This window comes from Aedes albopictus, chromosome 2 (genome assembly GCF_035046485.1).
Source record: "Aedes albopictus strain Foshan chromosome 2, AalbF5, whole genome shotgun sequence".
Taxonomy (NCBI): domain Eukaryota; kingdom Metazoa; phylum Arthropoda; class Insecta; order Diptera; family Culicidae; genus Aedes; species Aedes albopictus.
In genome coordinates this window covers 159,635,865-159,707,953 of record NC_085137.1, presented here as the reverse complement: position 1 = coordinate 159,707,953, position 72,089 = coordinate 159,635,865, and the positions used below count along the sequence as shown (strand labels likewise).

At 38.0% G+C, this 72,089-nt stretch overlaps 2 protein-coding genes across 3 annotated transcripts; one reads left to right on the top strand and one right to left on the bottom strand.

The window, feature by feature from the left end:
* The first annotated feature begins 17,974 nt into the window (after nucleotides 1-17,974).
* Nucleotides 17,975-52,716, top strand: LOC109407247 (ovarian-specific serine/threonine-protein kinase Lok). Of its 2 annotated transcripts, none has more exons than XM_062850638.1 (5): nucleotides 17,975-18,633; nucleotides 27,239-27,396; nucleotides 27,467-27,832; nucleotides 27,909-28,089; nucleotides 51,034-52,716. In XM_062850638.1, exons 1-5 carry the CDS (start codon nucleotides 18,489-18,491, stop codon nucleotides 51,606-51,608), a joined length of 1,425 nt encoding a protein of 474 aa, XP_062706622.1. In that variant the 5' UTR covers nucleotides 17,975-18,488; the 3' UTR covers nucleotides 51,609-52,716. The 2 variants fall into 2 exon arrangements, with proteins under 2 accessions (XP_062706622.1, XP_029714758.2); XM_029858898.2 differs by having other exon boundaries at nucleotides 17,975-18,684.
* A 6,320-nt stretch (nucleotides 52,717-59,036) lies between these two features.
* Nucleotides 59,037-61,075, bottom strand: LOC109407248 (short/branched chain specific acyl-CoA dehydrogenase, mitochondrial). The gene has a single exon (XM_019680255.3). It carries the CDS (start codon nucleotides 60,823-60,825, stop codon nucleotides 59,557-59,559), a length of 1,269 nt encoding a protein of 422 aa, XP_019535800.2. The 5' UTR covers nucleotides 60,826-61,075; the 3' UTR covers nucleotides 59,037-59,556.
* Between the last annotated feature and the right edge of the window lie 11,014 nt (nucleotides 61,076-72,089).

Sequence of the window (72,089 nt, the reverse complement as noted above, 5' to 3'; positions counted from 1 at the left end):
GAAAAACAAGACAGCAAGCTGTGAAATTAGACAGAGAAGTTGCAGGTGTCACATCCTATCCTAGGTTGCTACTAAGATGGTAATCTCAGATTCTACTTCATATTTTGCAACAAAAACCTATCACTGTGTATGCTCACTTGCAGTGCATATGCTGATTGTTTTTCAGCATCTTCAGTGCGATAGAACTCGAGATTACCATCTTCAAAATCGCGAGGCAAATTGTTAGAAAGAGAGGCAAGATAGGAAAAATAACACGGCGTCCCGTTTCACCTTAAAATTACTATTCTGAGGGTCAATTTAAATACACAACGCCACTAAATTTGTGCAGACTGAGTTTCGTTTCAATTTAACAGAATTATGTTTTCAATTTTACCATGGACTCAATTTTCAATTAAAAAAAGTTTCTGTTGGCAGCCGGATTCGAACCAAGAACCTTGACATCACCAGGCTCGCACGCTACTACTCAGCTATCGAACCGGTTGATGTGAGAAGAAACAACACGCACATCAGAAAGCGTTGGTGGGTCGATGATCATGTTTTGCCATGATAAATTTAAAAACATTTTTATGCTTGTCATTACTACAAGACGCCTTTCAGTGTAGCTTTGAAACAACATAAATTATTATTTATTGTTACCCATTATGGGTAGTATATAAGTTACGAGCAACCCGTTTCCACTGACCACAATTAAACCGTTACCACCGATCATGCCGATATTCGTCAATAAGCCACTTTCGCTATCCAAGCCTGAGACGCAATCATCATGAGTCAACATAAACATTCATTCGCCGGAGCACCATTGCAGCCGAATCGCACCAAACATAAACATCCACCCGCGCATCATACGACGTAGAATCATCGTCATAGCTGTGGCGCAACATATTTTTCAAGTTCAAGTTCAGTTAGGTTAGATCAGGAATAATCATGATCGATCGGGAAGTGTTAGTTTATAAAAACTGATTCGCACAATACATTATACAGAAGAGAGAGTCTTCAGCTGAAACTGAAGTGGCGCAGTCGTAGTTTTTTTAAAAACGCCGAAACCCCCTCGGGTATCATAATTGTCGCAGTGTCGGTAGGATACCGCTTGCAGTGATCAGTGATTAGTGAGTTTTTTCGGGACAATTCCCATCAGCGAGTGCATATCGTCGATTAGAAGAAAACTTCATTTCACCTGGACACGGCGGGAACCGAAGACCACGGCAAACACCGGACACACAACGGGCGCATACCGAAGTGCAACGGGAACCCACAGCCAGGACGGAAACGCGACGGACGAACACCGAAGTGAGGACCGAAAAGGATTGTGGTAAGTTAAGTGTAATTTTAAGAGAAAAAGAAAAATATGATTGAAGAATTTATCAAAAATTATTATTGAAGAAAAATTATCAGAGAATTATTATCAAAGATTTTTTTTAAAGTGAAACAATTAAGAAAAGTGAAACCAAATAAAAAGTGAATCAAAATTTTTAAAAGTGAAAAAGTTAATAACCAAAATTAATCTTTTAACCCATAAGTGTATTTTTAAGTGTGTTTAGATATTTTTACCCCCGATTTCTTCACCCTGGCTTAAGTCTAGTACGCACCTGGTAAGAAAAGCACTCCAGAAAAATCCCTCTAATTACCAAAGGAATTTTGACATCTGATTAGTATGGGAAGAAATGTCACTTTTCCTTGAGGAATAATTGAACGGAATATTTTTCCGCAAGGAAAAGTGACAGCTCCGTTTGATTTGCCCGGCAGGCGTTACGAGCGTTACACAATTTTCATTCCTTTCCAGCTGCGGACCACTCAAGAAATTTTAACAGCGAAATCATTTCTTGACCATTCCTTGGCCTATCTTTTTCCACAGTACTTATCAGGTGCGTACTACCCTTTAAGCGTTAAACCAGGTTTAACTATATGGGTAAGCCTGGCTCACCGGTTAAGCCGAGGTGAAGAAATCGACCCTTAGTGAGTAACAACGATGGCCAGGTACGATGGAAACCGTGATTTATTGGCCGCAGAAAATGAAGTGCTACAAGCACAACTGGAACAAGCCGCTGCAGACATGGTTGAACAAAATCGTCAGGTAATTGAACTACAACATCAATTAGCCGCTGGACAAGATGTGCAAAATCAACTTGATAATGCTTTATTGCAAATTAATCAAAAAGACCAACAAATTGCAAATTTGAGAGCTGCTACTATGAATAATTTCAGTGATGTGGAATCTATTTTGAAAAGCTTGCAGACTCCACAAATTTTGAGGGATTTTCCATGCTTCACTGGGGATCCTGTTAAATTGCATTCATTTATTAAATCCATTGACAAGTTATTTAATGCCAACATTGGAGCGTGCTAAAGGAACACCTGCATTTGATGTTTGGATGCATGCTATTCGATCAAAAATTACGCATGATGCGGATGCCGCGCTTGAATTATATGGTACTGAAACTAACTGGGATGATATTAAAAACACCCTGATTACTCATTTCAGTGATAAAAGGGATGAAATTTCTCTTACTAGAGACTTGTTTAAACTGAAGCAAGGGGATTCAGTTCAAGATTTTTATAGAGACGTATCACATTCAATTTCATTACTAATCAATTTGTTACAGGTAAACGAAAAGGTAAGTGTTATCATAACTGCGAAGAAACAGTTTTACCAAGATCTAGGTTTAAAAGTTTTCTTGTCGGGACTTAAAGAGCCTCTTGGACCAATTATTAGAGCTCAGGCACCCAAAACACTTAAGGAAGCACTCAGACTTTGTCTTGAAGAGGATAATTACAATTATGTGAAAAATCCATTCCAATCAATATCAAAAACTTCGAATCCAATTTCGTTACCACCAAAACAGATGCAAAAATCTTTCCAATTTCCACCACCAAGACCATTCAATTTTCAGAAACCTCCACAATATCAAAGACCTTTCCAATTTCAATCAACACCTAGACCTCAATTTAATAACGGACCACGTCCATTCCAATTTAATACGCCTCAAAGACCTTTTCAATTTAGACCATTCCAACAAAATCAATTCCAAAAACCATTCCAATACCAAAGAAATCCGTTTATGCCAAACACATTCCAAAGAAATTTCCCAAAACCACAACCAAAGCCGACACCAATGGAAGTAGACCCTTCTCTCAGCAAACAGGTAAATTACATGAATCGACCACATTATCAGGTAGAAGAGTTTGATGAATGTTTTGATTATCCCGATTACAATGAACCGTATTATTATCCTGAATACTCAGAATATTCACCATATCCACAATACTCGGAATATCCAGAATACTTAGATTATTCTGAATATTTTGATGAAGACCCAAATCAATCTCAGGTTCAAAACAATATAAATTTACCAAAAGTTACTCTACCAGCAATCAAAGAATGTGAACAAAATAATGTTCAAGTTGATGACATAAATTTTCGCGAGCGAACGGAAGACGGGCACCCAACATGAATAATTTTATTCCCTATGTTGAAGTTGACACTACTAAAGGTCCACTCAAATTTTTAATAGATACTGGAGCCAATAAAAATTACATTAGCCCCAAACATGTTAATCAAGCTAAATTTACAGATCCATTAACAGTTCATAATATTAATGGAGTTCACACAATTAATCAGTCTGTACATTTCAATCCATTTTACAAAATTCCAAATACCCAAAAGTTGCAATTTTATGTTTTTGATTTTCATCCATTTTTTGACGGACTAATCGGTTATGAAGCTTTGCAAAACTTGAAAGCAAATATCATAACAAGCACAAATGAACTACAGCTTCCCTCTGGAAATATTAAAATGCTACGTAAATACCCATGTTCTACACAGGTACAACTTAACGCGAATGAAACAAAATTTATCCATTTCCCTGTTAATTTTGAAAAAGGTGATTTCTTTGTTTCCCATGATACTCAAATTCATGATTCAATTTTTGTACACGCAGGTTTATACAAAGCAGAAAACAATCATGCTTTCCTTGCAATAACCAATCATCGGAATAACCCAATTCAAATTGAAATTTTTAAACCATTTATCTCTGAGTTGAATAATTTTGAATCACAATCTTACCCACATCCAGTTAGACCAATCAATCGACAGTTATTTAATCAATTGCGATTGGATCACCTAAACTCCGAAGAGAAGCCAAAACTTTTAAAATTAATTGCAGACAACCAAGATGTATTTTACTTACCCGGAGAAAGTTTAACATTTACAAACGCTATCAAACACAGCATTAAAACAAAGGATGAAATGCCAATTTATTGTAAATCGTATCGGTACCCCTTCTGCCATAAAGATGAGGTACAGAAGCAAATTAATGAAATGTTAGAACAAGGAATTATTAGACATTCTATAAGTCCTTGGACATCACCAGTTTGGATCGTTGCTAAGAAAATGGACGCATCTGGACTGAAGAAATGGAGACTAGTAATTGACTATCGTAAATTGAACGATAAAACTATTGTCGATAGATATCCTATCCCAAATATTACCGATATTTTGGATAAGCTTGGAAGATGTAATTATTTTACCACATTAGACTTGGCGTCTGGATTCCATCAAATTGAAGTTGAAGAATCAGACATACCTAAAACAGCATTTAACGTTGAAAATGGACACTATGAATTTTTGAGAATGCCTTTTGGACTCAAAAATGCACCGTCTACATTTCAAAGAGTAATGGATAATATTTTACGTGAACATATTGGCGTAAGATGTTTTATTTATATGGATGACATTATTGTGTTTTCCACAAGCCTACAAGAACACCTTGATAACTTACGAAAAATATTTAATACATTGTCTAAATACAACATGAAGGTACAATTAGACAAATGTGAGTTTTTACGTAAAGAAGTTGCTTTATTAGGACACATTGTATCTACAGATGGTGTAAAACCTAACCCTGAAAAGATTTCAATTATTAAGAATTGGCCTTTACCTAAAAATGAACGGGAACTTAGAGGTTTCCTAGGAATTTTAGGATACTATAGAAAATTTATAAAAGATTTTGCAAAAATTGCAAAACCTTTGACAAATTCACTTCGAAAAGGTGAAACTATAATTCATTCAGAAGATTTCGTGAAAGCATTTCAAAAGTGTAAATCAATTTTGACAAGCAGTGATATTTTGCAATATCCAGATTTTGATAAATCATTCATTCTCACTACTGATGCATCAAATTTTGCCATAGGCGCAGTACTCTCACAAGGACCATTGGAAAAAGATAAGCCAATAGCCTTTGCGTCACGTACTTTAAATAAAACCGAAGAAAACTATTCTACAATAGAAAAGGAACTCTTAGCTATTGTATGGGCTTGCAAACATTTTCGTCCATATTTGTACGGAAGAAAATTCATTTTATACACAGATCACAAACCTTTAACATACAGTTTAAATTTGAAAGAACCAAACCAAAGATTAATTCACTGGCGCTTAACTTTGTCAGAATTTGACTATGAAATTCGATATAAACCAGGCAAACAAAATGTTGTAGCCGACAGTTTATCAAGAATATTCCAAGAAGTGAACATTAATGAAGATGAAACATCGTCTAGTAATGACACTATGCATTCAGCAGACACAGATGATTCAGAACTTATACCATGCACTGAAATTCCGATTAATTATTTCAGTAATCAAATTATTTTGAAAATTGGAAATGAAGAAAGCAATATTTATGAAGAAGTTTTTCCACGAGTTTATAGACGAACTATCACCAAATTTATTTTCGGAGTACCTTTCATAATTAAAATATTCAAGGAATACATGGATACAAGGCGTACTAACTGTATTCTTTGTCCTGAAAATGTTATCAATATCATTCAATTTGTTTACAAAAACTATTTCAGCAGATGTCGCACTTTCAAAGTAAAGATATCTCAAACGATGCGTATCGACGTTCGAACCGAAGTTGAACAAGATACTCTTATTGAAAACACTCACGAGACTTCACATCGTGGTATTTTAGAAAATCTCTGTGAAATACGGAATAGATTTTTCTTTCCCAAAATGAAAAATAAAATACGAAAATACATTATCCTTTGTGAAATTTGCAATAAGATGAAATACGAACGAAAACCATATAAAATCAAACTAGGAGAAACCCCAATACCAAAACAGCCTCTTGACATTATTCACATAGATGTTTTCATATCACAACCAAACTTATTTCTCTCAATTGTAGACAAATTGTCACGATTCGGATTTTTAATTCCTATCAAATCAAGAACTACAATAGACATTCGAAAAGGTTTGATAAAATTCATTTCTCAATTCGGATCACCAAAGTTAATTGTTTCAGATAATGAACCAGCGTTCAAATCAATTGAAATTCGAGATTTGTTAAACAATCTCAACATACAACAATATTTTACACCAACTAATTACAGTGAAGTGAACGGAATTGTTGAGCGGTTCCATTCTACCTTAAGTGAAATTTACCGATGCAACAAACATAAATACGAAAACCTCTCCAGTAAAGAAATGTTTCTAATCGCATGTAGTTTATACAATAACGCAATTCACACCTCAACAAAATTAAAACCACGTGAAGTATTTTACGGAATAAAAGATGGTGAAGAAAGACCACTCGATCGTGCACAACTCATAGAATACCGTGATAAAATTTATGATGAAACAATTACTAAAATAACTTCCACTCAACAGGAACAGCATAAATACCGGAACGCTTCTAGAGAAGATCCACCAGCTTTAGAACCAGATCAACAAGCATTTAATAGACGACAAGGAATTAAAGCTAAAACCAAAGAATGGTTTGAAAAAGTCAAAGTAACCTCGGATAGAAATCAAACTTACAAGGACGATAAAAACAGAAAACTCCATAAAACTAAAATGCGTCGTATCAGAAAATAAATTTCATATTACTTTTTCTTTCTCGTTTTAGATTTCATCATGGAAACAACAACACTTCTCTTGTTTTCAATATCTATTAATTGTATGTTACAACCCATTCATTGTGCTATTCAAATCATGGACCTTAATCAAAACCCTGGATTATTGGCATTGACAGCAGGAGAAAGCTTTATGAAAGTCGGTGAACATAGAATTTACCATACTATTGATTTTGATTTATACGAACCCACTTTCACAAAGTTGAAATTAATAACCAAGGAATTAAGAAATTATGGAAATTTTACAGAATTGAACGATGTTTTATCTACAAAGCTCTTCAATCTCAAAAACCTCTATTTTGGACTACAAATGAAAACTAGACAAAAACGAGGATTGATGGATTTTGTAGGTACAGGAATCAAATTTTTAACTGGAAATATGGACCATCAGGACTATATCGATATTTCACGAGATTTAGATGATCTTACAACAAAAAGTAATCAATTAATCAGAGAAAATAATGAGCAAAGAAAAATAAATTATGATATGCAAGATAGAATCAATAGATTGATTAAACAGATAAATAATCAGCAATCACTCATAATGAACGCTATAAATAATAATCAATCAGGAAGCCTACAGAAGCAAATTACAATATTGGAAAGCATTATTAATGTTAACATTCAATTGGATCATCTTATCTCTCATTTTAAAGATATCTCTGAATCTATTCATTTAGCAAAGGTAAACATTATTTCGAAACATATCTTGCATCCCGATGAATTGTCATTCTCGATCGATAGATTAGAAGAAAAAGGAATTGTAATTCATAATTTTGAACAGGTATATGATTTCTTAGAAATATCAGCTTTTTACAATATGACAAAGCTTGTTTTTGTAGTTAAAATTCCATCTTTGAAGAATCATACTTACAGTCGTTTGATTTTAGAAGCTTTGCCAATCGAAAATAAGATTTTAAATTTACCCGCCAGAACAGCTATGATCAGCAACAACGAGACATATTTTATTACGAAGGAATGCCGAAACATAGAAGAATATCGCATATGCAATCAGAAGGATTTATTGGATTTAAGCAATGACACTTGTTTTACACAGTTACTTCGAGGTATGACCGGTAAATGCACTTTTAAAATGTACAATCAACAAAAAGAATTTAAGCAAATAGCTAATAATCATATTATTGTCAAATCGAAATCTCCCGTAAATATTAAGTCAAATTGCGAAATAACAAACAGAAACCTAACTGGCTCGTATTTAATAGAATTTCGCAATTGCAGTATAATTTTAGACAGTACAAAATTTGAAAATACCGAAATATTCAAAACAGAGATGCCGTTGATAGTACCATTAGATGGTTTACATATCGAAAAGCAGATTATAGAAAGTTCGATTGAAGATCTGCAAATACAAAACCGAAACCATTTGGAAACCCTATCGACAAGTCATCAAATTCACCATTATTCCTCAATAAGTTTGTCGGTATTCAGCATTCTGGGAATTATAACCCTTATCATTTTGTACAAGGTCAAAACCAAAAACGTCAACATCAATTTCCGCAGAAAACCATTTTTAGAAGAAGTATCAAACAACCAAGCTAAAGATGAGTCATTAGAATTGCGAGAGATTTCATCATCCCCAAGAATACAATCAACACTTTTGTCGACCCGGGACGTCTCGACTTCACGGAGGGGAGTAGTTACGAGCAACCCGTTTCCACTGACCACAATTAAACCGTTACCACCGATCATGCCGATATTCGTCAATAAGCCACTTTCGCTATCCAAGCCTGAGACGCAATCATCATGAGTCAACATAAACATTCATTCGCCGGAGCACCATTGCAGCCGAATCGCACCAAACATAAACATCCACCCGCGCATCATACGACGTAGAATCATCGTCATAGCTGTGGCGCAACATATTTTTCAAGTTCAAGTTCAGTTAGGTTAGATCAGGAATAATCATGATCGATCGGGAAGTGTTAGTTTATAAAAACTGATTCGCACAATACAGAAGAGAGAGTCTTCAGCTGAAACTGAAGTGGCGCAGTCGTAGTTTTTTAAAAACGCCGAAACCCCCTCGGGTATCATAATTTATATATTGACGATTTTCCCCCTTATCGAACGCGACGATTTGAATCCGTCGCGAGTGAAACCGTCGCCAGAGTCGTCGCAGCCAATCAGCAGGCGGGAGTCTGACATTTCTCCGATCTCACTAACACAAACAGCAGCAGAGGTAGTGCTTGATTCGTTGTGATGATTCAGAAATGCCGACTGGAAGTTGGCAGCGCGTTTTATTATGAAAGCAACTTACAATAAATACGCAGATCGTAAGAAATTTCCGAGGGGTTGGAAACTCTGACACCCTTGATTGTGTTGCAGTGTGCTGATCGGGTGTTTTTAGGCGTTTTTCGGTGCTTTGACATTTTTGACATATAATGTGAAAGCAAGTGAATTGCCCAGTCCATCAAGATGCTTCGCCAGAACTCAAAATTAAACGGAACACCCAAAGAAACCACGCCACAAAAGCAATCGAGCGAAGAAGGGGACAAAACAGGACAAAACCATCGATGCTGCTCTAGCCAGCGTTGTCGAGCATGCCGTGCTGGATGACATTCCTGTAGAAGATCCGAAGGTAGGCGATGAATTGGTAATCAGCATACCGTGTACCCCCGTTGGTTTGACCTCATCTAATCTGAACAATTTTTAATTTGACCCCCTCTAATCTGCACATCGTTCAAACTAAAAATGGATCAGACGTCATTCTGCTCATGGAACGGAGTGAAACGGAACGCATAATCAAAACAAAACAGCAAAAAGAGTTACCATCAGTGTGTTTTTCGATGCCTACAGGGTTACTAGAAGTTCAAACAAGGGGTTGGAAACTCTGACACCTTGAATTGTGTCGAACGGTGTTCCTCGGGTGTTTTTGGGTGTTTCTGTGTGTTTGACAGCGTCTTTGACATATCTACGCAAGACGTCAAATTTGTTCATCTTTTCCAATATTTCTGGCAACACCGCATGATTGTTTTGTTTATCCTTGCGAAAAATAAGAATCCATCAGTGAAATTACCACAAAAATCAAGGGGTTGGAAACTCTGACACCTTGTGTGAAACACCCATTTCACACACCTAAAACACCTTTTGACACCTTTTCGACACCTTCCAATTGTAACACCATAATGATTTTTTATTTTACTGCGTCACTGGTTTGCCGATGTTTATGTTTACACTTTCAGTTTTTATGGTCGCTGTGCGGAACGAAACAGGCAGCAAGTAAATACCGGATACGAGCAACAGCGCAGAATCAAGTATGTACATTTTCTCCGGACCGGAGCTTGATGGACGAAATCCTGTCCAACACCTGGCCCAACATTACCATCGACCAGATAGCTAAAAAGGAAAAGTTGTAGGTGAATAAGCGGATACAACGACCAGGCGGCAAACAAGACTGCAGAAGGAGCGAACGCTGAAATCCTCCGCATTGAAACCCTCATTGGGCGACTCCGGTTCCTACAAACCGTCATTATCATTCACAGCACGGTGCTGCTCTATCGCTACCATTGCAACCCAAAGCCGGAATGAGGGAGGTCGATTGCCAGATCCTCAGCTCCGGCAACATAGTTTTCAGAAAGATCATCTTTAACGAAGAGCAGCATATGGAAACAAAAACACCCTGACCAGTCGCGACGACCAGCGCGGAATGGAGATTCCGAAAAAAAGGGATCGAGTGAAATCCTGAAAGGGGCAACCATGTGGAACCGGTATGGAATTTTTCTTGGAATTTTTGGTACATAGAAGGGGTGCTTAAACGAAGGACTACCGGAAGCAACAGCGAAGTGAACGATGTCAAACTGGGCGTGAAAGTCGGGTAAGTTTCGGGATTTTGATTAAGAAAGGGAAAGTCAAAAAACGTAGTTATTTATATTTTTAGAAGCGGATTGCTTCAGTTGCCCAGTGGTAATCTAAACGACACTTAAACTGGTTCAAATCGGATTCGACAATTGTTGCCCAGGCCATCGCCAAAAAATCTCTTAAGCACAAGGAACAACTCCACCAACAACCCCAGTGTTCATGGATTTTTTTTCCATTGGCCATGGTAAAAAAAAAACCTTTGGAACAATCGACCATCTCGCTGATGTCATCCCACCGTCATATTATTCAACGTACAACACTTCCTCGTCCTGAATCGTCTGAATCACTTCTGAAGGTATTCGTCACTATCAGCCATCTCTGGACCAAGCTCGTCTGCCTCCAACCAATGCTTATTCGTTCGAGAATCGATCGAAATCTCGAACACCTCCGAAGAGAACCAGGAAAAAACAACAATCCTTCACCGGAAAGAACACCACATCATGAAAATAAGAATTAAAAGTGTTCAAGAAATAAACTGATCAAAAGTTTTATTTTTTTTAGAACAGCTAAGACATGTCGCTATTTTATCTCGGACAAAAAATAAATTTAAAACAACAAGTTCCTAAGCGTTTAAACAAAAACTTCTCTTCTTCCTCCCATAAACAGTGGGCTAAGCAGTGCGCATCAGCAGCGGCAACTATAGTTAAGCAGCTCTCCTCGCCTCTTCTCTACTTGGCGGCGTGTTGCACAGATTGGCCTGCATCTTCCGGTAAAAATCACGGTTGTTTGAAATGAAGTCTTTGCAATCCTTTATGTTGTCTCCTCTTCCTCCTCCTCCTCTGGCTTGATTATCAGGGTATTGTGTTCAGGCGGTTCAAATTCCTCGGCTTCTACGAGTATTTTGCTGTGGACGTGGACAGTGGATGGATATTTGGTGGATGGTCTTCAGCCTTGGCCCAGAATTTCCACTCATAAGCCTTGAAAAGCCCACTTCCAAGTCAACTGTGTCTAATGAAATAGACCCGGAAATAGACGGCGGAGCAATTCGCTTGGAAAGAGGAGAACTCGGAGGAGAAGAAATGGCTCTTCGTCTCGCCACTTGTTTATAACCCGCGATAATTTTCATTTTCAGTAGCTCTGTGTCGTAACGAAAGATGGTAGCATAAATTCTACATCTGATCGATACCACAATAGAAACCAGACTGCGACAAAAATATATTTTTGTGGTAATTTCACTGATGGATTCTTATTTTTCGCAAGGATAAACAAAACAATCATGCGGTGTTGCCAGAAATATTGGAAAAGATGAACAAATTTGACGTCTTGCGTAGATATTGTCTATCCGGTTGGAATGAAGACAGACATTCAATCAAAAATTGTTATTTTCTTGGTCCACAAGTGTCGCAACTGTTTCGCATCTAGTGCGCTGTGTTGCTAACAACAACGGGAAGGATGCGCACTACTTTTGACATGATTAAAAAACGTCGCGAGTCGGGTCGCGTCGCGACTTGATTGTGCGAAGTCCGGTTTGGTGGCGGCCCGACAATATGTCAAAGACGCTGTCAAACACACAGAAACACCCAAAAACACCCGAGGAACACCGTTCGACACAATTCAAGGTGTCAGAGTTTCCAACCCCTTGGTGCTGCTAGATGTATTATTACACGTGAGTAGATGCGATATGGCATACACGCTAACCCTCAGTTACCCAGATTGGTGTCAAAGCGACCCAGATTGAGCAAAACTGCAGTTACTCTAATCTGAGTAAACCCGAATAAAAAATACAGTAGAAAAACCGAACGATATATTGTAACAGTACTATTTAGAACCATATTTTTACAATAGACACCACTGTAAAAATAAAAATACAAAAACAATAAGATGTAATGTAGGATACCATACCATTCATTGTAAATAAGATTTTTACAATATATTATACAGGTTGTTAAGTATCGTAACAATATAAAAAAATATTTTTCTCCATATATATTTTTTTGCAAAACCATACATTTTATTGTTAATGAATTGTTCAAAATACTGATACGTGGGTTTAAATATACCGTACATTGTATGGTACATGAATGGTTTCAAACAATAAAATGTACCGTAAATAAATTGTTTTTAATTGTAATTTCACTACTGGTTATACATTTAATCAAATGGTTTTGGAATGGTTCTCTTTTGTTATGTTGAATTGTTTTACATTTCTTACATTTCTTTACATCTTAGGCTTATTAGATTTATTAGAATGCGCTTTGGGAATTCCCAGAGCGTTTTGGATAACCCTTCATATATAGGATCGCCCACGTCTAAGTCTGAGTAGTCTCTGAATGCATTAACAGTTGAAGCTTAGGCTCCCATTCCCCACCAGCCAGATAACCGGGTTTCGCAAACTAAGCATTATTTGTGGCAACACTTTGAGCGGCATGATGGAACTATGCCGAGCGCGCTAAGTGTTATTAGACCACTAATGTAGTTGCATGAAGTGGGTGACGAGGTACATAAGTATCATTACAGCGTGCTTAACCGTTATTGCAATATTGAGGCACCAGTTTGACTAAAGTTTGAAATACATAACAACTCATGAGATAACTGTCAAGTTCGATTCAAATATAAGTTAGGTTAAAAAACGAACCCGCAGACGAACCTATATTAAAAGTCATTTCAGTGTTCAGTCCAGTCCATATGTTAAAGATGGCTCTACGTCAAAGATAAAGTTTGTCAACCGCATTTGATTCGATTGTGGTCGAAGGCAAGTTCACATGAGAGAAGAGGAGAAAACTCCCCTAAATGCAAATACAGAAAGAATAGTGTTGAAGTGTTGAACTCATCTACTGATTTACGGTAATCTGACCTGCATCTTTCCGGGTTGGCCTACATTGCATTCGTATTTCTCTCATCGCACTCTACACACCTAGCCCGCCCTCGAGCCCGCCATATCTCTTGGACCCCTGCTTGGACCTGCAGTTTACCACTGATTTAAACATGTTATTGGCATTAACCCTTTGGAGCCGGCGGGGTCATATATGACCCCGGCGATGAAACCGAGCATAACAAATGTGTTCGACACCAGCGACGTTGCCTCAACAGCGGCGAAAAAAATCGATTCCAAAAGGTTAAATTGATGTTTCAACTTATTCACTTTTTTTCTTTCCTTTCCTTTGCATCAAAAAAGTCACAAACATCAACAAAACAAAGCACGGATAAAATCTTAAACTGAATAAATCTGGTGTTCGATTTGAATAGGTCGAATCTGCATAGGAATCACAGCAAACATACGATCTATTCAAATCGAACACCAGAAATAATTAAAAATTCACGGAAAAATAATGTTTCGGAAAAGTGAATGGTTCAAATGTAAGAAAAACAGTATAATATATTGTTACATAAAAATCCAATGTAAATGTATAGTATAACGAACCATTTCATTACAATACACTTTATTGTAGCTGGTACACTGTATGGTGCAGGAATGGTTTTCACCATACACCCTATGGTTAGTTTTTATCCGGGAAGGCACCTTTACTCTAATCTGGGTTACCGATGTTGGTGGCAAAATCTGGGTAACCGGTACCCAGCTCCTCCTGGACCTTGATTTTGTTAATTTTATTCCAATTTGCTGTTCACTTACCTGATGCAGGAAAACAGTTCCCTGGAAGAATTTAACTGTTTTCCCGTCATTTATCCTCATATTTTTCGAGGAAATATCCATAATTGCCAGCGTTTGCCTGACCGCTGCCATATTCTCAAGCCGGAAAGTGACAAAGTGCCGATTACCCAGATCTTTACCCAGATTCAACCAATCTGGGTTTTCGGGTAACCCGGATTTTGACAACTGCTAACAACATAAAAATCCGGGTAGAATCGACCCAGGCGATGGGTAGTTTCAGGTTAGCGTGTAGAATTTGTGTAATTTTGTCAACCCAATTCGTAACCATTTGGTTGCAGCTGTTTCTGTGTAATATTGGCGTTGTAAGGATGGGAATATTACACAGATTCGGTGCAATGGTAAATTGTTATTCTGTATCGGTGTAATTTCATGGAAGATGTAATATAGCATCAAAAAGGCGTGATTTTGCATCTGAAAATCATTGTTACATAGATTTTTTCGTACATCGGCTTAAATACATCGATGCGGATTACATTATTTTTTGCTGTGTAGGACCTAATCAAATCAAACTCCAGAACTTTTTTTTATTATTGAGGTGTTTTCCGTGCACTTGTGCCGCTGGAAAAAAGAAACTTGGTAATTGTTAGAAATCCTCTACATAATGTAGGATTACTGTAGGATTACTAGTAATTGTGTAATAATTTTTGAACGTGTATCGAAACCGCCAAAACCAAGTTTGGCGCTAAATCTTTGAAAACGCCATCAGACATCTTTCGCACACTAAAAATATTCACACAAAAACTTTAAATTAAATTTCAAAAGTTTAAAATAAAATTTTAAAAATTGAAACAACTTCGAGATCTCACGTCTTTCTTCGACATTTTGTTTAATCTATTCTTTATTTCTTTCAAGATTTAAAGACAAAAGAAAACAGAAAACAAAAACTTCAGGATCTTATTAATTTGTTTAAAGATTATTTTTAACAATAGTTCGCTGCGTGTGTAAACTAATCGCATCCTCAAAAAAAAAAAAAATAAGTGTGTACCCGTGGAGATGCGTGCGAACGAAGCGAACGGTGACCCGATCCGTTGATCGTTTAGTTTTCGTTGATCCTTGATCCAGAGATCCAGAGCAAGCCAGTGTGCGCGGTGGGTTCCCAGCACGGAGGAAGTTAGGCGTTCGACACTGTTAGGCATTTGTTAGATATGTTGCTCATCGAAAATTTCTGGAGAGCATAAATCATAACCCCGAAATTATGCTCAGTGTTCGATTTTTTCGCGCATTGTTGACAGTTGCCTGAACGGCAGTTAAAAAAATAACTTTGTTGATTGCGGCAGCGTTCGTCGGTCGGGAAAATGTTAAAAATTGCGCGTTTCAATTAGTTAAAACCGTAACAACCTGGTAAGAACCATTTTAGCCGTTCCGTCGTCCGACCCGTCAGCTCCTCGCCGCTGCTACTGGCCAATAAGTCCGGTTCGTTCTCGTCGTACCGTTGCCGGAACCAGTCATCTGCAAAACAGTGTCCGATTCCGTTAAGTTTGGCCTCATCGTGTCGGTGAGTCATTTTAATTTTAATTTGATTTATTTTTCATTTAATTTTTATTTAATTATTATTTAATTTTAAATAAATTTTAATCAAATTTTAATAAAATTTTAATTAAATTTTCATTAAATTTTATTGAAATTTTAACAAAATTTTAATAAAATTTTAATAAAACTTTAATAAAATTTAAAGAAAATTTTATTAAAATTTTAATTAAATTTCAATTAAATTTTAATAAAATTTTAAAAAAACTTTAATAAAATTCTAATAAAATTGTTATAAAATTTAAATAAAATTAAAAAAAAAATTAATAAAATTTGGATAAAAAAAATTGAATTCAATTTAATCTAATTTTAATTAAATTTTAATTAAATTTTTATTATATTTTAATTAAATTTTAATTGAATGTTAATTAAATTTTAATTGAATGTTAATTAAATTTTAATTGAATGTTTATTAAATTTTAATTAAATTTCAATTAAATTAAAATTTAATTAAAATTAAATAAAAATCAAAACAAAATTGAATTAAAATTAAATGAATGAATTAATTAATTTAATTTTAATTTAATTTTAATTTAATTTTAATTTAATTTTAATTTAATTTTAATTTAATTTTAATTTAATTTTAATTTAATTTTAATTTAATTTTAATTTAATTTTAATTTAATTTTAATTTAATTTTAATTCAATTTTAATTTAATTTTAATTTAATTTTAATTTAATTTTAATTTAATTTTAATTTAATTTTAATTTAATTTTAATTTAATTTTAATTTAATTTTAATTTAATTTTAATTTAATTTTAATTTAATTTTAATTTAATTTTAATTTAATTTTAATTTAATTTTAATTTAATTTTAATTTAATTTTAATTTAATTTTAATTTAATTTTAATTTAATTTTAATTTAATTTTAATTTAATTTTAATTTAATTTTAATTTAATTTTAATTTAATTTTAATTTAATTTTAATTTAATTTTAATTTAATTTTAATTTAATTTTAATTTAATTTTAATTTAATTTTAATTTAATTTTAATTTAATTTTAATTTAATTTTAATTTAATTTTAATTTAATTTTAATTTAATTTTAATTTAATTTTAATTTAATTTTAATTTAATTTTAATTTAATTTTAATTTAATTTTAATTTAATTTTAATTTAATTTTAATTTAATTTTAATTTAATTTTAATTTAATTTTAATTTAATTTTAATTTAATTTTAATTTAATTTTAATTTAATTTTAATTTAATTTTAATTTAATTTTAATTTAATTTTAATTTAATTTTAATTTAATTTTAATTTAATTTTAATTTAATTTTAATTTAATTTTAATTTAATTTTAATTTAATTTTAATTTAATTTTAATTTAATTTTAATTTAATTTTAATTTAATTTTAATTTAATTTTAATTTAATTTTAATTTAATTTTAATTTAATTTTAATTTAATTTTAATTTAATTTTAATTTAATTTTAATTTAATTTTAATTTAATTTTAATTTAATTTTAATTTAATTTTAATTTAATTTTAATTTAATTTTAATTTAATTTTAATTTAATTTTAATTTAATTTTAATTTAATTTTAATTTAATTTTAATTTAATTTTAATTTAATTTTAATTTAATTTTAATTTAATTTTAATTTAATTTTAATTTAATTTTAATTTAATTTTAATTTAATTTTAAATTAAATTAAATTTAATTAAAATTGAAATTGAACAGGCTCCGAGTTTTTTTTATTGAATTTGTTTCGTCCAGCTTTCATTCGAGGCAAGAGTACGGTTGTAGTAGTGAACGTCGACAAAAGTTCACTACTACAATCATACTTTTTGCTCGGATGACAGCTGGAATGAAAACAAGCAGCATAAAATTTATGCCTAACATTTGTCTAACAGCCCATAGTAAAACATGTCTAACGTTAGTCTAATGTTAGACTAACAAACATGTTTCGAATTTGCAACATGTCTAACAAAAGTGTGTCATATCTGTCTAATTTTAGACTAACATTAGCCAAAAGTGAGACAAAAAGTTAGCCTAACATGCTGACCAGTTAGTCTCACATTAGGCTAATGTTAGGCTAACCCTCCGTACTGGGTTATCGTCGTTTTTGTCCTCGCGAAGCGAACTTCTGCTGATACAGCAGCAAAACAAGCGATAAACAAAAAACGCGTGTGCTTTGTGTGGTGCGGTTCGTTCTCTTGCTGTGAAATTGGAGATCCTTTTCTCCTGTGTAATCTTACGATTTCGTTTCTTTCGTATTCCTGCTTTTCTTCAGCGTGTGGAAGAAAAAAACTGGTTTTGTTTAAATCGCCTACCTACGTATATGTTGTGTGAAGGAAAAGTCTGCTCTGGATTGTGATCGTTTATTTACGTCGGATTTCCATTCAGTTTGGGGTCGCCTGGGAAACGTAATGGCGCTCCCTTGATGTGATCGAAGTAAAACCCGAACGAAGTTTGACGCGACGGATTTCGAAGAAAAGTGTTGAGAGTGACAGTCTGTAGTGATCGTTTCGTGAATAGTAAATTTTTGATGAGTTGACGGAAGAATCTGTAAAGCAGCACAAGGCTGATGTCCTCCTGATTGTTGAAGAAGACAAGAATAAAACAGCACGATGGCCAACAACAACAAGGATAGCACACAACCGAACACCCAAACGGGCACCCAGACCGGCCTGTGGAGCCAGATCGAGAGCCAACCGGTGGAGAACATAGTCTGGGGCCGGCTTTACGCGAAGAACCTGAAAATCAAAAGCCTCGGTACTAAAAAAGCACTTCCAATAATACCCCGAATTGCGTCCAGCAGCTATGGTACATGCCGCTAGAATGAGAGTTTTAGAATAGATTTTTGAATAAGCAATTGATCTTTTAAATATGCACATTGCATCATTTATGTATCATGGTTTGAAGGAGGACCTATCGAATTTTGCAAGTCGATAGTTATTTTTCCTAATGTTCCGTTTTAGTTAAACCATCCACCATTTTCAGTGGACAAAAACAGACTATTTTTTCTTGGCAAAATAGTTTGCAGCATTTCGAAAGCATCGTTTATATGTTTTACTAGAAAATACATTCCCTAACTACCTACTATTATGTAGTTTACCGTCAAAATTTTGCTGACATCTTGGAACACATCCTTGTTTTACATTTTACAGTCTTCTAATTATCATCTACTTTGGGATACATTATATAGCTGTCTTTTTTGGTGAATGCAAGAGTGACGTAATGTTAAAATTGCATTGCACGGAACAACTCTTTGCAGAATGATGCACGTCCCGGGGTGATCGATTTCCCGGGATGCCATTGCGATATCATAACAAAGAAGGATATGTTTCCCTTTCTCCCGGAAGATTTCCGTCAGGAAATCTAATTTTCTTATTCAATCTCTTGGAACTCCTCAAGAACTACTTTTAGATTCCCTAAAAATATTTCTATGATTCCTCTAGGGCAGAAATCCTCATACCATATACCATACCATATAGTAAATGGAAACAATCACTTTCAAAGAGTCGGCTTCTCGGGCCGAATGAAGTTACTTTTTTTCTGTTCTGGTGAGCCACTGCGACCAGTAGGGTGTGGGACCATTTGAGCAGGAGCACCTATTTTGGAAACTTGCTTCTATAACTCGAATCAATTTTGAACCGATTGACTTGATTTTTGAGACACGATCACATAGGTACAGTTGCTAGCCATGTTCAAAAATTCGAGTCAATCGGTTTGAAATTGACTGAGTTATAGCAGCAAGTGCCCAAAATAGGTGTTCCTGACCAAATGGTCCCAGATCCTATTTAGATCTTTTGTGGATTACCCGTATCCTTAGTATTTAGTGCATGTCGTACTATTCCATTGCCATTAAGAGGCAATGAAGTATCGATTTCTGTACAGTTCTTGTTTTGTTACCTCAGAGGTTCAAGATATCGAATGCGATGATGGTCCCGTTTTCATTGAGACTTTAATTGATATTTGTCTCATTCTATTCACTTCGTGATTTTCTCATTATTTTACAACTGAAACTCGACTCTGAGGATGGCAAGAGTCTTACGGCGATGACATAGTGCCGCTTCAAAGTGAGAGTGAAAGTGCGCGTCCATAGGATTTTCGTGAATTTGCTATTGTTGACATTCTTCTTTGCAGCTTCGCACACGCGCACTCCCACTCTCACGCGTAACTATAACGGCACCCTTTATTCGTCCAAATGCTCATGAATTCGATGATGTGGGTCGAAAATTTCAGCAGAAATGCCGAAATATCGGCACACGCACGGCAAGCGATATTTGTTTTATTGCTCTCATCGCTTGACATGCGTTTGTTGCGAAGCGTCTTTGTTACCGACATGCACCGCTTAGGACAAAGCGTTTGTTTTTCGGCGTGATCCGTTTTTCGTACCCTGAATGCAATCAATATGATTTCTGAGAATAACAAAACGGTGGCACTGATATTAGGCGACAAACATATCTAAAGGTCCAATCTGCAAAAGAAAGGCTCTCTTTGTTCCGATTCTCTTTAAATTACTTATTATGATGTTACAGTGGACATTTTGACAATTTATTATGTGTAGATCGGAAAAGGATTGTGTAATCTACCTTCCGACGCAAGAAGTAAATCAAAATGTATAAATACAAGCACGTTATAATCGAAAAATAGGAGACTTGTGCCGCTTTTATTTTAACCTGGGTTGGAACTGGATTGGCGGAAAATGTGTAAACAAACAACGTCAAACAAACTTTAGTACAAGCGAAACCGAAGTCGGGTTGGGGTTGAAACTGTGATCTCATCCAGTTCCAACCCAGGTTGGAACTGGATCAAAAAGAAAAACGGCATTAAAGAGAGACTCATCTGCACTTAGGACAGTAGAATAACTAGCCTATACAAATGTTTGGCCTGATTTATCCATGCATCGGAAATCTTTTTTTTTATTTTTTTTATTCCGTGTTGGGTATTAGCATCACTGCGACCATTGTTTTGATCTATTGTGACATATTCCCCATTTTTGTTTAGCTTTGTCTGGATAACGTACCACTATTGGGAGTGGTCGTCATCACTTGACATAAAGCATTTCCCCAGCACGGTACTACACATCGGATGAAGTGCAATACCGTACTAGGATTTGTTCTCCAGATTTCACAGGGTTCAAGTAGCCCCTTATCGAAGAACCTCATTCTTTGATTAAAAATTGCCGGACAATGGCATAACAAATGTTCTGAGTCTTCCTTTTCTGTGTTACAAAAACGACACAGATCATTTTGAAGTTTTCCGATCAGCTTCAAATGATATTGACTCGGACAATGACCTGTCATAAGACCAGTATACATACTAATATCTTTCTTGGAGAGTTCCAATATTTTGCAAGTCATTTTTACATTCGGATCAATGAAACGTTTCGCCTGCCTCGCTATTGAAGTGTTTTTCCAATTGGCATCCACTTTTGATAATTCCCATACCTTCAGCTCCATTTTAAGAGATGCAGTAGAAAGCCCGCAAAAAGGTTCTGGTCCTATAAATTGGTGTGACGATCCGAGCCTAGCTTCTTTCGTTACCTTCAATTCCGCAGTGACCAGGAACCCAGTATAGATTGACTTGATTACGACAAGACAATTTTTGAAGTGATTGGACACATTCCCAAACATGTTTAGATGTACATGTCGCCGAATTTAGAGCATTCAGGGCTGCTTGACTGTCCGACATAATACAAATATTTGAATGCCTGTAATTTCTGCGCAAGCAAATAACAACACATTCCAGAATTGCTTGAATTTCCGCTTGGAAAACAGTTGGCCACTTGCCCATCGGAATCGATAAATCTACACCCGGGCCAGTCACTCCTGCTCCAACTTGATCGTTCAATCTTGAACCATCTGTATAGAAAACTATTGATCCGGATCGAAGGTTCGGACCACCCGATCCCCATAGTTCACGTTCAACGTTAATCACTTGATATGAACGATTGAAGTTGTATTTTTTCGCCATCCAATCTTCATTATTCAATATCAAAGGATTAACATTAAATGTTTTTAAGATGCTGAGATGACCTACAAGATCACCTGCAAAGAGGTTCACAGATCTTTCAATCCTTAGAGCACTCTTTTCAGCTTCTAATTGCACGAATTGATGTAATAGAAGCAAGTGAAGCAAAGCATCGAGTGCTTTCGACGGCGTACTCCTCATTGCACCAAAGCCAAGGGCTGAAAGTCTCTCAAATAAAGATAAATCAATCAATCAATCATTGCACCAGTAATTGAAAAAGTTGCTAATCTCTGTAGCTTTTCTAGCTTTTTTTTGCACCTTTTTCCCTAGTCTTAGGCCACCATACCAATGAAGCGTAGGTAATCCTGGGTCTTACAATTGCCAAATAAATCCATCGGAACATTTTTGGCTTTAGTCCCCATTGCCTACTAAAAGTTCTTTTACTTATCCATAGAGCATTAGTCGCTTTTTTAATTGCATACTCCAAATGATTATTCCAGTTGAGTTTGCTGTCAAGTAATACACCTAGGTATTTGACCGTATCTGAAAGTTCCAAAATTGTTCCTTTCAATCTTAAAGTTCCAATCGAGTAGTTTCTCTTTCGTGTAAATGGCACAATAGTAGTTTTAGAAGGGTTTATATTTAGCCCTTCCCTATTACACCACAAAGAGACTAAATTTGAAGCACTTTGCATTCTGCAGGTGATGATAGAATCATATTTACCACGAACTAGTATGACTATATCATCAGCGAAGCCAATTACCTCGAATCCTTGAGATTCCAAATTTTTGAGAAGATCATCAACTATTAATGACCATAATAGAGGTGATAGCACGCCTCCCTGTGGACACCCTTTTACTGCTCTGACACTAATGGAAGAGCTTCCAAGGTTTGCCGATATTTCTCTGTTTGATAACATCTCGCTAATCCAATCAATAATGCAATTGTCGAAGTTACGTTTCCTCATTGCAGATATCATCAGAACTGTAGTCCCATCCATGTCTTGCTTCTAGTTTAGTCCCAGGACAACAAAGAAAAGCCCAGAACTTTAGGCTAGTTGCAAAATTATGTCAAATTAGAGAATGTGCTCTGCAATAAGAATTCATGTGAGTCTATAAATTACCAGAAGTCAACAGTCCTTAATAAGTTATTACGCAATTAGATACGTGAAGCGTGTTTGTTTTCCTAAATCAAGTTGAGTCTCGGGTAGGCAAAGTCCGAATCTTTAAATACACTAGTTTACAGCATTTTTGAACTCGGTAAGCTGATGATCATTTTTGGTGTAGAATCATGCCCTGAGTTCGAAAACGCAAAAGAAAAAAAATACAGTAGAGCGGAAAATTTTTCGACTTTCCATACAAGGTTGATTATTTGAAATCGATTTTTGTTCTATTTTTAAGCAAAGTCGCTCACTTCAAACATCTCATTCTCCGTAATCAATGCTTCGATTGAGCTGATTTTTTTACTGTAACTCGCCCACATATGATATGTTAACTAAACGTCGAGAAATAATTTTTAGGTTGGGTTTTTCTTTTATTAAAAAAAAATACATTTCTTCAAAAAAATTTGGGAATTTTGCTAAAATTTAAGAAGATTGTCCCAAAAACTCGCCAATATCTTGAATTTCATCAATCTGACGCAAAACCTGTATTCAGATGATCGAATGGCAGTGTATTCAGCATTCAATTATGAAAAAAGATTTAAAATTGGTTGAACAAAACGAAATATATTTGAATTTCAGTAAATTACATATTTTGAAAAGTTGTAAAACTCGATATTGAGCTAAAACTCAAAAACTGTACTACTTAAAAATTTTTGAAGGTCGGTTTCGAAATCAGCACTAAATTGTGCTTCAAAAATGTTGGTCATTGACAGAAGTTCACGACTTTCGTTTTTTTTTAACTTGTGATATCAGCAAGGTTGTTAATCGATAAATTATCGTTATCGGCGATAAAGTTAACGTCTGTTATCGTTTATCGTCGATAACGATAACGTCTTCAGGCGGAAACGTCATCGGCGATACAGTTAACTGTGGAAATTATCGACTCGATAACGTCTCCGAAAAATTTTCTTCGCGATCTGAACTGTTGTTGATGCCGTCACTAGGGTAACTAGATTTATCGCAAAATTATCGAAGGTACGTTGATCTTCGCGTTGATTTATCGTTTGGTTATCGTTATCGAAAGATTATCGAGCAACCTTTATCGTTATCGAGTTTGCGTTAAGTTAACTGTCGATAATTTATCGGTTAACAACCTTGGATATCAGCGAGGTAGAATAAATGCAATTTTAGAAATTGTCACCAGTAACAAGGACTTTGTACCAATGCATGAATCCTTATTACCGATACTGGGTCATTAGGCTGAAGGCCATTAGGCCGAATGGTCATTAGGCCGAATGGTCATCAGGACGAATTGAAAGTTAGCCGTGGTTTTTACCTTTTTCAACAATGTTTGCCAAAAACTAGTTTACCAATGAAACTAGAAAGAATAGCCCATGTTTTAAAGAAGGAAAAATTTATGTATTGAATATCAGCAGTTTCAGCGCCAAAAACTATTTAAGCAATGATACTAGAAAGAACAGCCTATATTTAAAAGAAGGAAAAATTCATGGGTAAAATATCAGTAGATTCAGCATCAATAAAGTATCTTCGTGCCTGTCACACGATACACACATGCAATATGGTCATTTGCAGAGGAAGCTCTCAGTTAATAACTGTGGAAGTGTTCATAGAACACCAAGCTGAGAAGCAGGCTTTGTCTCATTGGGGACGTAACGGCAAGAAGAAGCCCCAATGGCCATTCGGCCTGATGACCATTCGGCCTAATGACCATTCGGCCTAATGACCATTCGGCCTAATGACCTTCGGCCGAATGGCCTGACACTCTTATTACCAAAACACATTATCACAACTTGACAAACCGGATGCCACAAGGGTTCAGTTTGGTAGATCTTTCGCTGCAACGCAATCCAAAATGGTGTTCTATCGACGCTACGGGCTCCGTTAAAGATCGAGCATGTTTCAAACCCCCTCAGCCATTCATCACGCAGCACGGGTCGCCTGACACCTTGGATTGCGGTTCCCTGTTTGGTGGACTTTTACCCCCGGAACAGGTAGTGTTATTCTTAGCCAATTGAGACAACCGCTACCGACACTACACAGCTATCTAGGCTGATCGGGAAAAGAAGTTAACATTGATGATTAACAGGGTGGCCACCCAACCGGGAAAACCGGAAAAATACCGGGAATTTGCTTAGAACATGAACTTCCCTTGTGTTTCTTTACATTTACATCGCGATGTCAAGATCGTCAAGAATTTCATAACTATTTTTTCCAGTAAACCTGGACATATTTTCCAGAAATAGTATAACATCGATTTTTGCAGGTAGACAAGAATTTCTCTTGGTGATTAACCAAGTCTTTCTGTGCAGATTTTCTCCAGGCATTCATCGAGTGATTTCCACAGGAATTTCTCGAAACACTCAAGTAACTTTTTCAAAGACAATTAAACAAATTCAAGAAAATCGATCAATTTCACCAATAATTTCTAAAGACGTTCTTTAGAGTTTTTACATACATTTATTACAAGGATTTCCGGAGTAATTTATTCCCCCCATTATTGGTTTCTCTAGAAATTCTTCTAGTCATTTTATTTATATTCTGTCAAGAATTCTAACAGGGAGCTACTCCATTAATTACTTCGAAAAGTCCACAATTTACTCAGATTAACATTATTAAATCGTTCGATTTTTTTTTTCCAAAAATCCTCTTCAGAGATTTTTGAGGGATTGCTTCAGTGGACTCTAGAGAAGTATATTCAATAATGTGACATGATTTTTCTCCACCGATTTCAATTGGCATTTCCATTTCAAATCTCTACCATAATTTAGGTAGGATTTTCTATAAAATTCTAGCAGTATTTTCGCTAGAGTTGCCCCACCGAAAACTCTGATATAACCTGACTATCAGTGAGATTTTTGCCAGCTCCACTAGGATATTTTCTCAGAGTTATACAGAGAACTTTAACAATCATTATCCTTTTTCTTTTAATTAGCTTGAAATAAATTTAGCCCTGGCCAAGTTCGCAGGGGTTGACGGTATTAAAGTGAAGGAGTTTCATTTTGATTATTTTAATGTAGTGTTCTTTAGTGAAACATATCACCTTTTTAACACTTTAATGCGCCTCCAACGGTTCATCGCGAATCGGCTGCTGCAGATGGAGTATGGCTGATCATATGCATCAGACATGCTCGATAAACACGGAAGGTTTTGATGATCGTTACAAATCCTAATAAAAGTTTTATAGGATTTGTGACAGGTTTCTTTAACCTTTTACAGCCAGCTGACTTCAAAATGCTGTTTGGGCTTTCTTTCCCACGTTTCTCGGTTGATTTTGACTAGTAATTAATTAATGTCATAGTCGCTGTTACAATGTTACTTGGTCATATTTTCTTTAAATAAAGCAATTAAAATCTACCAAAGAATTAGGGAAGGAGATTTGCTTGTAATTCAGTAACAAATTTTGAAAACGACGTATAATCAAAGGTGTAGCATTGATTATACGTCGTTTTCAAAATTTGTTACTGAATTATCCTCAGTGGATAACTGAAACTGAGGAAGATTACAAGTGGTAGTCGAAATACGTGCAGCTGTCAAACGGTATGCATAATAGGGCTGAATTATAAGGTACAAAACTGATAACACTCATTCGAACAAACGCTTGTTCCTAGCATTCGATTAATATCAATAGGGGTTGTTCATAAACCACGTAGACCAAATTTTGGTCATCTCAGATCTGCCCCTCCCCCTCGTAGACTTTCGTTCATACAAAAATATTAAAATTTGTACGGAGCGTAGACTTTAGTCAGAACCTCCCTCCCCCCAAAAAGTCTACGTAATTTATGAACGGTCCCATACCAGCGAATTCACGTGCTGCAGAATGGTATTTCTTAAAGAGTTCTTCTGGATTTTCTTCATTAATTCTTTCAGAGGTCCCTTTCAAGCTTCCTACAAGAGTTCTTTCAGAAATTCCTACTTTAATTTCTTACAGATTTCCTACAGGAAGTTGCTCCTACGGTTTCTTCTGTATTCTTCTGATCTTTCTGGAATTTCTCGAGGAGTTCCTACTAGGATTTCATCTTCTGAGATTCTTCCTTCTGGCCTGTCTTATATGATACCTTCAGGAATTATTTCTAAGATTTCTCCAAGAATTTCTGCCAGTATTTCTTAAGAAATTTCTCCCGGGATTCCTACATGAATTAGTGATTGTTACTCAAATGTTACACACAATATTTATTCCATTACATTTATTTAAAGCACCAAGGGCTGAAACTCTATAATAAAGATAAATCAATCAATTATTTGAAGCAGTTCCTAACCAGTGACACACTACCATTACAGATCTAGCCGTTCCGGAGTTTGTAGCCGGAAGAAATCCTACGAATCACCTGTGCATTGGCAAGGATCATCTGCCGGAGAAGATTCTCAGCAGAATCTCGAACTATCATTTTTCAATCGTCAAAGACACGGAAGATTTGACCAGTCCCACGTTCATAGAGGTAAGTCCGCGATGATAAATCAATTTTTTGTCCGAAATTGCGATTAAAACAACATCCAAATGATTCCCAGGACAAATCCCGAAATGGCACGTTTGTCAATGGTAACCTTATTGGAACCAACAAGCGGATGATTCTCAAGAATGACGACATCATAGCGCTGTCCCACCCGAGCTACAAAGCCTTGGTGTTCAAGGACCTAACTCCCAGTGAAGCCAAAGGTCTCCCGACGGAAATCAAAAATACGTACTACGTAGGGCGAAAGCTCGGTTCCGGCGCGTGTGGTGTAGTGCACCTGATTTACGACACCAAAACGTGCACGCCCTACGCCATGAAGCATGTGGTGAAGAACATGCTGGCGGAGTGCAGCAAGCCCAAAATCCTAAACGATCCCCAGCGGGTGATGAACGAGGTCAACATCATGAAGAGCCTGGAACATGTGAGTACTGTGTGCTTTTCGCATTCCACCTAACAGTTCTATAATTGTAACGGTTTTTTTCGCTCTTGCCTTTCAGCCGTGTGTAATAAAAATGCACGACATCGTCAACAAAGCAGATTCCGTATTCATGGTGCTGGAGTTCATGAAGGGTGGGGATCTGCTGAACCGAATCATCCAAAACAAGTACCTGCCGGAACACAATGCCAAGCTGTTCTTCCTCCAGATGTGCCACGCTGTGAAGTATCTGCACGCCAAAGGTAAGATATGTTGTGGGTTTGGACAGTGATATGCCTACCTGCCACGCACTGATTGGGTCTATGTAGAGCACAGAAGCTGGTAGCAGGTAGACGATTCCTAGAAAAATTATGCAAATTAGTTGGATGGGTTATTTACGTGAAGTCAATCGTTTTGATACATAGTTGCCTTATGGTAACGCGATGTTGAGTATTAGTCATAGGCAAAGACAATGATTTCAGTTCATACACTACCGATCGGAAATTTGGGGTCACATTAAAAAAAAAAAACAAATAGAATTGATGATTTCGTCTCAATAGTGTGATGTGGCATGTGGAATTTAAATGAATTGCAATATTCATTTGCTTTGTTTTGATGCAGATAGTAAGTTTTTGTCATAACCTTTCAATTTATTAACTCAAAATTTCAGTGTCCGTATTTTTTTGCTTCCTGTATAGAACTCTTTAACAGACGACTCCTCAGGATTGATTGATTGATTTGTCTTTATTAAAGAGACTTTCAGCCCTTGGCTATTCCTCAGGACTCAGAATCCCACAGTTTCCTACAAATTAAATCCCGTTCTGAGATGGACACTCTAATCCGCGATGAGTATTACTCTGTGTATATTCAAAGTTCTAAAAATATTCTCAATCAATTTTGAAGACATCACTTCAATCCAACAAATCGTTTTCGATTTAGACACATTCCACGCACTTCTACACCGGGGGTTTTGAACTTCATTGAACAATATTTCCGGGCTCCTGCTGTCGATTATGATTCTTTTTGCACTAAAATGAAGATAATTGCTCATATTCTTCTAATTGTACCTGAAACTTTGAAAACTACTTCTAGAAAGTAGCCAATTTCTTGGCGTTCAGTCAAAATTCGTCTTTTTTTTGAGATGATGTCCCGTTAAGCTGTATTTCTTGATTTCTTTCGAAGCACAAAGGTTCAATTCCCAATTAGAAAGCATAAAATGAATCTTCTATTCAAATCTGATCGTTTGAATATGCTGGTTAGCAAGCATTTAACAACATAACGATTTTTGGAAGCAAAAGTTTGATTCACGCACAAAACGTAACGCGTGGAATGTGTCTTTATATTTTTTTGGAACAAAAAATAAGTATTTTCATTTGTCCTTTTCAGAAGTTAGATGACGATTATGGTTATGTGTTGATGGGAAAGTAAATGATTCACGAAATCCAGCACATGAACAAAATCCCATTCAAATTGGAACATATTGAGTCACAAATATAAATGCTCCAAAGTAAATCCAGAGCATGTGACTTTTCTCCTCCTCACGAACAGAAACTCCTTCCCGTGACAGTTTTGGAGAAGTAGAGATGATCTCAGTATCTAGTAGCAACACACGAACATTATATTACTACTCCCTTCCTTCTTCGATGACCATATGACGTGGCCGGCGCCGTAATTGACTTATCAAAGTTTTGAATTCTCGAAAGTGCAAATTGCAAACGGTAAGCTACTCCCACATTGGAGCCTAAGATTCTTTCCTAAGCGTACAATATCCATACAACCGTGTGGACTTACCTCCTCTGGCACCGGGAGGTGACCAAGCATCGGGGCATACGGATTGCTCAAGCGGAGTAAGCCTAAGCATGGCGTAAGTCCAGCAGTGAGCTCTTCAAAAATTCCACATATCCGGAAGCAACTCTGTACAAGCGACATGGCACCGATTCCAAAGGAGCTAGAAGTGCTTCGGGTACATCAGGGACGACGCCATTAAATTCCTATTTATGGTATACTGGTCATGCTTTGTAATTGGTAACTGAGATGGTACACAGTCCCCATAAGGGCCTGAGCCTACCCCCGGGTAGCCTCTCTGCTTGCATAGATAACCGACCAGGAACATTGGCGACTACTTCATTTGCAGTGAGAGATATTGTCTCTGGGGAAACCCAACAGAAATGACAACAGCATCCGCTCGATAACTAACTACTGTTTAACTGGACAGAGGCAGAGAGAACGGCATTGAACCCGTTTGCGCGAGGAGGACTGGCGAGATCGCCACTACGAGGGGCTGGTGTACCCACCAGCGAGCCGATGGTAGAAGGTTAAACAGGAGGAGCATGAGGCGTCGCAGCACCGGCCGAGGAAGCGCAGATGACTGGCGTGGACCTCACGTGGGCGCTGAACCGCAAGAGGAGCCTGCTGAAGCTACGCAAATCGCATGCACGCTAAGACCGCTCATCACCTAGAATGTGTAAGACTTCATAAGTGCATAATTTCCAAACTATACCAAAACTGTGTAACAGTAACACATTCACAAAAACAGCTCGTACACTCTTGTAGATGCGAAATGTCGATTTTTTTGTTTACCAAGGTCACTAGTAAATCTAGCTAGATTGCCGAACATTTTTTTTACGAATTTCACGATTTTGTGGACGCAGGAGCTGAATTTGTGAATGTGCAAGGGTAACACATTTTCGGTGTAGTCTGGAAATTATGGACTTTAGTGCTGATCGGTTTTAGGGTGTGGCTCTGGCCAAGAAGGAGTATGAACTAATATGGTCGAAAAGCGGAGTTCGGTTGATGTGAACAAGGAGGAGCGGTCTACCCAAACGGACAGCTTCCTCTTTGCTGGCAACGCGACGATGCAGCACGAAACCATGCAGCTCGCCGGAGCCGTAGCGGAGAGGTCAAGACGCCTTACGGCTCGAGTTGCATGGTCGAAACCTGCGAAGGCAACGCGGCCGAAGAAGCATCTGGCAGAGACAGGCGAAAAGCCAAAGAGCTAGAGGAGGACGGCCAGCGCGAGTAACCAGGTTGCCATGTCGGTTGCGAAACACGCAAGGGGCAGGAAAATCAAACCTCAAGAGGCCAACCCCATTATGCCAAATGGAGTAGATCCCGTTCAGCATATACGAGCCGCCACTGGTGTGCTTCGAGCAACGACACAAATCGTTGGCGTGTAAAGGCCCCGGCAGGAGCAAACTCTGCAGGAAGTGCGGAGTGGAAGGCCACATCGTCAAGGAGTGCAACTCGGCACCAAAATGCCTGATTTGCACGGCGAACAGGGGTCACACGGCGGGCGGGCCTAGAGGTCCTACGGTTCAAGTTGCACAACTAACAGAGGTTCAGTGTGAAGCCGCACAACGTTTGCAGCGGCAGTCAATCACAGAGTCATGTACAGACATCGCACTACTATCGGACCCATACCGAATCCGTCCCGTTAACGGGAACTGGGTAGTGCATAAGAAGGCCAAGCTAGCAGCGATCTGTACAACCGGTCGTTTTTCTGTCCAAGAAATATAAATTAGTTCTCGTCTATGCTGGATTTGCTATCGTGCTTCGTGAAGCAAAGGTTGAGTATGAAGGAGAAATGCGGTGGAGCTATCACTCCGGACAACATTGTTGAAAGGATATGTACGGGGGTGGACAAGTGGGATCCCGTTATTTCCACGGTCATGTCCACGGTTTTCCGAATCGTACTTATACAGAGAAAATGGCGGTCCGACCAACAGTAAATTGAGTTGGCTTCGCTCCCCATCCGGGGGCTTGTCCACTAGCCAGAACCCAAGCTTTCAAGGGAAAAAGGATAATTTAAGACGGTAGCTGGTGGAGAGTACTCTGTACGCACCCTCCTTCTTGAAGTCATTCCTAACGGGCATACCGCGAAGACAAGGAAGAGAGGAAATAAGTGTTAGTGGGTCAAAACCCACATAACCCGAGGAACCAGCTCTTGAGTATCTGATGAGCAGATTTCCTCATTCTATGAAAAAGCATCTACCAAATGCTTAAACTGCTCATTATGTCTCGCCTACCCCTACTGAACAGTTTAGCTTGGTGGGAATTTCATTACTGTCCCACCGATTCATTTCCTGTGTGCTAATCCAGCTTTATCATGGGTTAATTTATCACACATTGAACGCAAATAAATTGCGTTGACCATCGTCAGCTTAACCATCGAGCGATCGCGCTGTTGTATTTAGTACAACACCTTGAAAAAATCTCGCTTTTTGTACTCCGCATTAGCGTGGTGCTGGCGGTACTGGTCAACCGCGCGACTACCGGAAGGTTAATATGTCTTTCGTTTAGAATTCCCCGAATGGAGAATGGAATACAGTGGATACAATTTCATTACAAACATTTAAATTTTGAACGGGAAAACAGTAGAATAACTAGCCACAGAATGTCAATGTCGCGAGTGTTCGTGTGACCAACATCTAGTTTGCCACGCCCTTACAACGTCAGTACCGGTCCTACAAGTGTCAAACCAATTTTTATTGTCAAAACAAAACATCCAACACTGAACAAAAATCCCCGCCAAAAATTGAATGAAAATTGCCCCATGCCTAATATCAGATGATTTGAAGAAGGCCCTCATTCAATTGCCGATTTGACAGAATCAAAACCAACCCTATGAAAATCATTCAAAGTTAGAGTTATACTCATACAACTCAAAATCAAAACAAATCTAGGTATGGATGATGGTCATTCAAAACTCAGTCAATATAGCGGATGCGAAATGAATGAAAATAATTATGAAATCAAATAGTGTTTATATGGGAGTTATTCACTTCTGGATTCAATAATTTTTAAAAATTATGGCAAAAACTAATACATAATACATATCACAACCATTCCAACTAATTTGAGTGATACATCAAATGAAGCGATTTTCACTCAAATTAGTTGGAACGACTGTGATATTAGATTTTGCCAGAATTTATGTAAAAAATGTATACAACAAATATGTTTCAGAAATAAACTTTGTATTTGACTACTCTTAACAACTGTAGCTCTTAAAGCCCAATAAATAAAAAAAAATGCTTAATACAATTTCATTACGATATTTCACAAATCGAATTGCCGCATCACCGTTTCCATTTTCACGCCATAATCCTCCTTCCTGCACAAACCGATGCTGCCTAAAACGGCTTCCCACTGAGATTTCCTGAAAAGAATAAAACAATTATCATTATTACATAAAAAACAATCCAGGGGAACTTACCCAAACGTGTTAGAATAAACATCAGGCGATCCATTCTTGTGGCCTAAGAGTACGTATTTGGATGGTTAATAAACACTTAATATTACCCCCGCGAGACTTTTTTCCCTGCAAAGTAAAATTAAAAAAAAAATACTTCGAGCGCCACCATTTTTTGCGGATGCAAATAGCGCGCCAACAGCTAAAAATGAAAGGTGAACCAAAAATAGAATGATATTCGGAATGGGGATAACATGAAATATTTTCAGCTTATTTCAAATCTCATATTTATTTATTTATTTATTCATTTATTCATGTAACGTAAGGATAACTCCTTATTTGAATGTTACACACTGGTGGGATCTAGCAAAATAACAATTTACTTACTATCTATTTAAAAGTTTCTGAACTAGTTTTATATGATTTCTTTATTGCATGCGTTCAAGCTCCTCCAGCAAACCCTCTTTAAAGCTTTTCAAACTGCTGGACATTTTAAGATTAGGTGACAATCGGTTCCAAAGAGAAATGCCTCTCATGAGCATCGAATTTCCATAATAAGTTGTTGAATGCTGCGGAATAAACAAACTTCGAGTTCTAGTATTTCTTAGAAATTGCAAATTGTTGTACAAGTACGGTGGTTCTTTAGTGTTGATGATTTTAAACATTTGTACATAAATTCTAAAATCGTGAAAATTATTAAAGTGACAACCTAGCATTGTTTTATGGAACTGCGATACAATGGAATATCGCGATAGATTAAAAACATATCTGATGCATGCATTAAGAGCCACTTTCAATTTGTTTAGAGATGCCACAGAAGCATTACTATACACAAATTCGCCATACATGAAATGCGGAAGAATAAGAGACTTAAAAAGTTTGATTTTCATACTAGTCTCAAAGTGTCTGCTCACCATTTGTAATCGTTTCAATGAACCATAGATTTTTCCGCATTGGGTGTTTACAAAAGCATCCCAAGACAAATTGCATGTAAAAATAACTCCTAGATTATCGACTTTATCAAAGAACTGAATTATTTGTCCATCAAAAACAAGTTTGGGTTTCTTTGTCTAGATATCAGAATAGCTTTTGTTTTGGATGGGTTAATAGCCAGTAAATTATTTGTGGACCATGCTAGGATACTTCTTAAATCATAATTAATTTGCCTGGCAACAACATGCATATTAAATTCACCAGTAACGGTAAAATAGATTTGAACATCGTCGGCAAACAAATGAATCGAACAATAACGCAGGGAATTTGGAAGATCATTAATAAAAAGAGAAAATAATAAGGGTCCCAGAACAGATCCTTGGGGGACACCTGACTTAATTGAACTAAATGACGATAACACATTATTGAAGAACACGGCTTGACGTCTATCGCTCAAATATGATTTTATTAAATTAGCAGCACACTGAGAGAAACTAAAATTGCTTATGAGTTTATTAACTAATCTACAATGTGAAACTCGATCGAATGCTTTGGCGAAATCAATTAACAAAAGTATAGCTACGCCTCTTTTATCTATTACCTGTGCCAAATCATCATGAACCTTAGTTAAGGCTGTGTTAGTACTAAAATTACTTCTGAATCCAGACTGAAGTGGATGCAACAAATTATTGTCAACTAAATGCTTGGAAATTTGAAATTTATCAATTTTTCGAAAACTTTAGAAAGTGCGCTAAGGATACTAATGGGGCGCAGATTAGTAATAGAAGAACAATTACCTTTTTTCTTAATTGGGATGATTTTAGAGTTTTTCCAGGCTTTTGGAAAGATTGAGGTTTCAATTATGGAGTTAAAAAGATGCTTGAACATTGGCAAAGCCAAAGGTAAAAGAATTTTGATAAATTGGATCGGAATGTTATCAAAACCCACTGCATTTGAATTGATTGAGAAAATACAGTTTATGATGTCGTGTTCCAACACATGGACGAAGTTAAAACCTTGCACAGTTGAAGACACGGGCTCTTGGTAAGCATCTACGGAAAAGTTCGAAATAAAGTAGTTGTTTATATCATTTGCAGCAAGGTCTTCGCTAGAAAAACTGGATTCTTTAGTAACTCCTAACTTCTTAATATTTCGCCACAGTTGCTTACTAGGCAAATCAACATTAAACTTAAGTCTGTCGTAATTGGTTTTAGCTTGAGATATCATAGTATTCACTCTATTTCTTAGTCGTTTATAGATATTTCTATCATTTTCTGATTTGGAACGTTTCCAGGCCCTATAAGCGAAATCACGATCAATAATTGCACGACAAATAGCAGTATTAAACCATGGAGAAGCATTATTCTTTTTGCGTCTTATGGGTATATAATTGTCATGAAGCAAGAGTAAATGGTAGTTCAAAAAATTTAGCAATTCGTTAGGATCCGTTAACGTGAAGAAAAAATTCCAGTCAATACTCTGAAATGCATCCTGCAGCTGAATTGAGTCGAAATTGACATAATCACGATAAGTAACTATAGACTCCGTGTTTTTTTGAAACACACGTATGGAACAAAAGACCATATCATGATTAGAAACCCCTGGCATAGAAAGCTGATCTTGTTTCACGACAATTTCTGGCGAATCAGTTATAATTAGATCTAGTAGAGAACAACCAGTTCGGTGAAAAAAAGTAGGTTCGGAATTAACACAAACATACGATAAGCTGTCAAGTGTTTCTTTAAACGTTCTTGTACGAAGTGACGAATTCAATAAATCAGTATTGAAATCACCAATGAAAAATGTACTATCATATCGAACAGTGAAATTTTCCATTAAATTATGGATAGTTTCAGAACAATCAACAGTAGGTGGATTGTAAATAACACCGAGCAGTAGTTTTCCATTACGATTCTTGACTTCCACTACTAAAAATTCTGTTTCACCAAAATTATCGATGTTAAATTGCGACTTTGCTACAACACTGTGACCAAAACTTGTTTTCAAATACACGCAAATACCACCGCCATGGCGATTCCGATCGTTCCGAATAATGTTGTACCCGTCAATCTTAATCATTGCGTCACTGATCGTGTTATTAAGCCACGTTTCGGTGAAACATATTACATCAACTTTACTGTTGCAAAAGATATTTCGTAGTTCATCCAATTTTGTGAAGTTCCTCGCAACAAGGCTTTGAACATTAATGTGAACGACATTCAAATTTTCATTTTTTAATGCAGCATTCAGAACAATTCGTGGAATTATAGTGCTCATAGAAGCATTGTCATCTGGAACATTAGCCATGGTCAATAGAAGTGATCAAACTAAGCTTTGAAGAAAATTTGCTGAAAGAAACCATCCCACATGCAATAATGAACAACGAAAAGAGAAAACTACTATCTAAAATCATTAATAATTCATTCAGTTTTGAAGTTCAGTTTTAGCTACAATAATGAATCGAATAAAAATATCCCAACAAATTAACTAATAGTGAAAACACCACCAGCAGTGTGTATAAAAAGAACAGCAACTTGACATTGTTTTATGCCCTCCCAACAGCAGTGACATTTTCCCGTACATCAGCAGCAACACCTCCAACCAGCAACGACTTAACAACAGCATCCAGCACCAACAGCAGCAGCAACAGTTTCGGATGACAGCATACACTGTGACTTTCAGGACTGGAAGGAATCACAGGAATAACTTGAGGATGGAAGCATGGAAATATGCATATGAAGGAAAAGATAAGCTGTTTGGAAAAGGGTAATTTCAAACTATGATGACTTTCAGGAGTGGGTGGATTCATGGAGTATTAATGATGGGAATCACGGAGAACTGAGGGAAGGAAGAGAAAAACTATTTGGAAAGGGTTGACGACGTTTGAACGACAAGTTGTTTAATGTCGACGACTGGCTCAGCATTGGATCCATTTATGTGCTGGACAAAAACGACCCCATCACGAGTGAACACATTCTTGAGAGCTCCGTTTTTCTTTAATTTTATCGCAGCCGCTCTGATGGCCCTATCGTGTTGAGTAAGGTTTTCGTTGAAAAAAACCCTTCGATCGTTGTCAAAACCCAGATGACGTAGCGATAAGTTTCTCGTTCGTAGATAGCGGCCGTAGAATGAATCCCTCACATTTTTGATCGCAAACTGGCAGACTATTGGTGGAGTTGCTCCAACTGGAATCGGAAATCTCTGCAAACGCTTGAGGTCCACTAAAGGTCGATCTACTTCATTGTATCCAAGAACCGAAGCGAGCTTGCAGAACGATACCATCAGGTTCTCATCGGTGGCATAGGGAATGCCGGAGATAATGAGATCGCTTGCCTTCTCAACACGATCTAACCGTCGAACAGTCGAAACAAGCTCAGTACGAACCTCCGTTACCGCCATCGAAAGATTGTTGACAGTGGTGCAATTTTTCGACAGGCCTTTATGATAGCGATATTTTGCTTTTTTCATTTTCTCCGTTTTGGTTTTCCTGTCATTGTTGTTTTCCGATCAGCAACACGGGAGCGAAATGAAATAGGTACTCACACTCGCACGCAGCGTGCTGAAAGCGAGAGCTGACAGGGCTAAATTTCCATTCAATTTTCTGTAGTTGAGTGTTCTCACCCGTGGTAGCGTATAGGGCACTCACTCTCACAAGCCACCGCTTGAGACGAATGACCTTTCAGCATGAGTAGTGTGTGGATGATTGGGAATTGATCTTGTTGGGTCGCTCACGAATGGAGCTCTCGGACTCTGTCAGTTCTCACATCGAGGAACTGAATACGACAGCCGCAGTCATTCATTTTCGGCTGAAAAACAGGCACAGAGACTGATATTTTGCAGGACTGATTGTTGATGCTCGACGTACACTCGGCTTTCAGGGCAAATAGAACGTTCTCCACTTCGGTAATCCGGTTCTCAATCCTGGCATTACTTGCATCAATTTTAGCTTCAATTTTCGCGTTGGAGATCGAGAACATCTGCTGGATTTTGTCGAGCATCTCGGAGTCCGGATCGCTATCGGTCTGTCTATCATCCCTCGGTCGCTTGTTGTTGTTTCCATCGCTGCACACAGACGATGTAGAGACCGATCGAGTGATCGGTGCGTTTGTTTTGGTGGATTTATTATTAGCCTGTGCATGCCGGCGGGATCGACATACAAATGACACTAATGAGTGGAGCTTTTTTTGTCGAACATTCAAAGCTTTCAACAATGTTCGACATTGGCTGAAATTCAATTCGACCGTTATTATTTTTATATTATTTTTTTTATTCAAATCAGCTTTTGTGGTTGCGGTAAACAGAAGCATTTCTCGTAAATGATTCCTCCGTACCAACTGCAAGTGATTGCAAAATTCTTTGTAAAAGTGTTTTGAATGGCAGGTAAGATTTTTCAAACCCCCCAAATTAATGTATATAAAATATATTACTTCCCTGGCCAAGTTCGCAGGGGTTGACGGTATTAAAGTGAAGGAGTTTCGTTTTGATTATTGTAATGTAGTGTTCTTTAGTGAAACATATCACCTTTTTAACACTTTAATGCGCCTCCAACGGTTAATCACGAACCGGCTGCTGCAGATGGAGTATGGCTGATCATATACATCAGACATGCTCGATAAAAATGGAGGATCCGCCAGGGCTCATTAGAGTCTATTCCCAAGCAATAGTTCCAAGTCGGTTGGATTTAAGAAGGTTTTGATGATCGTTACAAATCCTAATAAAAGTATTGTAGGATTTGTGACAGGTTTTGGAACTTTTTACAGCCAGCTGACTTCAAAATGTTGTTTGGGCTCTATTTCCCACGTTTCTCGGTTGATTTTGATTAGTAATCTATTAATGTCATAGTCGCGTTTTCGAATTTTTAGAATGTTAGTTGGTCATATTTTTTTTAAATAAAGCAATTAAAATCGACCGAAGAATTAATAGTGGGAAGGAGATTTGCAGCACTTAATTGTGCTGATAGATTCGAAGCTAACGTGCGAACACTTAAACGCATTGTTGACGTCAATGCGTTCGACGTGACATTTTGGACAAAAACTGACTGCTTTTTATTAACTGAACAACGTTACTTGTGTATGACTAGGTTGACATTTCTAGGCTACGCTTGAGAAAATGACATGGTTTATCTAGGTAGGACCGATAGGACAATTGAACGAATTTGAACATTTTTCATAGTATTTGTAGGGGACGAATACATAATACTTGACAAGCAATCTTTATTATTTTAAAATTTTATTGCAATCAACTGACCAACTTGACGTATTTTTGTTTATCTCTTAGATGGTATTTTAAACCAACAGAAAAATATCAGAAGTTCAGTTGCATGTTTCTGTGGGTTTTGGACCGATGACAATTTAAGAACATAAGAGATGACACAGAGAAGTAGAAAACGATTAGCGAAATCAAGAAAACAATTTGAAACAGGATCGACTATATTTAAAATACAGGGTTTGATTGATTCGACGGAAAAAAACAAACATACGACCACTGACTTAAAGAGAAGAAAAACATGTTGAACCATACCACAAAATCGAACAAGACAACAAACACAAACCGTGTGACCATAACACTACATAGGCAAATCCTGACTGACTGACCAATTGAAAACTTTCCAATCTTCTACCGTAACTTTCTGAGTCAGTAGGCAACAGTGTCTTAATGGATATCATTTTCCGCGTACGGCTGGCAAACTGCTTCTGAAAGATTACGTACTCTTTTCTATCTTCGGGTCTAGTGTAGAGGTTTCAACTCTATTCAGAGTGCAGCTAGAAACCTAGCAAAAAAAAAAAAAAAATATATTACTTATTGGGAAAATTTATAGATTTTGACGCTAAAAATTTAAACGTCTTATTTTTGGCGTAGTTGTTTTGTAACTATCGCCAATAAAACGCATACATATTTCGATTTTCAATGTCATAATCAATCGTTATGTGAAACAAACGATTTTCTTCTTGTCTCACCCAGCGCATCTACAATGGGGGACCATTCGAATTGTTCTATTGTTAAACTTGCCGTAACTGTTTATAATTACGTAAAGAATAAAATTATTGATTATGGCATCTAAATTGGAATAAAAATAACTTCAATTTGGATTTAAGTTTGGAAAATACCAGATAAAGTATGTAGCATCATAAAATTTTTACAATTTAGAGATTAATTTTCAAACTTACTAAAAATGTCGCGCAAATAATATCGGGAAGCTTGGGGTGAGTAATTTATTAAGAGTGAATCACTGACCAATTTATGGGTACTTTTTTGTAATTTGACGGTTTTGTACAACTTCTAGCAAGTCAGAAAGGATTGGAATTTAACCGTTACCCGCATACAAACAGACGTAACACTTATCGAAAGGGCTTGTGGAGATTTCAAGCTGTAACACCACGAAGGACACCCACCCACCCCCTCCGGCGTTATGACATTTGTGAACAAGCCCTTAGGAGACCATTAGAGTTTTCTTTAAATATTTAGATACATGAAGCCTAACGTCGGACGTCGAGCGCTGGACAGCGGAGTTGGCCCTTAATGCAGCGCAGTATGCCCGTCGTTCGTCCGACATACGGTTTACGAAAAAATCTTTTTTTCAACTGTATGGATTGGATATTTAGTACAGCCTAAAATTAAATTTCATTTTACGACAATTAAGAAAACAAAATGAATTACTTAAATCTTTACCAATATTGTGCATTGTATCACCGCAATATTGAAGGTGACTCCACCCGTTTAGAGCCGATGCACGGGTGTCCTTCGTGGTGTTACAGCTTGAAATCTCCGAAAGCCCTTTCGATGAGTATTACGTCTGTTTGTCTGTGGGTAACGGTTAAATCCCAATCCTTTCTGATTTGCTAGAAGTTGAACAAAACTGTCAAATTACAAAAAAGCACCTACTCATAAATTGATCAGTGATTCACTCTTCAGAAATTACTCACCTCAAGCTTTCCGTTATTTGAGCGACATTTTAAGTAAGTTTGGAAATTAATCTCTAAATTGTTATAATTTAATGATGCTTCATGTTTTATCTGATACTTTCCAAACTTAAGGACAAACGTCTTGAAATCCCGCTTCAACAGTGCATCAGAACTTCAAACGCACAAATCTCAAGAAGCAAGCTTCAAACAACAGTGCAATAGATTATTCTCTTCTTGCTCACTTGTAATAAGCTCAAAATAAAAAGATCAGATGCGCTGGTTTTGTTTACAAAGAGATTTGTGCGCTCGAAAACGTGAGTAGGTGCCAAAGTCGGCCATTGTGGCGGCCATTTTGGGATTCTAACAAGTCTGTCCTTAAATCCATATTGAAAAAAAAATCGATTTTAAATGCCATAATCAATCGTTACGTTCTTTACGTAATTAACAACAGTTACGGCAAGTATAACAATAGAACAATTCGAATGGTAACCCATTGTAGATGCGCAAAAAGAAAATCGTTTGTTTTACACAATGATTGATTATGGCATTTAAAATCGAAATATGTATGCATTTTATTGGCGATAGTTTCGATGCAACTACGCCAAAAATAAGACGTTAAAATTTTTAGCGTCATAATTTATAAATTTCCCCAATAAGTAATATTCCAAATACATTAATTTCGGGGGTTTGAAAAATCTTACCCGCCATTCAAAACACTTTTACAAAAATTCTTGCAATCACTTGCAATTGAGACGGAGGAATCATTTACGAGAAATGCTTCTGTTTACCGCAACCACAAAAGCTGATTTGAATAAAAAAAATAACGGTCGAATTGAATTTCAGCCAGATCGAATGTCGAGCACTGTTGAAAGCTTTAAATGGTCGACGAAAAAGCTCCACTCATTAGTGTCATTCATATGTCGATCCCGCCGACATGCACAGGCTAATGGCTCATATTACAATGGCTATTGTTGATGACTGACATTAATCAACAAAGCGATCGATGAATTCTGAAGGGCCTGTGACGAAGAACGCTCTCGTGGATAGCACAAAATAAATAGCTTATAGCGGTCGATCACGAACGAAATTGAGCCAATTTCTTAATAGAACGTTGAATCCAATCGTTAGATCACTTAATTACGCACACTGGGTGATTTAAGGCGAAATGGGAACAGCAAATAATCAGCTAAAACTGGAACCACTTTCACAGTTATGCTAAAGCGTTCATCCCTTCAGAAACTTCATACCAAAGATAAACAAAATTCCATCATTTCAGTTTTGAAAATCATTCGATCAAGATTGTCATTCAGTTTACGGGATCAGTGGTTGATCATATGGCTGAATGATGATTCATTCGTTTGATTGCGGAGATTTTCGTTTGGTGATTGAATGTTTTTCGGTATGATGCACAGCAGTGCTTTCCGATGATTTTGTGACGATAATCATTCACAACAATGCCCAAGCAAAAAATCATATATTTATTGTGTCAATTTTAGTTTTAAAACAGGATGATTTCAATTTTGTTGTAGGCAGTAAAATCATTCTGCTGTGAAATCATTCAAAATTCCGATTCTGCGGAAATGTATCGCATTGAATGAAGAATCATTCTTCGTACGGCGGGGGTTTTCGTTCAGTGGAAACAACCTATGTATTTAACCTTAGTAAGGTCTTGGGGTCTTTTTTGACCTTTTTCAAATTTCAATTATCTGTAGCTTTTGTTTAACGAATCCTAGCAATCTGAAATTTTCTGACAATTATTTTTTCGCGGAAATAAACCTTTCCCAAAAATCAAAAGCATTGAATGACCCCTAGGGGCGCTCCCATAAAAAAAGTTACAAATAAGACCCTGGGGTCATTTTTGACCCCAAATTTTGGACAGCTCGCAAAAATCAGTGGCTTGACCGATTTTGGATCTCTTTGGCTCAAATGAAAGGGGCACAAGTCTAGTTTTCAAAACCACCGGAGAAATCCGGATTCGACCACTGTGGCCACCAGGAACCTGCTTCAACTGAAAAATGCCGCTTTTGAGACCCTAACTTTGGCAAGCTATAACTTTGTAACCAAACAAGTAATCAGGACCGTCCAAGGGTCGTTGGAAAGGTATTTACGTGGACTTTGATTATAGACATTAATATTGACTAATTATTGAGAACCGGTTCCGGAAATCCGGAACATCCGAAATATTAGTTTTCATCATTGCTATGTGCTTGAAAATCCACAAATGTATTCCCTTTATGCATTTTATTGCATTACTTCTCTGCACGCTTCACTGAAATGAGAAACATATTGTTTAAGACCATTTTTGAAGGGTTCTGGGCAGGTCTGGTCAATGCGGAACGGGTTACAGGGACTCCGGAAGGTAGTCAATTGGGTAACAACAATGAACTTCGTATAGTTTTCGCTCCAAAACTCAGCGCCACATGGTGCAACCTTCGTGGATTTTCATATCTGTTGTTCTAGTGATACACAAAGAGATTGGTAGTCATCTTCTTCTTTTTCTTGGCGTAACATCCCTACTGAAAAAAATCCTGCCTCTCAGCTTTTAAGTGTTTTATGTGCACTTCTACTAGTATATACTGAGAGTTTTCTCTGTCAATCATTAGTTTACATATGTATATCGTGTGGCAGGCACTATATGCGCATGGGAGTAAGAGTAATTTCCCTTACGAGAAGTTCCTAGGCCAACCGTAAATCGAGCCCGTCACCCTCAGCATGGTCTGGTCATGATAAATGCCTTTACTGCTATGGTTATAGGGGCTCCAAATGAATAGTCATATTGGTTCCACGTGGTCACCGGAGTGGCCACCGGAGATATCCATATTGTATTGCTCTCAGATTTTTACAACAAATGTAGGCTTCGACAGTTAAATTTTAATCATTTACTTTTATAATTTGTAATGTTTTGGTACATATGATCTCAATCTTATCCTGCGATTTTCGACTGTAAAGATTACAAATTGGGTTCCAAACGTTGGAGCCAAGAAAATAAATTCGTAGGCCAATTTATTATGCAAGCCAGACCAAAGTTCGGTCAAAGATGATCTCGATCTTTCCAGGCCATTGTCACCAGAGAAATTGTTTTACAGCATAAGTAGACATTTATCAGCTGACTTCATATTGTGTTTCACACCTGAGGTGCAAAGTGTGAGAAACAAATCTGTCATTTGGTTCTTTGTGATCAAAGAATTGATTATAAAATGATTCCGTACATTAGAAAATGAAGTTTTCCGTGCTGTAGAAATAGAAGTTAAACTGAGAATTACTCCAAAAGCTTCACCAGGAATTTCTCCAGAAGATGCACCGAGAATTTTTGTAGGAGTCAAACCGGGTATCTCTTCTTGAGGTGTTCACCGATAAATCATCTAAAATTTCCGCGGATAATTTATCTAAGCGTTTCCCGGAGAATCTATTGAAGGAATTGTCGGGTCGATTTCCACAATATTGCTACATAATGGAAGCAGTGGTTCAAAGGCTCTACAGATAAGGGATGGCAAAAATTCCGAAGGAACTCTTGAAGGAATTTTTGGACGACCACCCAAAGAAATATCCTGAGAGACTACTGAACGAAATTCTAGAGATCTACTGAAGAACTTTCTGCTAGAAAGATTCTTAGTAGAAACCCTAGAAGAATTAGGGGTGGAACTCTTAGGACAATTCCTGTGGAAGTTCTGGAGGAATTCCCAACTAACATTTTTGCTGTATAAGAGCTTAAAGAGCATTCGTCCAAAGGCTTTTGTTCTATAAGCTGCTATGCAGATACTTTTGTTAGTATGGTTCCTGGTGGAACTGTTTTATGCTAGTGTTTTTTTTTTTCAAATTAAAAAAGTAATAAAATTATCTCTTGGAAGAATTACTGGTGTAACTCCTGGTAATTTTTTACAGAATTTCCCGGTAAAGCTTCTTGATGAAAATCCCAAAATAAATTCGAATCAAAGTCTTTGAAGAATTCCATGTAGAGCATCCATAGAAACTAGAATCCAGAAACATTGGGCATTTAGTGGCACTCCTAGAGGATATACCGGTGAAACTCCTCTGGGTGTACCTACTATAAATTCTAGAGGAATATCCGGTGTAACTATTGTAAATTCAAGAGGAATTTCAGGAGGAGCTAGGTGAAAATCTAAGAGAAATTAGAGTGGAATTAGAGATTTTCAAACAAGAAAATGCGTCACGGAGCGGTGGAGAGGATACGGAAATTAAGATTTAAGTATCACGTAATAAATTTATGCTGCCTGGATGAGTTTCCGCTGAATTTTCTGCGGAAATTTTAAAGCACTATATAGTGAAACTTGCAGAGAAATTTGCGATGGAACTCCTTCAGGAATGTACGGTGGAACTTCTAAAGTTATTACTTAGAGAAATTCTTAGTGGAGCTCCTAGAGGATTTTCCAAAGGTATTTTGAAAAGAAATTTCCACAAATATTCTACTACGGTACTACTGTTAGGAAAGTATATCTTGTGAATTGAACTTTCAAAGGAATTCCTGACAAAATTTCGCTAGGGATTAAAAGTTTATCTCCTAGTGGAAATTTGCAGCGGAACACATAGAGAAGTATTTTGAGGAATTCTTGGAGAAATTCTCTTTGGAACTTTTAGAACGATTTCTGAAGAGATTTTCGGTGGAACTTCGAGAAGAATTTCCCTGGAAATGTGGAGAAGAATTCCCGGTAAAACTCTTGCCCAATTTCCCGATGGAACTTCGAGAAATAATCGATGCAACTCCTAGAGAAATTCTCTTTTGAACTCTTTGACGAACCCCTAGTGGATTTCCTAGAGGGATTCTTGGTGTAACTCCTAGGAGAATTTCTGGTCGAAGTCTTAGAGCAGTTCCAGTGAATGTACTGAAGGAATTCACGGTATATTTGTTGGACGGATTCAATATGATTAACTACTACTATTTCTGGATATTAGCGGATGGGTTCCCACAAGTATTCACAGAGGATCTTCGAGTGAAACTTCCTCTGTAACTGGAAGTACTTCCGTTGAAACTTTGAGCAGAATTGTCAGTGAAACTCTGACAGGAACTCCTAGAGGAATTCCCAGTGGATCTACCAAAGAAATAATTAGTGGAAGTAGAAAAAAAACATTTTGTGGAACTCCTGGAGAAAGTCTATTTGGAACTCCTAAGAGAATTCGTAACGGAACTCCTAGAGGATTTTTCTGAGAAACTCCTAGAGGCATTCCCGTTGTAACTTCAGAAACAGTTCTTAGTTCAAAAAATTACTACTGGCGAGAGAATTTCCGGAGCAACCTCTAGAGTTTAGACGTTATGAAGAAAATCTTTAGTTATATTTTCAATCTTTCGAGATATCCTCGATTGAGTAAAAAATAGGCCCACAGACCGCACTCATATTTGCCAAAGTTTGCCAAATTACGAAAAGTTACAAAAGTAATTTCAGTTTAGTAACCTTGTACTACAAAACAACTTCAATACTAAGCTTCAGTTTGAATACAAATTTGCTTGTAATTGAAATGGTTTACGATAAGTACTAAGCAATTTTGTTGATGAAATGAAGTGCTGAGCACCACTGATCTAGAGGAATTCCTGCAGGAGCTCCTGCGGGCACTTCTAGACTAATAATAGGTGGAGCTTCGTGAGAGATTCATGTTTGAACTCCGAGAGGGAAATTCTGCCGGAACTCCTATATGTACCAATAATCGTAGGAGCTCCCGAAGGATTTTTTTTTATATTCACCGGAGATGAAAAAGGCCGCTGGAATAGAGCAACAATCCTTCCTCCAACAGGTATGAAACCTCCTCATTTCTTCATATTTGTATTTTATAATTTGCAATAACAATTTTTGAGTTCATTTTCAATGAGAGTATACTCATTGATAGTTAGATTGCCGCATCTACAATAATTGTTGTTGTGAGAATACTAACAAAAATTTACAAGTCTATACATTTATTGGTAAAGAAACGTGATCATATTTGCAACACCAAGAGTAATTCCTAGTGGAAGTCCTGGTAAAATTCCAGGTGGAACTGCCTCATGAATTTCCGGTATTTTTATTTTGGAATCTCCAGTTTTTATGGAATCTCTCGAATACTATCATACACCCGGAACTGATAATGTTATGTTATGTTGCCGTTATTCTGCCGAATCACGTAAGTGACTATGACAATGTTGGCTCCTTTTTAGTTATTCACCTAGCAATCTATCGGTCATTATTTTTCTTTTCTTTCGTAGATGCAACCGAATGCGTGATAATGTTTGCACCATCGTACAAATTAGGTTCCAGTATCCCGTATCACACAAAATGTCTTGGTTGTCTTTGCATGCACGTAAGCTCTAACTCACATCATGATCAGGGCTGAGATATCATTTCGACATATCTAAATTCGACCACCTACAGCTCATTTTAGAAGATGATCCCAAGAATATCGTATATGAGAAACATGTGCGGCTAGACCAGTCCAGTGCAGGTGATACGGGAACCCTATTTGTACGATGGTGCAAACATTATCACGCATCGGTAGATAATGACAAAATCTTGCATCATAATCTGGCAGAAATATTATAGTCTTATTATTTTACGAGACATACACAAGAAAGTCTGAATTCTGAATGGCGCTTACGACAGTATGGTGAGCTTCCGAATGCCTACTTTTGTTGCAGAAAATTGAAGTAACACAATTGGGGTTACTCCGGTGGTCACTCTAGTGGCCTAAAAAGATCGAGATCATCATTTGTTCATTTCTATACCAGAACATTGAAGTTACGATAAATAATAAAAATTTAACTGTCGAAGCCTACATTTGTTGTAAAAATCTGAGAGCAATACAATATGGATATCTCCGGTGGCCACTCCGGTGACCACGTGGAACCAATATGACTATTCATTTGGAGCCCCTATAACCATAGCAGTAAAGGCATTTATCATGACCAGACCATGCTGAGGGTGACGGGCTCGATTTACGGTTGGCCTAGGAACTTCTCGTAAGGGAAATTACTCTTACTCCCATGCGCATATAGTGCCTGCCACACGATATACATATGTAAACTAATGATTGACAGAGAAAACTCTCAGTATATACTAGTAGAAGTGCACATAAAACACTTAAAAGCTGAGAGGCAGGATTTTTTTCAGTAGGGATGTTACGCCAAGAAAAAGAAGAAGATGACTACCAATCTCTTTGTGTATCACTAGAACAACAGATATGAAAATCCACGAAGGTTGCACCATGTGGCGCTGAGTTTTGGAGCGAAAACTATACGAAGTTCATTGTTGTTACCCAATTGACTACCTTCCGGAGTCCCTGTAACCCGTTCCGCATTGACCAGACCTGCCCAGAACCCTTCAAAAATGGTCTTAAACAATATGTTTCTCATTTCAGTGAAGCGTGCAGAGAAGTAATGCAATAAAATGCATAAAGGGAATACATTTGTGGATTTTCAAGCACATAGCAATGATGAAAACTAATATTTCGGATGTTCCGGATTTCCGGAACCGGTTCTCAATAATTAGTCAATATTAATGTCTATAATCAAAGTCCACGTAAATACCTTTCCAACGACCCTTGGACGGTCCTGATTACTTGTTTGGTTGCAAAGTTATAGCTTGCCAAAGTTAGGGTCTCAAAAGCGGCATTTTTCAGTTGAAGCAGGTTCCTGGTGGCCACAGTGGTCGAATCCGGATTTCTCCGGTGGTTTTGAAAACTAGAATTGTGCCCCTTTCATTTGAGCCAAAGAGATCCAAAATCGGTCAAGCCACTGATTTTTGCGAGCTGTCCAAAATTTGGGGTCAAAAATGACCCCAGGGTCTTATTTGTAACTTTTTTTTAGGGACTAAGGAAGGTTAAAAATTATGGATAAATACATCTGAGGTATAAAATAAAATAAAGTAATTAGCGATCTAATTTCCCATACATCTACTGAGGAAACTGATTTCGAGATTTTAATGATGAGGATAATGTCGATGACGACTTTTTCATTCCAAATGCTTCAATTCAGCGGAATATCCTAGATAATCTGTTCACTGTTAAGTGAATCCCCCTAATATCGTACCACCTTCGGAAAATCACAAAAATAGTCATAACTTTTTTGTTTTTTGATGGACTTTGATGAAGTTTTCACAACTTCCTGAAAAACTCTTCTAGTTTAAGAGTCCGGGGACATAGGTGCCTGGTCCACATGGTTCCGCAGTTATTACGGATTGTCTTGGGGTACCAAAATTGGCCACATACTTTGCACAACCACAACGTATACCTCAAGATACCGATGAGGTAGAAGTATAACGTCTTCGGCAAATTTGTTCAGCAGGTTAAGAACTAACTGGCAACGGTGACTTTAGTTCGCGATTCGGCCCCTAGGCGGCACCAGTGTCAAAAATGTTCAAACCCTCATTTCTCAGAAACCTGATAAGATAGAATGATGCTGTCTTCGGCAAAGTTCTTCAGCAATTTCAGATCCATCTGATAGTAAGGTCTTTGGTTTGGGATTTATCCGCTAGGTAGCGCCTTGTGTCTGAAAAATTCAAACATGTATATCTCGATACCATATTGAGCTACAAACATGAGGTTTTCAGCAAAGTTTTTCAGTAGGCTGAGAACTATCTGGCAATGGCATTTTTGGTTCGAGAATCATCCGCAACGTGCCGCCAAGGTAAAAAATGTTCAAACTTCTATACCGTCAAGGCGCCATTCACCGTGGGGGCTCCATTCACCGTGTGCCTTCGAATATTTTTTCATTATTTCCATATTATGATTGAATGATATGACAATTTCCCTTCAATTTCACCAATACAACACTAATGTATTGTTACTATGTCAAAACGCTCATTAGAAACATTTCAAAGTATCATTTTGACACTAAAGCGTGTTTACATGAAGCGGGTTTCTGCTCGTTCACTGCATTCATAGTGAAAAAACGAAAACTGCGCTAAGGTGATTTAAGCGATAAACTAAATGTAGTAACGTTTTTATTCCACCAAGAAGCAATTAAATTCACATATCAGGTATGTATTTTGCATTACCGAAGTAAGTTTAACAAGAAAGTACGATTACTCGTACTTTTTAATTGAAACAAAAAGGCACGGTAAATGGGTACCCTAAAAATCAATGGTCTCCATTCACCGTGCCCCATATTATCCCATATATCCAGAAAAAATCGAAAATTTGAACATTCGTTTTTCTAATAAAATCTTGCAAGTTATTACTTGAAATGAATTTAAACGAAAAAAATTCCCTCGGCTGGGTTGTTTTGATCATTTTTAAACAAAGTAGAATAAAATTTCTCATACACGGTGAATGGGTCCTTACTACCACGGTGAATGGTGACCTACCACGGAATTAGGCGACCCTACTACCCTTTATTAATTGTACTATATCACCAAATTTTGTGAAAATTTTTCTACTTCTGTGGATATTGCTTTAATTTTAACCTATAATGAAGGCAATTAAAAGCGGCACCAACAATGTTTATAAGACAGGTGTCAAATGAATGCCCTTATTTGCCCCGAATCTTCTTAGACCCACGGTGAATGGTGCCTTGACGGTATCTCAGAATCCTGATGAGATAGAATGATGCCATCTTCAACAAAATTTTTCAGCAAGCTAAAAACTGTCTGAAAGTTGAGTCTTTGATTCGTGATTTATTCGATAGGTGGCACCTTGTGTAAAATATTTAAGTAAATCCCCATATTATTATATAAGATATCATACTTAATCTGTTTAGCTTAATGTTAAGCAGATGTTTAAACATAACAAAACGAATGGAATTTTGTAGTACGATAATAGGGGGATTCACTTAACCCTAAAAGGGATACCTGGGGTCCATTGGACCCCAGGCGCCTTTCAGAGCTCGTCTTTGATGGAACACACTCAGCGAGGTGACGAAACTGAGGCCATGAAGGTATTATCCCTTTTAGGGTTAACAGCGCAAAACGCTGATTAATTATTATTTGTCGCGATCACCAAAGCAACATTGGATTATTTTATTCGCATTTAACATTAACATTTCAATTATTAGATAATCATGACACAGTCATTTAATCTGTTAAGTGAATCCCCTAATTATTTATTTTCTCGGCTTCGTAAATAGTCAAACAAAAATGTTGAACATGTAACCGAAAAGGTCACGAGTCGCCCCTGGCTTTTTTTGCCTAATTTTTAGAATTTTTTAACCACCTTTTTATTGGGAAATATAATTTTGAAGTGTTATGTTGATTTTTCTATTCCAGATATCACCCACCGAGATTTGAAACCAGACAACATCCTGCTAGAAAATGACGACGAGGAAACCTTGTTGAAGGTTTCCGACTTTGGTTTGAGCAAATTCGTGCAAAAAGACTCCGTGCTGCGAACCCTCTGTGGCACTCCCCTGTACGTTGCCCCGGAAGTACTCCTAACCGGTGGACGTGGTTCCTACACGCGAAAAGTGGACATTTGGAGTTTGGGAGTTGTCCTGTATACGATGCTCAGCGGAACACTTCCTTTCTCGGATGAATACGGAAGCCCTGCCTCCGAGCAAATCAAGCGAGGCAAATTCTCCTTCCGTCACCGGTCGTGGAAGTCGGTTTCACCCCAAGCCAAAAAGCTTATTTATGAGATCTTGACGATCGACCCGAATAGTCGACCGTCCATTGATGACATCCTCAATAGTGCATGGTTGCGCGATCCGGAAGTTATCCGGAAGGCGGAGAAACTGATGAATGTGCGACTGTCCGGCATCAAAAAGGCTTCCACATCCGACATAGAGAACAACAATGAGAAGATCTTTGTCGAGCCTCCCAAGAAACGGCAACGTACCAAATGACTAGATTCGGGTAAAAGGCCACCTGCCGAAGGAGAGGATGCCGGCAGTGATGACCAAAAGGAAGAACCAGTTCGTATACAGTTCAGAAAGTGGGTGAAATTGAAGCTAAGTGTGCGTTAGAATCTCCGGCATTCGTGACGTCAAAAATCAGCAAAGAGAGGAGAAACAGTAAGTAGCAAGTGGAAGCGAGCTGATTTGATAAGGATTATTTTCTATTGATAACAATTCAAGCGGAACTGATAATGTAGTTTTTTACGTTCCCTTGCCTACAGCGGATTTGGATCAAGTACGATGCTCTCTTGGTTGTTTATATATATATTTCATAAACGCATTTTGTATAGCATTCGAATACATGTTTTCGTTTCGATCAACGGTTACTAGAGTGAAGTGTTAAACATTGCTCCGTGGCTCGGCCTTCGTTACGAGTCACAAAGGAGCAGCCTGTGTGCATTTACCTACGCTTACTGTTCCGTTGGAATTGTTATTTTAATGCATGGTAAGGAAAACGTTTAACATTTATTGAGTTTGTACAGAAGTGGACACTATTTTAAACATGTAGAAATTCAAAATAATTGCAGAAACTGTCGAAAAAAAAACTAAACATCTTAACAAAAATTGATTCATTCCAAATCAGAAGCGAAAACATGTTCAACTAGATTATTCAATAATGCTTTACCCACAATCATAAGCCATCATTCGTCAATATCCGTGCTATGTTTTCTTTTTGTAAACGTTACAAATTGTCTTGGAATAAATACTTTTCGTTTTGTAATAACTATCATCACAAAATCAGTTGAAAATGCCGAAAATGTTCCATGCAACACACATGGAACGATACGAAAAAAAAACAGGTTTCACTATATTAAGTACAAACGGACTACCTACCTATAATAAGGTGCAAAATAGAACTACATATTTAGAAAGCCATGCCATACAGTTCCTAAAGTGCAAAATGTCGTTAATAAACTGTCGCGTGGTTGCCCTAGTGATTTGAGTATTAAATGCTTAGATAAGGAATACATACATAAACTTAGCTGTAGAATTGTTGCAGTTTTACTTACTTTTTTTTCTAAAGAAAAATACAATACATTTTTTTGTTTCGTCTTAATTGTTGTATTTTGTGCTTTGGTGCACCTGATGACAACCATTATCGTCTTTGGATATATTGTGATATTATTACTTCTTGTAACTTTAATCCAATCTGTTTCGACGAAGAACCATAGCTTTTACTTATTACTAAACAACAGGCTTTACTTCTATTTGCGTAATAAGTGCTGTCAGAGTGTTACAGACCCATGCGATCTAAATTGAAGCATCCGTATTCATTTTGTGAAATTCGTGAAGCATTTTTTATCGTTAAACCCCGAAATAGTCAGGTTCGTTCTGTGTGAAGTGTGAGGTGAGATGAGTCGAATGAGGTGACAAAAACCGAGTCAATCCCATTTGATTGAACGTCTCACCTCACACGCCACGAATAATAAGCCTGAGTGTCATTTACATGTACATTAGGCAGTGTGGAATAAAATTTCGAATTAGGCCGTGTCGAAATTTCGAATACACAATCCCGAATAGTCACAAACGGTTGCACATGCACCCAAAAGAAGCCCTGCAACATAAAATAAATCTAAAAAATCGGTAAGCTAGTCCGTAATCGACTTAAAGTTTTATATGGAAACTTTATTTTTTTAGTATGGGGAAAGCACACTATCACTTGATAAAAAACTTATCTTCGGCAAAGTTGTTAGCATGATCATTACTGGTTAGTGACGAACCAAGTACAGTCAAGTCTCTTACTAAACGAATTCCTAATAAACGGACTTTTACTAGACAGGGGTGAGCGTTATAGGAGACTAAGGGCCGATTTCTTCACCTCGGCTTAACCGGTAAGCCAGGCTTACCCATACAGTTAAACCTGGCTTAACGCTTAAGCCAGGGTGAAGAAATCGCCCCTAAGAGCTTATGGGGGTGTGGTCAATTATCTCGAGTGTGTTAAGAGATAGCGCAATACTTTCTTCGGTAGTTTTAGGGCTTGAAAAAATCTACCATTTAGAACTCTGGTTCATATGATTTATTGATAAATTGCCCGCTAAGGGCTGTTCATAAACCACGTAGATCAAATTTTGGTCTTCTCAGACCATTGGTCTTAGTATTCGTTGAGTATTTTGAGGGGATTCCCCAGGCAGTGTTTAAGGATTCTTTTACGTAATCTCATTGTATTGTTTGCTAGTAATACCTTCAGAATTACTTTTCGAGAAGGAGAATGTTTCTGGAATTACTCTAGTTGATTAATTTTGTTTGGTTATCTTCCCGCATTTTTTTAATTGGACTAGTAGGTTTTACTGGAATACTCTCGAAAGTTCTATCGAAAATCCCTTTCGAGTCTGACAGGCATCGAGGTATAAAATTAATAAAAAGTGCTTACAAGCGTTGCCCAGACTTTCGAATCAAGTATCCCATCAACAAAGAATACAGTCTCACCAAAATTTCAGGATTCTGTGATTTTTAGATTTTTAAATTTGTAAGTTTACTAGTGCTGCCTAGTAGCAGAATTTCGACACAAGAGTTCCATTTTATGGAAGTTTACTATGCCAAACTTATTAACTTTGCCGAAGACACCATCTTTCTAAGTTATCAGGGTTCTGAGCTATGAGATTTATAAAATTTGCATGTTCACTTGCGCCGCCTAGTGGCAGAATTTCGAAACAAGTATCTTGTTTTATGTAAGTCTATGACATGCTGATCAACTTTACCGAAGATACCATCTTTTTAAGGTATTATTATTCTGAGCTATGAGATTTCTAAAATTTACACTAGCGCCGCCTAGTAGCAGAATTGCGAAGCTAGTATCCCATTTTATATAAGTCTCTGTTATACTGACTAACTTTTCCAAAGACACCATCTTTTTAAGTTATCAGGATTCTCGGCTATGAGATTTTTAAAATTTGCATGTTCACTAGCGCCACCTAGTAGCAGAATTTCGAAACAAGTATCTCGTTTTATGTAAGTCTATGTCATACTGATCAACTTTGCCGAAGACACCATCTCTTAAGTTATCATTATTCTGAACTGAGATTTCTAAAATTTGCATGTTCACTAGCGCCGCCTAGTGGCAGAATTGCGAAACTAGTGTCCCATTTTATGTAATTCTCTGTCATACTGATTAACTTTGCCAAAGACACCATCTTTCTACGTTATCAGGATTCTTAGCCATGCTATTCATAAAACTGTCATGTTAACTAGCGCCGCCTAGTGACAGAATAGCGAAACAAGCAGTGTTTGGACGAAAACGTGATCAGTGAACCACTCGGCAGTTTTTCTTCCCTTCTGTTGGTTCTGTTTCAATTACCAAGCGGTGTATGTTCTCTCGTCGAGTCGCATGGTTCACGAAGGAACACAAAGAGGATACTCCGATATAAACAAGCTGCGGCGATGAGCGGGCATCGCTAAGTGTAACACTTACCGATGATCGCTCATCGTTGGCTTGGGGCAAATGTGAATAATCGTTATTTTCATCAGTATTTAATACGTTTTCGCTTTAAAAACGTGAAATATTATTTAATTTAACTGTATTCATGACGTTGCAGGTTGTGTAGTCACAATAAAAAAAGAATTATGGCAATAAAATATTCTTACCGAATGCATCGCTTTCATTAGCGTCATCGAGCATCTTCTCTCTTGATTGCGCTCTCGTATCGAACCGGGCAAGAGAATGAACAGCATTTCGGGGAGCGTTCCCGAGCATGTTGGTTCATGAAATGTTACATTCGCGAATGTATCACTTGCTGAGCATGGACCATTCAGTGGTTCGCGATAAAAATCCACACACTGAAAACAAGTTTCCCATTTTATCGAAGACTATTTTATCAAGAAGACATGCAATTTTGTTATTTTCCCATAATAACGGCAAGCACCGCCGCCTGGTGAGCTAAGGTGGTACCTTTGTGTAAAAGTATGAGAGTGTATCGGTGCGAGTATGAAAATTTACACACACTATCATGAATAGTACCACCTTCATCTGGGGTGGCGCTGCTAGCAGAGACTCCCGACTTTCAGCAGTGCTGCGAGTCTTCTTGATAATGTGGTCTTCGATTTTATGTAAGTCTCTGACTTACTGATCAACTTTGCTGAAGACACCGTCTTTTTAAGTTATCAGGATTCTGAGCTGAGATTTCTAAAATTTTCATGTTTACTAGCACCGCCTAGTGTGAAAATTTTGAAACAAGTGTCCAAGTGTCCCATTTCATGTAAATCTATGTCATACTGATCAACTTTTCCGAAGACACCAACTTTCTAAGTAATCAGGATTCTGAGTAATGATATTTTTAAAACTGTCATGTCCACTAGCTCCGCCTAATGGCAGAATAGCGATACAAGTGTCCCATTTTATGTAAGTCTATACTATTAGCAACAACACCGTGCCTTCGAAAGCACAACCAACTGTGCCTTCGAAAGTGAATAATAATTAAAAAAAAAACGCACGATGAACTCATTACAGTTATGAACCGATGCGCAGAATGATAAGGAGTGTATCGGAAAGTAGTTGGAAATGTTCAGGATGCTCTATCTCGAAGCTGGGTTGGTCTTTTCATTTCGGTTCTTCTATGAAATCTTCACATTATAGATAAGTTTAGAACAGCTTGGAAAAATTTGGAAAATGTTTAGTATTATTGAAAATATGGTTAAATGAAAACACCTCACAAAATAAAAATCTGCACAAAATGCAATTTTGTTAAGATTTTTCAACATTTCAAAAATCTGTAGCGAATAAAATTTGTACGATAAAAATCTGGAAAATATTGATGCTTGATAACAGTTATGTACACATAACATATCATTCAACGCCGACTTTCAAAATTCATATTTTCGATAGAAAAATCTCCTATATCTACAAAATGGTCCACTCCAAAAAACGTCTATTTTTTTGTCAAACTTTGAAGTTCTGTTTTTAATATCTAAAAAAATTATAAAATTATATTTTTTGCTCTAACTTACTTGTCCATAAATTAAAAAACATACTCTATATAAAAAATGCGAATTTTTTATTTCATGTATTTTTTATTTGCGTAAACATGATTTGGAGGAGCATAGAAAAAAGTGGTTCCTCAAGAATGGCTTTTTTTTTCATTTTTAAGAATTGCGCTTAAATGCAGTGGAGATTTTTCTTGAAAAAAAATAATTTGCCTATATCATGAGGATTCTGGAGCTTATTATATTTGCACAAAAAAGTTAACAATTTTCGAACATTATCGAACTTTTTTCGTAATTTCAATAATTTAGAAGGTGTGCAAAAATTTAAAAACATGCGTTCAGTAATCTAATTTAAAACCCCATTTAAAAGAACATTTTTAGAAAATTATAAAAGCCATTGCTTTTTTCAAGGATTTATACAGTATCTCCAAAAATAAAATTACTGAAAAGTTGTATTAAACTATTTTTGAGGCTATTGTAAACATTTTCAACTACTTTACGATACACTCCTTACTGAAATGAGTTACATAAAACCGAGATTAGTAGTACTGATTTGCATACGTCTACGTCTAGTCTAGTCTAGTCTACACATACACAGCCATTCATTGAAAGAATCCTGGAAAATGATAGGATCGACTACTACTCCTATAATTTTTCTTGTCATTATTAATGGTTGGAGTGCATCAGAGATGCATTACAAGCATTAAAGCGGCCAGGCCTACTGTGCAGCGTTTTTATTGTTTTTTTTTTATGGAATCAGCAAACGGGGACATCTCGTACCAACCGTTCTGTGAAAAGGGAGAATAATATATCGCTTCGGAGTGACTTTGCTAAGAATGTTAATGTCACTCCATGTCCTCTGGAATCCTGGGATGGGGTAACGGTATTTCCCCCGTATGCCCTGGCTCTCAAGCCTAGGCTTAAGCGCCTTTACTCGCTCTCTGAAACGAGATCAAAAGTTATGGTATGCATCCCTCCCCAAATAAATATTTACCCGTTATATTTGGATGCTATTGATACAGGTTCAAATAAAAGAAAAACAAATCAGAAAGATCTCAGCATGTTGATTCTAATTTGCTACAAATATGCCATTCTATTAGAAAAAATGTGGAGAATACCCTTAAAATTCGATCCAGTACTCAGGAACTGCAGTCATTTGAAAATATCAACATCATCAGAAAATTGATTATATTTAAATGGAGTATAAAAACCCCGTATTATAAGAAACATAAAAGTAAAATAGGCAACCTCTAAGGAGAAGTTAAAAATCGCAGAAAACAACCCGAAGGCTGTTGCGTGGTCGTTTAGCAGCATCATGCCACATCTGTGTACAGCCAGCGAGGCGTTCCCATCACGTGTTGACCAAAAATGCATTATCAATTACACTTTACAAGTGTGTAACTTAAAACAAATCAGAAAGGTCTCACCGGGTTTTTCTGATGATCGTCTTAAAGATGCTGCAACGGCGTCAATCCTGATCCCCAACAATCTATCGGCAACATCATGATGAGCCAGAGTTTTCCGAATCCACATGATCTTCCATCAGGATGCTCCACAATAAATCCTCATTCAATCCTACAGTCAATCTACTCTTTCTCCTTGAGCCGTATATCTTCAGATGTAACTCCCGATAAACCTGGCATTCGGATCTTCCTTCTCCTGATTTTTGGGCTTATTGTGGACTATCGGTGGATATTGAAATGGTCCTAGTCGACGGAACCAGACTGTTTGCTAGCCTTGAGTAGATGAACTGCACCATCCAAAACTATGTTCAAGCTTCCTCCTTCAACTGGCAGCTGCGCAGACGTAAAAACTCCAATGATTACTTCAGCAGCGGGAACTTCCGGTGATTTGGTTGTCCAATTTTCCTATTATGTTTTGATTTTAAACTGAAAAAATCGACGCACCGAGAAAACTTTGCGTCTGCTTTCTAGCGTAGCACACTTTGATCTCTACTGATTTGCATACGTCTACGTTTACTAAAACTCATTGTATTTTTCAAAAACTTATCGGTTTTCGATCAATATTACACCAAAGAAATTTTAAGCAACAAATGAGAAAAAGTTGAAATGGCTTTAAAAACTGCTGTACGGATAATTTTTTGCCACACTGTATGCCATAATGCGTATGCAGAAAGATGTCAAAAAGGTCAAACAATTTAGTTATAAATTTCCATCAAATTAGTGCACCGCTAATTTTGATCATCGTTGCCTGACTTACGCATTATAGCTAGCATTTGAATTCCGCTTCAATGCGCAGATGTATTTTATCTATCATATCTATTAGCGCCACGCAACTAAAGTGTGTTAATGCCAGCTGGCCAAACAACGTCGTATATCAGCGCAGCGCATATCCAGCCCAGGGACAAACAACTAAGTATAGCCAGCGATTTATTTCAGCTATTGGAACCAGAACGACAACAGCCTCATTTTACAGGTTGGATCGAGCATTAAAAGACCATTTCACACTTTCAATCAGTACGGTAAATTTATTTCACATTTATCAAGATCGTTTTACACCTATATGTTTCTTTTTCTTTCGGTATCGTCCGATACCTTCGGGTCGACTTTTTTGTGTGTCGTTATCACTAGACACAATTTCAAAAGAGAGTTATAATTACACATCTAAATAATAATCTGCGTAGTAGAAAATAAATGCAACGTTTGCTATTTTGCACTTGTTCTTTGCAATTTTTATACTTGGATATTCAAGTTCTCGCTTGGACACGTATACGTTGAACTCGTAGGGAGGAAAATAGAATTAGCATGCGTACTATGTTTCTGCTTCTTAATGTATGTATGGATATTTTATCAGTTGCCATCCATCCTATCAGCAAACTGTTTTTTGCGGTTTTGTATGTGTGTGAGTGTTTGCCGAGGAAAGGAGGCTGAGTTATGAAACACACGATTTTTATATGGTACCGTGCGTTGCGTAACTCTCTGGAAGACGGCGTTTGAAATGCATCATTTTCTGCACAGTCTTAGGACTGGTACTCCTTCTTCATGACCTTGGCAATGGTGCTGAGTTGCATGTTGCTCGTTCCTTCGTAGATGGCACCAATCTTGCAGTCGCGGTAGAACTTCTCCTGTGGGAAGTCCTTGGTGAAGCCAACGCCGCCCATCCAGTCGATGCACTTGACGGTGGCACGCTGGGCCACTTCCGATGCGTACAGCTTAGCCATGGCGGCCTGTTTCAGGAAAGGAACCTTGGCTTCCTGCAGACGGGCAGCATTGTAGACAAGGAGACGGGCGGCCTCGATTTCGGTGGCGATGGTGGCAATCTGGTGCTGCATGCTCTGGAACGAGTAGATATCTGCTCCGAACTGCTTTCGCTCCAGCAGATATGGGATGGTAGCGTCCATGCATCCCTGGGCCAGACCGATCATCTGAGCACCGATACCGATGCGACCTTCGTTCAGGAAACCGGCAGCATATTGGTAACCCTTGCCGAATTCACCGAGAATGTTCTCCTCTGGGACACGGACATTATCCAAGTGCAGCTGGCAGGTACCGGAAGCGCAGATACCCAGCTTGTTCTCCCGCTTACCCACGGTGAATCCTTCCATTTCGCGTTCCACGATAAACGTAGTGATTCCACGGTATCCAGCCGAGGGGTTGGCGTTGGCCATGATCAGGAACATGCCGGACAAATCCGAGTTGGAGATCCACATTTTGCTTCCGTTTAGGATGTAGTGGTTTCCGTCCTTCTTGGCGGTGGTCTTCAGCGAGAAGGCATCCGATCCGGCGGATGGTTCGGATAGGGCGAAACTTCCACTGTATTCGGAGCACAGCTTAGGCAGATACTTCTTCTTCTGTTCCTCAGTTCCGAGCTTGATCATCAACGAGTTGACCAAGGTGTTGTGGATATCGACGAAGGCAGCTACGGCCGGATCCACCTTCGACAGTTCCTCGACGACCAGCATCATGGTCATGAAGTTGCATCCACTGCCACCGTATTCATCTCCAACCTCCACACCCATCAGGCCGTTGTCGAACATGGCCCGCACTACGCTGGAGTCAAATTGATGATCATCGTCCATTTTCCTAACGAGTGGGGCGATCTGCTCCTGTGCCAGCTTGGCAACAGTTTCCTTCATCATCTGCTCATCTTCGGTTAGGTAAGTCAAAGGGCCGGTCGGACCTTGGGTTGTTCCAAACGACGAGGACGAGAACTTGGCCGCCGGTTGGACCAGATTCTTACGGCACAGGGCAGCAGTGCGCAGGGTGGTCTTTAGCAGATTTTGCATCATTTTGAAAAGTTCCTTCCACTAACCGGTTTTGAATATCAGAACAGAAATGTGGGACCAAAAAAACGTGCACAGTCAGAACGAACGTCGAAGATCTACTGCGCAAACCGATCGGTACCAGACTCGTAAATCAACTAAAGTGGACGGCCTGGAAACGACACACCATTATGTCGCGAAACCGATCTGTGTGGGTCCTAAGCAGAGCGTGTGTGTCAATGTAGTGAGAAACAACCGGCAGTTAGAAGGAGTAAAACAGTAAACGTTGGCTGGTGCGCAGATTTCGGGTTACTAACCGAAATGATCTACGGCTGCGCGGTGGAGGTGTGAGAGAGAGAACGACCGGCCGGCCTCCACTATCGCATGTGTGGGAGAGATAACGTACTGACTGACTGGCGGCCACAGATGTGCGGGACGTTGCGTCGTCGAGTGGAAGTTTTTTGATTTGCTTCATCACATTGTTAATTGGTTGTGGGAACCTACCTATGTAGATGTTGAACAAAAATAGAAGATGAACAAAATTTTGGTTTGTTATAATTCTGCCAGAAAGTTGCAAGTCACGTTGCATCGGATGATTATGCGTCACATTGAGAACATAACAAACGGTCGGTTGATTGAACACCAAGCTTATCTATACAGTTTCTGGAGTTTGTAGTGACCTGCAATTATGCATTTCTGTATTTTTTGTGATGGTTTAGAATGGCTATCTTAACCCTAAAAAAGGTATCCCTTTATGGCCTCAGTTTCGTCACCTTGCTGAGTGTGTTCCATTAAAGACGAGCTCTGAAAGGCGCCTGGGGTCCAATGGACTCCAGGTATCCCTTTTAGAGTTAAAGCTATCATTTATATGTTGTTGTGCGAGTTAGCATAAATATGTATAGTAAACCAGATATTTTGTTAAATAGTTAAATAACACAAAATGTGAATGCGCTATTTAAAATGGTCTACAAAATTTCATTTCAATATTAGATCGATTCCAGTAAATTTTGGAACAGATGATTCATACATATTGTAAATTTACGAAGAGAGCTTTCTGAGAAATTATGGGTTCTACCTGTTCATAAATTGTTTAACTATACCTACCTTAATACCTTGTTGGCTGCAAAGTAACTCTACTCCAGCGCTAAGCCTATACTGCCCCTATTCGCATAAAAGTCCCATGTTTGCTGGGTTTCCTATTCACATGGGACTGTTGTGCGAATGGGGGCAGTATAGTAGAGCACCAACTTCGTCGGTTTGGGCGATGCTCCTCCAGCACCAGGTTCTACGAATGTGTAGGCTTCCCAGATCACAAGTGTTCCAAGATAAACAAATTGTTCAACAGCTTCAAACACATCTCCATAAATCACTACCTCAGCACTAACACCACTGGGCCTGCCACTGTCTCTACCCGCTATCATGTACTTCGTCTTGGTAGAGTTGATTCGTGGAGCTTGTCTTCATTGTCTCACCCTCTTCAGAGGAGCATAAGCGTCCCCATGCCCTACTATCGCTGCCATGTACGACCGTATGATCATAGTGCCGTTCCATTGGTCGTCAGACCTCCTAATCGCTCCTTAGAATGCAATGTCGAATAGTAAATTAGAAAGAGCATCACACTGCTTCGATCGATCTAAAGTCACAAACGAGATAGACACTTTGTCTTCGATCTGAATGAATACCTTAAGAAACAGAACTAGAGAATAGTGCCTGGTTTAGACTGTTCAATAGGAATGAGCATCTGAGTTGCAAACTTCTCAAACATGTTCAATCCAATGGAACGACGTGTTTAGACTGAGCAAATGACTTGGGTGTCCACTTGCATGCTCTTGAATGCATCTCAGTTGAAGCAAATGTTTAAATTGTTCAACTCGTGCGGTGTGTTAGCAAACTGAATTGAATTCATCTCGCTTGACAGATGACTTGAATTCAACTCACATGAATCGCGGGTTTAGATGGGGCAAGTGAGATGATTTCGTTTGACTTGAATGAAAAAGTTCAACATGTGTAACTTTCGTTCAAGTCAAGTGAGATGAATGGTGGTGTTTACACATTCATTTCGCATTTAACTTAGCACTTTCCATTGACTTGAATCAAGTCACTTGCACCATGTAAACCAGGTATAGCAGTTTCTTAAGTTAAAGTTAGCTCAAGAGTAGTTTGTTCTACTTTTATACAACCCCGGAACCCCTTTTCATCCTTCTCTTTCTCGTGTTTGTTTAGGGAGTGAGCAAGAAAAAACAAAAAGCTAGATTCGCTAATACAAACTTCAGATACTGCGCCACCACAGGATATCTCTTGTATGGCGGCAGTTACCGCCATGTACTCCGTTTCACACGTCGAAAATGCAACTGTTGGTTGCCTTTTGCAGGATCACGATATAGCTTCTCCTGAAGCAAGGAAGACGTATCTGCTATTGGATTTCCGCTGATCTGGATCCGATCCCCAATCAGCATCGCAGTACCCAGCGACCCAGAAATTTGGTTGAACCTGCCGAGGACGTTGATCGCAAACGGGCGCACAGGACCAGTTACATGAGACATCGGACTGCCTCTTGATATGGAACGTCCTTCATCGCGGCGACCTCTTCGTCGGTCTTTAGCGACATTTCGGTTGAGAACTTCTCGCTGGCGTTCATCAAAATCTTGACCGGCTTGCACTCGCTTATGTTGAACCGCTTCAATACGATCTCGACGTACGCCTCCTGGTCCAGGGTGATACCGTAGTTCGTCTTCTCGATCCGAATTCCAACGTAATGCTTTGCTGTTCGGATATCCTTCATACGGTAGTGGTTGCTGAGATGCTTCTTCAGTTTATTTTCATGGTTTCATCATTGTTCGTGATGATCAAGTTGTCTGTGATCAAATCGTCCAAGTAGATAGCCACAATGACAATCTTTCCTTCTTGGTTCCTCACGTACACGCAGGGATCGTATTCCGTGGAGTCCGAATTTCTTCAGAGCTTCAGATTAAGATACCGAGCTGATACAGAACTTTATTCACTTTCCTTCCAGACCAGCGTTTTGTTGCAACTATCGACGAAGCATGGTGGTTGCTCCATATATTTTTTTTCGTCCAACTCGCCCTGCAGGAACACCGTCACAGCGTACATTTGGTCCAAGGCTAGATTATGTTTGGCAGCCAGGGCCTAAGCGAACTGTATCGGTCGAAAGGGGCATAGGTCTCGCTATAGTCTACCTTCTGTTTTTCCACAATCTCGAATGTTCCTTTGCCGATATGTCTTCGCTACGAACTTCCACGATGACCAATTCGCCCTTCCGGTCAGTCTTTCTAGAGCAGGAAGGCTTGATCTGCCGTATGTAGTTCCGGTAAAACCGCTAGATTGAATTTCTGAACATTTAAGTCATCTTGAATATTCTTCTAGCTTGCTAGCAACAGGCCCAGCAAACCGGTAGAGAATAGCTTGTAGACGTGTGTCTTCAGTGGTGCATACCCAACTAACATATTGTGAATGTAAACGTCAACAAAGCGTCCTTAATACGGCTTGATGCTGAGTTACTGTGTTGTACATATGGATGGAAGCTTCTATGCAAGCCCTATACCAATGAATCTGGCGAACTTAATCAGCTTGTACATGCTGTGCGATAAGCTTCTATGCCACCTAGTCATAGCTCTTTTCTCGGCTCCTATGTAACCACTAACTGAATAACATCTTGAGAAGGCGCTTTTTCATCCTTTTCGCAGTTGTTAAATAATAGTTTTACGGCATCCCCAAATTAAACGATTACATATAATTAGGTTATGGATACCGTAACGCAATACATATGGAACTGGAATTATCACTTTTAAAATTGAATAATTAAAGTACTTGCCGCTACTTGGAATCGAACTCCCGATCTCCGTATCCACTGGTCCCGATGATGTCCTCGCTGCCACACTGCTATATATAAATAACACTATTGCCCGTTTTGTTTTACTCCAGACAAGGCTTCATAATTGTGCCACAAGAAACCTTACCCAACTTCATCTTGCTGTAAAAGCTTGTGAAACGTCAAACGCAATAATGTTTACATTGAACAAGCTGTGTGGTTGCGCCAACAGATTCTTCTTCACAGCTTCTAGCTGAAAGAGTGTTCTTTAAACGGCTATGAAGCGCTGCTGTTTTGTGTTTTGGCAACATTACAAAACATACTGTATAAAAGCAGCTGTTGTAGTGGCTGGGACTCTTACTCGATTTGCACATCTTCCGGCAAATCTTCCGGCACTTCCGGCATTGAATTAAAGTGCAATAAAAGCAACCCAAATAATTTCACAGCACATACATGGATAGCTGTAAAGAATTTGTGTAGTAGCTATATATCCCGCTTAAAGTTTGCTTTGACAATAATGTTTATATCCGACAAGCCGTGTTGGTAAACCAACAGTTTCTTTATTACAGCTTCTAGCCGTAATGAAATCGTATAACGGCCTTTAAAGCGCTGCTGGTTTGGGGATTTGTCAGTATAATGAATTGTACTGTATAGTAGCAGCTGTTTTGTTAGTGGGGACTCCTATTCGATGTGTTCAAGTTTTCACATCCTCCGGGAAATCTCCCGGAGTTGGAATAGAGTGGAGTAAAGGCAACCCCAGTGACAAGCAATGGATTTCTGAAAACCGAGTTTGGTAGCTGTATGGTGCTTGTTTTGCAGTCGTGTATTGGCTTATGATTTATTGCTGTGTGCGTTCAAGATGCAAACGGTGCCCAAATGCGCTTCAAACGCGGTAACACATGTTACCAAAGGCAACGTAGCAACCATAGCCAATATCACCGCCAACCTAGGATTCGAAAGCTCCCACTGACATCGGGTTACTTGTTAGAAAATCTTACCGCATTTGGTGGTCCCGCATTTGATATTTGCATTTTGAATGCACACAGCAATATATTTGACCAGCTTTCCTTTTTTCAGCGTTGACTGCTTTTACTCGATGGTTACACAACAGAAAGCAAATGACTGAAGCTTATAGCGCTGAAAATGTTAGTTGGGTAGCCCAAACTGTCGACTTCGTGCCACTTGGTTCCATAACCTATCTTCTTGTACCATCCGGATCTCTTGAAAATACTAGCTCGGTAGGATTGTTATCCGGCATTCTTACAACATGCCCTGCCCATCTAATACTTCCAGCCTTTAACGTTCGCTGTAGAGTACAGCAAGATCGTGATTCATTCTTCGTCATCACACAGCGTTCTCCTGCTCTCCGAGTGTTTGCATGCCCTTCTCGAGCATAGTTCAGGTCACGTGTCCGCAGGCAGAGCCTCCGAGTACTTAGGTTCGTTGTTTTTGATTTTGAGGAAGTTGGCAAGTTTTAATTTGAACTCTCATGCCTGCTGTGCTCCTTCAAGGGGTAATGTGCAAAGTGACGAGTCAGACTCGACAGCTCCCGGTACGATTCTCATGAATTGTGATGAATTTTCTTAATTTTTGGATGATATGGATAAAATTGCCAGAACATTTAGAGCGGTGGCAGAGCCCTACCTACACCCGCTTGAAACGCAAAACAGCAAATCAGACTAGTGAGGCCTGGGATCATTTAAGCAATGTTACGCAATTGATGACTTTCGAGGTGTTTAAGGATAATCTTTGCTGTTAATCGTTACTCTGCAATAACGAAATTTTGTCTCGCAGCATGAACCACTATTTTCTGTCTAGCTCCCTGAGGCTTGCTAAAGTCAGGATGATGTGATGGGCAGTAACATGTTGCAAGTATGCCGTACAATAATAAGCACAATATGGCGTGAGCGGTAGAGATGTGGATAAAGAACGCCAAAAAATGTATTAGGCAGAGCAAAACCAGCATGCCAATTGTTGCATAACCAATAATTCAATGTCTCATAATACATATTTAGAAGAGTACGTTGTATAGACTCGCCGTTATGATTCTAAGCAAGAATTGTGCGCAAGAGATAACCAACGACAGCAATAAATGAAAACGACAGTCACAACCACATCAAACAGCAATTTGGACTCTTATTACTCGAATCATTCGGGCAATTTGCAAGATCTCACCACATATAAAAAAAAGCAAACTGATTTTTCTTAGTCTGCAAACGAGCTCAGCTTGTGTTGTATGGGAGACAAGCCCTCAGCTCGAACACAAAAACGCCTCACATACGATCGAATGATTTATTTGTGTACTGGTACCGGTTAGTACCTGTTTTTGAGTTAAGCTGGCGTTGAATAACCGATCGGAACATATGGAACAACGTCACACACTTCCCTCGCGTACGTACTAATATTCCCAGCCTGGTCAATATTTGTGCCGTCAAACTTCCTTGTTATATTTAGCCGCGTCCAGTGAAGGCGATCATCAGCCATCCGCACGCTCTCAGCAACATTGAGTCGAGAGCGATAAGATAACGATGTGTTGTAGGTGAAGCAAATTTTGGCCTTCAAAAATGCTACAGATGACCGGCTTGCGGGATTGGTGCCAATGGCCCACCCGTTCTCGGTGTGTAGTGGTTATCTCATCGAAATACAACCGTCGTCATTTAGAAATACTAAGGAGCATACCTATGGGAAAACAAGTGTTGGGATATTGAATACTGTGATGGATCCTGTGCATTTGTTAATTTATTTGCTATATTATCATGATAACATAATATCAACAAAATCATGCCATAATTCCCGCGGTCATTTTTTTTTCCTTCTCTGTTGGAGAAATTAAGCCACTGCGTCGAATAAGCTGAACTTTTGTGGCACATTCTATCGTGACGTTACAACAACGTTTTGACGCCTTTTTGGTCCGGTTTTCCACTATAACTCATAAATACGACCGTAAACCTCAAATATTTTTGCATATTCGGATTCTTTGTAAAATTTGCTCACAACTTTACTATCGGTTGGCTCCATACAAGTAGGTGGTCAAACATGTGTTTGCGTTAATTTTATATGTAATGCTTTGCACCCTTTGCATTGGTAGGGTTTAAGTCCTTAACATATGAAGTACATATTGAACAGGTCATAAACATTTCTAAGGTCCCCAAATTTCTTGAAATTCAGGCCTATCTATAAAAGTAGTTTTGATACGCAACAACAGTGATTGTGATCTATTGATGTTCAGGCATGTGTTTTGAAGATTCCCGAAACATAATGGGATACAATATTGACTTTCACAGATGTTCTAGGTCTTCCGAAAATTCCTTGAAATGTAGCCACAAAATCTACGAGAGAAACTAGGGTAATTGTTCCCATTCCTTGCGGTAGTACCTATTGTTGCGGTAGTGGCATTTAAGCACTTTTTCGACTGAAATGTTACCAAAAGGCATTTTTAATAGATGTATAATTCTTCAATTATGAGATTGCACCATTCGTGTGCAAAAACCTACTTTGAAAAAAAATAGGGTAAGAAATCTAGCTTTGAACTAGTCAAATTGTAATCTTAATTTGAACCATTTCGAAATTCATTAAAATGGCACACTTTTTGGGCAAATATTGTCTCGAAAATGGTGGTAAATGGTTTTCCGTAATATAATCTGGTAGCTTTGACTTTAAAAGCATTGAATGAAGCGTTTTTTTTTTATTGAAAATAAGTAATTCAAAAATCACATTTCACCCATTTCCCTCCCTGAGGAAGCACATTTTCGGTGCACTCGTACAGCTCACGCATTGCATCACACACAATAAGTGAATACGTGAATTGAAAGCAAATTCATCGTAGAATCGATCAATCGAATAATATTCCACATAATTTGTCATAAAATTATCAAATTTACGTAATTATTACTTGGAGAAATTTATCTTGAATTGAACCATTTGTAATCTAGATTTGAACTAGTGAATGAGGGCGAGTTTCCAGTGTAGGCCCGCAGACTGCGCTAGTGGCTGCTTTATTTACTCTTGAGGGGTGAAAAAATCCAAATCTAGTTTCCGAACTCCTGAAGAATTCCGAACATTCTGAGTTGAAATTCCACTGCCTAATGAAAAATAGTTATGAGAATTAGCAGATCCATGTGATTTTTTATTGTTTAGCATGAAATTGGCTATTGTGTTAGTGAACCAAATTTCAATCTTTTTGCGTTATAGGAATCCTACACTATCCTAGAAATATGTAGTGAAAGCCGATTGGAATGTCATGCAACTTCCAGTGATAACCAGGCGAATACATTACATAGGGTAGAAGCTTCAGTTTTGGCGAGCCCGGAGTTTTGGCCATAGTGCGGTATTCAGCCTATTACGATCTAAATCGGCATACATTTATTTTTTACTAGTAGATTCCAATATAATATGATGATTACGGCTGTGAAAACCTTACATTTTGATTAAAAACTGGAAGAAAAAAATAATTTTCCTTAAAAAATCAGCTCCCATATATCTATTTTGGCCAGGGTGCTTCTAATTTGGCCACTCCCATAAGAAATACACGTGATTGGCCAAAATAGAAACCAAAGCTGAGAATATGGCCAAAACCGCGGCAATGCTTCTATTTTGGCCAGTGCCACTTTCAATACGAAAATCAAGTATTAGCTTGATTTCTGCATTTTTCTAATAAAGTATAGATCGAAACTTTTCATTTACCACATTGGTAGTTTTCATTGGATTATTAGTTATTTTTGTAAAAATTATTTCCCTTAGACTGGCCAAAACCGGTGCCCGCACCCTAGTTCTCTCGGAACCTAAACAAGATACAGTGTATCAAACAATTGTCCGTACATCAAATTTTATATCAAAATAATTTTTCATTCAAATTTAAATAACTTTTTTATGCACCAATCAGAAACGCTGAAATTTTGACCAATCATGAATCATATATTAACCCTTCAGCGTGCGCGCTGTTGTAAAAAGTACAACACCACCAAAAAAACCTCGCTTTTCGTATACAGCGCGAGCGCGGTGCAGTTTCGGTTGTCTGATGGCGCGCGCGCTGGAAGGTTAAAGCTAAATTGGTAAAATTTTGAGCGAAATAAAATAAGTTTTCTGAAAGTTATAGAACTTTTAGTAAAACTTATATGATTTTTAACACATTTTTAAAACATTATATAATCTCAATATGTACCCGACGCATTTTTTTTTTCATTTTTTTTGTGTTACATCTTATACCTAAGGCTTTCATATGCAGCTATGTTAGGGGTTCTATATTCACTACAAAAGATATGAAAAATGTGCTCATGTAGTTGACGATGTTTGAAAATTTAGCATATTTTGCACATATAATCTGCCAAACGTTTTCCACCAATAAAAGTGCATTAACTGAACGAAAAATCCATAGGACCTTCTCTTCATATGTAGTTTAGTAGGTCCGGTTCAAAAATATAACATTAAGAAAGTTTAAAAAAGTTGAAAACTTTTATGGATCAAAATATGATAAATTTGCAAATGACACTCTGAACATATACAGATTTTTCATATTTTTGAGGTGAATATAAAACCTTAAACGAAGCTGCATATGAAAGCCTTAGGTATAAGCTGTAACACGAAAAAAAATGAAAAAGTTTCATCAAGTACATATTGAGATATAATGTTTTAAAAATGTGTTCAAAAATCTTATAAGTTTTACTAAAAGTACTATAACTTTCAGAAAACTTATTCGATCTCTTGGAAAAACTTGTAATTAGAAGGCACGAAATGTTGCTAATTGACAAATTGAGAGATGAAATTTGTGAAAAAAATCGCGTTCTGGTGGGATACGAACCCACGACTCCGTATTCGCTAGACCGGCGCTTTAACCAACTAAGCCACAGAACAGGTAATGGTTCTGCGGAATAGAAAGCCAAACTGACTCCGAAGCCGCACCGTGAACACTCCTATTTCACAAACTCATCTCTCTTTTCGGCTTAGATGCCAATCCACAACACACTCCTGTTTGTGCCCACTACCTACAAGTGCGAGCGAGTTATTTATATGAAGCCGAGACTTACTCTCGCACTCCGCATACCTAGCCACCAGGCAGTTTGTTTTGCTGGTGTCTAATTAGTATGCGTCGAGAGCTCGGCACGGTCGGACGCTCGGACGACCGAACTGCGCCAAGTGACGCAAGCAAGGGTACAATGATACATATTGCCCATTTTACTGGCATTTTACCAGGTTAGCTGGTATGTCTGAAACATACTGGGAAAAACTTGTAATTAGAAGGCACGAAATGTTGCTAATTGACAAATTGAGAGATGAAATTTGTGAAAAAAATCGCGTTCTGGTGGGTTTTTTCACAAATTTCATCTCTCAATTTGTCAATTAGCAACATTTCGTGCCTTCTAATTACAAGTTTTTCCCAGTATGTTTCAGACATACCAGCTAACCTGGTAAAATGCCAGTAAAATGGGCAATATGTATCATTGTACCCTTGCTTGCGTCACTTGGCGCAGTTCGGTCGTCCGAGCGTCCGACCGTGCCGAGCTCTCGACGCATACTAATTAGACACCAGCAAAACAAACTGCCTGGTGGCTAGGTATGCGGAGTGCGAGAGTAAGTCTCGGCTTCATATAAATAACTCGCTCGCACTTGTAGGTAGTGGGCACAAACAGGAGTGTGTTGTGGATTGGCATCTAAGCCGAAAAGAGAGATGAGTTTGTGAAATAGGAGTGTTCACGGTGCGGCTTCGGAGTCAGTTTGGCTTTCTATTCCGCAGAACCATTACCTGTTCTGTGGCTTAGTTGGTTAAAGCGCCGGTCTAGCGAATACGGAGTCGTGGGTTCGTATCCCACCAGAACGCGATTTTTTTCACAAATTTCATCTCTCAATTTGTCAATTAGCAACATTTCGTGCCTTCTAATTACAAGTTTTTCCCAGTATGTTTCAGACATACCAGCTAACCTGGTAAAATGCCAGTAAAATGGGCAATATGTATCATTGTATTCGATCTCGCTCAACATTTTGCCAAAGGAGCTACAATATATGGGTTAAAATTGGCCAAAATTTCAGCGTTTCTGATTGACGAATAAAAAAGTTATAAACATTTGAATGAAAAATTATTTTGACCAAAAAATTGCTGTACGGACAATTGTTTGATACACTGTAGCAACATTCTGTCTTCGGCAAAGTTGTTCAGAACAACAACCACTTCCTGGTGATGGATTTCATGATTCCGAATTTCACCACCACTTGGCGCTAGTGTACATAGCTTTTTCCGGTACGACTTTGGTGCACGCAGAGAAATATCGCTTATTAGAATCAAATACATTACAACTTTGATTCAAATTCAATACCTTTTTTGAAACAAAGCAAATTAATATTATCGCGCTTATCTTTTATTAGAGTCCTGCGACGGTCTTACGCTCGCAAGGCATACCGCCGCATGACAGTCGCAAGGCAAAACAAAAGAAAAAGTGTTCCCGCCAAAAGCACGTGGGTTTCGCGAAGT

What these genes read in the sequence shown, in the direction of transcription:
- LOC109407247 (XM_029858898.2), top strand. Translation starts at nt 18,489, where the DNA reads ATGGCCAACAACAACAAGGATAGCACACAACCGAACACCCAAACGGGC. An exon ending in TCATGAAGAGCCTGGAACAT is followed by an intron (nt 27,833 to 27,908) that starts GTGAGTACTGTG and finishes CTTGCCTTTCAG; the next exon opens with CCGTGTGTAATAAAAATGCA. An exon ending in GAAGTATCTGCACGCCAAAG is followed by an intron (nt 28,090 to 51,033) that starts GTAAGATATGTT and finishes TTTCTATTCCAG; the next exon opens with ATATCACCCACCGAGATTTG.
- LOC109407248 (XM_019680255.3), bottom strand. Translation starts at nt 60,825, where the DNA reads ATGATGCAAAATCTGCTAAAGACCACCCTGCGCACTGCTGCCCTGTGC.